General features: G+C 38.6%; 3 protein-coding genes and 1 long non-coding RNA gene across 4 annotated transcripts; 3 read left to right on the plus strand and 1 right to left on the minus strand.

Annotated features, from left to right (window-relative positions):
- Nucleotides 1-26,614: 26,614 nt before the first annotated feature.
- On the minus strand, nt 26,615-42,966 carry LOC124406260. Its single transcript, XR_006929203.1, has 3 exons — nt 42,907-42,966; nt 41,217-41,221; nt 26,615-26,628 (listed from the first exon to the last, which is right to left on the minus strand). It is a non-coding gene; the product is annotated as an uncharacterized LOC124406260 (long non-coding RNA).
- An 11,186-nt stretch (nt 42,967-54,152) lies between these two features.
- Nucleotides 54,153-56,144, plus strand: LOC124406219. Its single transcript, XM_046881575.1, has 5 exons — nt 54,153-54,296; nt 54,396-55,001; nt 55,101-55,349; nt 55,484-55,634; nt 55,735-56,144. The coding sequence occupies exons 1-5, from the start codon at nt 54,153-54,155 to the stop codon at nt 56,142-56,144; spliced, it is 1,560 nt and encodes a 519-aa protein (XP_046737531.1).
- A 10,311-nt stretch (nt 56,145-66,455) lies between these two features.
- LOC124406220 lies at nt 66,456-67,601 on the plus strand. The gene has a single exon (XM_046881576.1). The coding sequence runs from the start codon at nt 66,456-66,458 to the stop codon at nt 67,599-67,601; it is 1,146 nt and encodes a 381-aa protein (XP_046737532.1).
- A 558-nt stretch (nt 67,602-68,159) lies between these two features.
- LOC124406221 lies at nt 68,160-70,417 on the plus strand. The gene is made up of 2 exons (XM_046881578.1): nt 68,160-69,263; nt 69,416-70,417. The coding sequence occupies exons 1-2, from the start codon at nt 68,160-68,162 to the stop codon at nt 70,415-70,417; spliced, it is 2,106 nt and encodes a 701-aa protein (XP_046737534.1).
- Nucleotides 70,418-72,089: the final 1,672 nt, after the last annotated feature.

Below are 72,089 nucleotides of genomic sequence, written 5' to 3' on the forward strand. Positions count from 1 at the left end.
AACATGCATTCGTATTGATATGTGAGAATTAATGTTGACACAAAAATAACTTACGCCCGCCCGACTCCAAGTGGGTCGCATAAGACGGCCAAATGACGAAAGGCTCTGAAATACATGCAATAAAATTGTCAGATACGAAATCACCAATAAAATCTAAGAGGAATTATTCTGTTTTACATTGTATGTCTCACGATATACAATAATCCAGATGAAAGGACGTTTAACTTTGCGTTGAACGATTTATGAGATAAGAAAATATTGACTCACTGCTTCAAAAACAATCGCATAAGGTACGTGACAACTACCACACTATTATACCATACGATCATATGAATGCGTCAAAATTAACATTAACACCCTAATAACTTACGTACGCCATATTCCGCTTGCCTCATGTAGGGCGGCCAAACAACAAAAGGCTCTGAAATACACGAGATAAAATTGTCTGTTTTGAAATCATCGATAAAATCTGAGCAAATTATACCGTATGATTATATGAATATCCGACAGCTGACGTTCACGAAAGAATAACTTACGCGCGCCTGACCCCACTGGTCTCACGTGGGACGACCACATTACAGAAGGCTCTAAAATGTAAAATACTAAATAGTCAGTTGTAATATATTATCGGTAAAATCCAAGCGCGATTCTTCTGCGCTCAATCATTAGGTGTATATATGAAAATTAATGTTATCACAAAAATAACTTACGCCCGTGCAACCCCGCTAGTGTTCTAGTGTCAGACACGTCGGATACGTACGTGTGGCTGGGCGACCAGGTTTCTATGGGTTCTATAATGCAAAAAATCAAATTATCGTTTATACAATTGATGATTCCTTTGACGCGCTAGTCTTCTGTACTACATTACTCGTCCGATGGTATACAATGATCAAGATTACTCAAGAACATGACGGAAATTATTCACGCCTAGGTTGCCAATAATTAATCGCAAAATATATGTGAACACTTCTACACTATCATGCTATATGAATACATAATAATTTGTCGAATGCAAGTAACGCAAGGATTACTTACGACCAACTGATCGCGACGCCTCGATGGTGTCCGACGTGTCGGACTCGTGGTTGCAGCGAGGCTGTGAAATTTCCATAGGCTCTAACATAAAACATACGATATTTTAGCTTTTCTGTTTTCGGCTCGGTTTATAATGTATACTTGATACTTCACAAAAATAATAAGATATCAATATATCACGATCGGTGCATTGCGTGGCGTAAAAAGCAGATTTACTACTACCAGTTATCGTAACCAAACAATGTCAGTGAAAAATTACAATTTCCCAAAATCAGAACTATTCATTTCAAATAAAAACAATGTACAAATTAAAAGCTATTTGAAACAACGACAGAGTCGTCAGCGAATTACTAATACTCACCAGTTGCAATTATTTCTCCGTCGTCACTCATTTTCTTCTTTTTTTTCAACCAAAATTCGAAACTCAATCTGAAACATATATACCGTTTTGATGTTATAAAACAAAACATCTTTAATGAAAAATGAAATAAACCGAATAAATATTCCCACTGTCTTACCGCATGTGTTCTCTCAATCGTCTCGATATTTACTGAATCTGGAACCAACTTTTTCCGAAGTACACAGTATAACAACATACCGATCATGTATCATAGATCACACACACAATGATACATTACGCGTCTGTAAGATACACGCGGAAAGATGTGCCGTCAAAACACCTTTTTTCCTTTCTTAGAATAGAGGATTTTAGAAGAGCGTGATATTTGAGAGGTTGACGACAACGACAACCTAAAATGTAAAATTAATATTTTGCAAAAAAAGAATCTAGAGAACGGCAACTACTGATTACCAGTCCCAGAAATTGATATGAGCATAACATAATACAACAACTATTTCGTGTAACACTTTTGCCGATGTAAGACTATGCCGGTTAGATACGATCTATGTATAGCGCAGCACTTCTATTTACATGCCCTCAAAGTGAAACTGATTATTCATTTACAATGTTAAATTTGGTAACATAAACGACGGGATCGAAATGATTGAATGTGTTTATTCTTGTTTAGCTATTGATGTATAAGACTTATTTATTACGAAATTTATTTATTACGAAAAATCGAAAGCTAAATTTTCATGTGACCAAAAGAGCAAACACATTTATAAATTTTTTACTTAAAAATATTAACAAACGGAAACTATCTTTTTAACTAAAGTAAAAAAATCGAATTGACAACTCAGATTCAGCATCTATCATGCTTGATTCATCAACAATATTGTAATTCGGACATTTCGACCGTCACTGTAACTTTGTTACTGTAACTATACCTATGTTGTGACTGTAACTATACGTCATCTACGATACATCGCAGATCAGAGTCTGTCAAATTTGGAGTGAAATTGAGTTTACTGACATAAGACTATACCAGTTGGATTTGATCTATTACCATCAAATCATATATGCATGTACGCAACGGTATTACAATCGCATAACATTCAAATAAACACGATGCACCTTTTATATTGAATATATATAAATGTTCTATTTTTATATTTCATTATCTATGCGATCTTGAGAAAATCCAGTCGATCTGATGAATTTTTATATACATACTCAACCTGCATTCGACGTTTCGAAATTATTCTCTCAAAACATGCGAGTACAAATGAAAATTGTATATCTGAATTTACTTTGCGACTATAATTACATCGTACATTAGCTACGATAACATCGCGGATTGAAATATGTATGTAAGTTTTGAATTAACGAATACTAAAAGATTTGATGTGCTTACGTAACGTTTCTCGCAGATACAGAGATGAATCTTTTGGAATTATTGTTGAAGCATTACGTTATCATAGCCGATCAACGTCTACAACTGAATATAACTGCTATCTTATATTCTAAAAGTTTGAATTACTACTCTAGACTTCTCTCCGCTGATTTTTGGAGCGCTCCGCTGGTGAAGTAGCTGATTTTTGTGCTCGTGCGCTCGCTGCGCTCGCTTACTCGTTGACAGTGTTTTACCAGATTATATGATTTTTACCAGATATCTTACGCCCTCGCTACTTGAGGATTTTTCAATGGGTGATAAACCATAATCAATATATTATCACAACGTGTGTGCAAATACACAATTCAAGAAATACTCATGCCAATGTGGTGTATCCACGATCATCAACCCCGTTTTTTTTTAATCACCTTTTCAAAGTGCGGTCATTAACTCAGTTAAGTAAACTTGTATACATGACAGTAACCAAATTGTGTTCTTCATTATTCAACAAAATATTAAATCTCTAAATCTCTCTGAATGTACGGATCTCTAAATGTACTGATAGCGATTAACAAATTCTACGGAATAATAATTAAAATATATATATCAACGATGTACTTTCTTCGTGAAGTCATTGATTTAAACATCCTTTCGCATTGAAATAACTCTAACAAAACTGAATAATTATATAAAAAAGGAATGAATGTTATTTAACTGATAATAAGGTACTGAATGAATGTGATCTACATACGATGTTTCTGAATTCTGATATTATTATTATTTATTAGAAATATTTCCAAACGAAAAATTTTTTGTTTGTTTTTTACATTCATTTGTATAATAGTTCAGGAATATCAGCAGCCGCCAATATGGTATCCCATTCGTCACCTGAAGAAGAAAACGTAATAATTTCGATGATAGATTTTCTTCTGACATTTCAATATAATGTTTCTAATAATTGATGCACTGAAAGAAGAAAGCGTAATAATTTCGATGATAGATTTTCTTCTGACATTTCAATATAATGTTTCTAATAATTGTGCACTGAAAGTAGTTTAACTTTAAAATCTCATACAAAATGTTATACTTTTACGGAATTCTGAAATAGCAATGCAAGCAGCTAATTGTTATTCTTCTGAACAAAGCAAAGGATGCTCAACAATTTGTAAATTCAGCTACTCATCTGTATGCATTCTTTCTGCACGGAAATACGTCACGTAATTGTTACACCTGTTGTATGACATGTACAGTTCTCTTTTGAAGTCGGAACTTCATCAATTGTGAATTTTATCTCGAACATGCATTTCAATTTGTTAATGCAACACATTACGTTTTCAATAATTAGATCTTAATCGACTGAATAAATATCTCCACTGTCATAGTGACAATGTTATAAAATATCATACATATTCTGTAGCTGAAACACGACACTTGTATACATGACGCGAACATAACATAACATGCTACACACACATGTAAGTACAGTGTATCGTAATTGTATACAAATGAATTTTTCCAAGAAACACGACTGGACCATCAGCAAAGTAAAAAATTCTAATCGAGTATTTGAATGTGTACAATGCCAACTACTCAGCAACTTTCGAATTATCGGCCTGTTGGGCATTAATTTTTTTTTTTTTTTGTTTTTCTCAACTTGATCTGAGTCATGCATATTGACTTGTTAATGATAAACATAACATTTTCAATAATACAAATTCATCCGACTAATTATTATCTATACTTCTCAATAGTCGACTTTGACAGTTGTAGAAAATCTAATACGTCTAATGCATTCTATGTAATGCCACACACACATATTAATAAAGTGTACCGTGATTTTACGAAAATTAATTTTGTCAAGAAACACGACTGAACGATGAGCAAAGTAAAAAATTCTGGTGGAGTCTTTGAATGTGTACTATGTCAGTTTGTTAATATAAAAATAAAATGTCTAATAATCCAAACGAATTCGACTAAACAAATATCTCTAACAAATGAATATTGTCATGTATTGGTATATAAACTGTGTAATTATTCATACTGAAATTGACAATGTTATATCCGAAACATGTATATTCATTTCTAATAATCAAAATTAAATGAACTAAGTAAACATTTCCATTCTCTTACCGTGTATCGATGCCAGTAATACTCGATGCCGACTGATACTGAAATTAACTCATTTCAGAAATCATAGTGTACTCACATACGGATTATGGATTGTGTATCACATATACAATGAATGTCTATAAGACACAAACACATGCAAAGACATACACCGTGAAGACTTGCTTCCTTTCTGAGAAATGAGAATTCTGAAGAAACGTAATATTTTGAAAATCGACGTCAGTACCAAACTTCAGTACTAAAATATTAATATGCAAGTGACTAATTTTTGGTTAAGAAGTAATTGAATTCAGTTCAACGCGGATAAGCCTTTCACGTGAACTACAATACCAAGTCTTGCTGAGTATTCTCTTTCTAAAAGTAGCGAGCATCCACTAAGACTAATTGTAAGACCGTAACCAACTATTCTTAAAAAAACACAGTGTACCAACAAACGAATCATCGATTATATATCACATACACAACAAATTTTATCTTTTTACGGTCTCCTCTCCGATCATAGAATTAATTATAACTTTAAATATAAATCTCATGCGATTCGTTTTTCAGGTTGTTCTGCACGTTGCAGACTGTTTGCGAATCGTCATTTGTTTTGCTCCTTTGCATTTGAACAGCGCCAACTTTATGTTTACGCTTCTTGGTTGTGTGTAAAGTGATTCCCATTTAAGAGAGTACCCTGATCAATTTAGTCGTTGATGTACATAAATATCTCGAAATATCTAAGTCCGCGTACGTCAAAAGCGCAAAAGAGCTTAACAGGCTAATTCTGGATACAATTCTGAACAAAAACACTCCAATCCATTTCCATTTGATGCAGAAATAGAGAAATGGCATGAATTCTACGAATTAATTATTGCTATTTCGTAGAATCGGTACCATTTTTTTATTTCTGCGTTATATGAAAATGTTGTGCAGTTTTTTTGTCCTGAATTGTGAGTTGAAGAGGGTTGTTAAGCTCTTTTGCGCTTTTGACGTACGTGGACCTAGATATTTCGAGATATCTATGTACTGTAACGTGCTTTTTGCGTTTTCCAACACGGCAGTAGAAAGATGGAATAATATGAAACAGCACTGCAAAAACGAATGTTGGGCGCCAGGCTCGAGAGAGCCGTAACAGACTATACCCTTATCAGTTTCAAAATTTCCTCGACTATAGCAATCGTTCGCCGACTCGAACGGCGAACCAAATTCACAACAGCTAAATCCCAAAAGCAAAACTATAACAAGAACAGGCAAGCAAAAACAGCCGACTAGCTAGAGGTGAGGGGAACGTGGGCGCGAAGGTGAGATAGTATAGATGACAATCAAATGATTGTAGATGTAATCACCAGCATTTATTAACAAGGAAAGTCGTTACGGCAACGCAGAAGGAATGACAATAAAATATTTACACGGCAAGCGGTCTTATCGGGGGCGGTACGCTTCGATACAATTCAAATAAAAATAAAACATAACATCGCAACAAAATTAAACAATCAAATATGACGCGGCAAAATCAAGCAATATAAGCTAGAAGCAGTAAGCGGTAAGCGACCAAGCTAAGCGAATAATAAGCGGAATAAACTCGTTAACAGTTCAATATCTCATACAATTACAGATTCGTAGCAAAGCCAATTCGTTAACAATTCCAGAACTCGTATCAATATGATACAATTCAAAAACAAATTCGCTAGCAGTTTAACGTTCTCACATGTATGAGATAATATAATATATTAGGGAGTAATTGAATGTGGATGTTTCAGGATAATGAACAGACTTTTTATTTCCATAATTAAAAAAAAATTTCAAAAATTAATACCATTTACAAAGTAAATTACACAGACTGTCCAAAAATTTACATTGGTCAATCGTCACAACACTTAAAAAACAGAATCTCGGGTCACAAATCTAATATTAAATCTAGAGATCCTGACAAATGTGCTCTAGCTCATCATAGTTTAACTAAAGGCCATAAATTTGATTTTGATAATGCTTTGGTTATAACATGTGCAAAAAACTGACACAAGAGAAACCTTAAAGAAATGATCCAGATCTCAAAAAATATTGATATTGTGTGAGATTCTTGGTGTCAAAGGTCACAAGAAAAGCCAAAGAAAATTGACGTTTCGGCCCTGAGGGGGGCCCTCCTCAGAAAAACTATAAATTTATTATAAATAAGTAGGTAAAACAACCAATAAATATACAATATAAAGGAGCGAGATTGCAATAGACTTACATTAAATTACGCAAAAAACCTCATTCATGGAGGTGAAGCTTCCAATAGGAAGATGTAAAAAAACGTACAACAGGAACAATCAGGAACAATAAAAAGTCAGCAGTCACAACGAGTCGTAGGTAGAATTCAAAGCCATGTGGGTAAAAACAAATCTAAAAGATAGAGGTTATGAGTTACCAATCATATCAAAATCCATTTGTATCAAGAGAATCAGAAGCTACAACGCTTACCCATCTATCGTAGAGAGGACAAATTATTTGTCAGGCTCTTTTGGGACCATTATTAGGCCGAGTCTGTGTAGAGCGGGGTTTTTTAAATCTAACAAAGGTTGCAAGAACCTATGTCAACAAGCTGGCGAGTGAGACAGACCGGAAAAACAAGACAGACCAAAGCAATGATAAAATGGATGCTGACAAGAGTGGAAACTCACTACGAGAAGCAACTAGGGAGAAACATGATGTTAACCGTCGTGGTGCCCCCGAAGGGGTTAGTGATTTAGAAGCTAGGAATGCTAATAATTAGGATTCTTTTTCGTGAAAAGGATTATTAAGAACTTTAGTTAACAATTAAATTATAGTAAACATTACTTAAATCCTCAATATCGGATCTCAAATTGACTGAATCCTTCTCACCTAAGATGTTGCACATTTCCAAGACTAAGCGTTTTTTATAACCCTTTTCACGACAAAGAATACTAACATTGTTAAAATCGAATTTATCATTAAAATCCACCCTGTGTTCAATCTTGATACAAATGGATTTTGACATGATTGGTAACTGATAAGCTCTATCTTTTAGATTTGTTTTTACCCACATGGCTTTGAATTCTACCTACGACTCGTTGTGACTGCTGACTCTTTATTGTTCCTGATTGTTCCTGTTGTACGTTTTTTTACATCTTCCTATTGGAAGCTTCACCTCCATGAATGAGGTTTTTTGCGTAATTTAATGTAAGTCTATTGCAATCTCGCTCCTTTATATTGTATATTCATTAGTTGTTTTACCTACTTATTTGTAATAAATTTATAGTTTTTCTGAGGACGGCTCCCCTCAGGGCCAAAACTTCAATTTTCTTTGGCTTTTCTTGTGACCTTTGACACCAAGAATCGCTCACATACATGTGATAAGGTCAATATTCGTTACTGCAATATTGATATTACTTGCAACAAACGCACAGACATACAAAACCTTAGCCACCTATATTTTGACATTCTACACTTTTAAAAATTCGCGCCTAAATTACACCATATATTTGATCCACCATCTTAGCTTCAGAGGTTGCTTCTCATCCAATCACAACTCTCACATTCCATGTCTTGATATCCGCTCTTATCCAATCATAACACTCACATTCCATGGTTTGATTTCCGTACGTTTTCAAATCTCACTTCCGTGAAAGAAGACACTTCCTCGCATTATGGCGCACTAAGAACATATAGTCCAAGTAATATCAATTATCCTATGTAACTATTGGAGGTATCTTGTCTGGAAAATTGTTTTTTGATTACCTAATTTCATTGATTAACTTAGCTTTGCCCCTAGCATAATTTTAGCTATAAAGTATAAATTTAACTGTCGCTCATATCGACCTTGATCCTTGCGAAAAATATCAATTCGTTCAATCGATCAATTTCATAGTAATAAGTTTACTTTAACGCAATATGTAACAAACAGAACAACCTGTTTTTTGTTCTTGTTTTAAATACCCAGTATAAGGGACAAGTTATACTTTCTCTGCATTTTTGCAATTTTTGTTTTATTTTGTTGTACATGTAGCCTGAGGGACAAGTTATACTTTCTCTGCATTTTTGGAATTTTTGTCTTATTTTGTTGTACATGTAGCCTGAAGATGGCCGAGCCCAGCGGAACCGTTCTTTTATTAATAATTTTCCACATTGACCATCTCCGACGAAAACTCTCTACTCATTCTAAATACCATGGTCACGAAATTCAAATCAATTTTTCTTATCTTTGATTAATTTGTCTATCCCTCTCTTAAAAGATCCTACAGCATTCTCAGCTAATCCATTAGTAGATCGATGGTACGGTGCTGAAGTCTTATGATTAATATTGTTTAGTTTGCAAAATTTTGCAAATTCTTCAGACGTAAATTGACGACCATTATCTGAAATCAGGGTACGCGGCAGTCCGAATCGAGCACAACATTCTCTTAATTTTTCAATGGTATTTTCCGAATCTGTACGTGACATTTCAAAAATTTCAGGCCAACGGGAATAGGCATCTATTACCAATAGGTATGTCTTTCCTCTGTACGGTCCTAAAAAATCTATGTGTATTCTGTCCCAAGCACATTCGGGTTCTCTGAACTTAACTAAACTTGTCTTTTCTGGTTGCTTCGCACTCAACCTACAGGGTTCACAATTTTGTATGTACTCTTCTATTTGCTTGTCTGAACTTTGCCACCACATATATTGGGTAGCTACTGCTTTCATTTTTGTAATACCCATGTGGGCACCATGAACTTCTTCAAGCATTTGCTGTCTGAATTTTTGTGGAATAATAATCCTATACCCCCACAAAAGTAATCTATTTTCAATACTGATCTCGTTCTTACGCACAAAATATGGTTTGAAAGTTTCGTCTTCGACTCTACTTGGCCATCTTTCTCTAGCATATAAATATACCTTACTTAATGTTTAATCAATGCGCAATGCCTTTCTTATATCATCTGCTTTAATTGGCACTTTTTCTTCGCTTACATAATCTATGTATGTCTCTACTTTTACTTTCTCTCCTTTGCTTATTCTAGGTAATCTTGACAGTCCGTCCGCTGCACCATTATCTACTCCCTTGATATATTTAAATCCACTTAAAAATAATGCCCAACGCTGTAACCTTCCTGCTGCCATTTGAGGTATCCCTTTCTTTTCCCCAAATAACGCTGTAAGAGGCTTATGGTCAGTACATAGAATAAATTCATTATCCATTAGATGTTGATACAATTTTTTTACTGCCCAATATTCGCTAATGCTTCCTTCTGAACTACTGCATAATTTTTTTCTGCTCCTTGCAATACTCTTGAAGCATATGCAATTGGTTTTTCCGAACCGTCAACTAGAATATGTAATAATACTGCTCCTATTCCTTCTTTAGAGGCATCACATACTAACTTAATTGGTAATTCCGGGTTAAAGTGAACTAAATTTCGTTCTGATGATAATTCTTCTTTTACTGTTTGAAAGGCTTTTTCGCAATCTTTTGACCATTCCAACGTGCTTGTTCGAGTTGGGTTAGGAGAGAAATCAGATAGACGTGTTCAAATATGTGTTTATTTTTATTTTTTTATACTCAGTAAACGCGTGCTCTTAGTGTTCGTCGACAGTTGTCTCCAGAATGCTCTCGCTTGACGCGCTTGGTTATATAACCAAAACTGCTCCTCTCCAGCGCTAAGCGCGGAGTGGGGAGTGGGGAGTTCCGCGCTGCCAGCAAATGCGCATGCGCGTGGCTGCCAATGTTATTTATTTCGGAAATTTCTCTTTCTGTGTAACTATAAATCTTCAACGGTACATCACATATGATATTTAGTGCTACGTTAGTCAACTTACGATGCGATATCTTCTCGACCAAGGCTCCGCAGGATTAAAGAAATATATTTGTATAGTGATTTCATCTTTCTCCATCTCTCTTTTTCTCTCTCTCTCTCTACCTAGTCTCCTTGCTCACGACGCCAAATTCGGCCCCAGGTTAACACACTGTTTCCCTTTGCACGAGTGAATGATCCAACAAATCTCGGAAGCAACTTCCGCGAAGGATCTAACGCACACCCAGGGCTATCCCAAAGGACGCCCTGGGCCGTATGGCTTGTCGGTTTCGGATACTTATGTCTGCCCTCACCTTTGAGCTTTCTAGGCGACAGGAGAGAGAGCGGTGTGTATGTCTTGCAGTTAAATATGGTTTTTTTATTTTTCCTGCGCGTCCTTTTAAAATTTTTGAAACTAAATAGGACAATAAACAAAAGAAGCACTGATGGTTGAGTAACGGTAATTAGACACATAATTATTCGAATAAAACGGTAACGCAATGAATAATAATAACAACTAAACAGTAACAGTGCTCTCTTTTTGAACTGCGTATAACGGTGTCAACACCTCTGATAATCTTGGTATAAACTTCCCGTAATAGTAAACCATTCCTATAAAAGCTTTAACCCCTGACGCATCTTGAGGCCTCGCCATCTCTATCATTGCTTTTACTTTTTCCGGATCTTTGCGAAGACCATTTTTATCTATCACATTTCCTAAATACTTCATTTCGGGTTAAAAAAAACACATTTCTTTAAATTTAGTTTCAAACCTGTTTTTGATAATCTAACAAAAACCTCTTCTAAATTTTTTAAATGCTCTGTTTCATTTTTTCCAGTTACTACTATATCATCAAGAAAGTTTATTACACCTTTTGCTCCTTGGAGAACTTTTTCTACAATCTTTTGAAAAATAGCACATGCTGGCTTTGTGCCAAATGGTAATCGATTTAACTTATATATACCCTAATGCGTGCTCCAAGCTAAAAGTGTACCAGTCTCTTCAGTTATTTCTAATTGGTTGTACGCATTTGTGAAATCTAGCTCAGTAAATAATTTTCCACCACTTAGTGCCGCAAAAAGTTTTTCTATTCTTGGTAGCGGATGCTTAACATCTTCTATCATTTTGTTGACCGTGATCTTGTAATCCCCACATATGCGAAGTTTTCCATTTTCTTTCATGACGGGCACTAAAGGCGTCCCCCAACTATTGTCATCTATCAATTCGATAACCTCTTTCTTTTCCAGGTCATCGAGCTGCTCACTTATTTCTTTCTTAAAGGCTAGTGGCACGGGTCTAGGCTCAATAAAAATAGGTTTTGCATCGTCAACAAGTTTAAGGTCTATCTTTCCCTGTGTATAGCGCCCCAGTCTACCATCGAACAGGCTTGAATGCTTCTCTAGCAAAACTTGTAATTCTTTGTTAGTTTGTAAGACATTTAACGTTGTTATTTTAAACCCTAGTAGTTTTATTAGGTCTCTCGCAACTAACGGCCTATTACCCTGCTTCACCACTACGAATGAGCCTTTGTACCGATTTTCTTCATACTGAATGTCTACTTTTATTTGCCCTTCGGGTACTAAAATACTCCCATCGTACATCCTTAACCTTACTTTGGTATCAACTAATTGACAGTCTTTAAATTTCTCTTTGTATATTCGCTCAGACATTACGGACCTGCCCGCTCCCGAATCTATTTCCGCTCGTAAAGGCTTTTCTTCTATGACTAAATCAACCATTACTGGCTCTGTATCTCCGCTTACCAGGCTAAACATGTCAATAAAATCAAGATTCTCCTCGACGATCTCGTCACTTTGCTTATCTATGTCTAAACAATGTGTTCCTGACACTGTCGCTTGGTTAGCTTTACATACTTTTTTTAAGTGCCCTATTTTCTGACAATTAGAACATTTATATTCTTAATATTTACACTTTGCGAAATTGTGTCGTGTCTCACCACAATGATTGCACTTTTTTCCGTTAGTTGACTTCTGTTGTCCTTGCTGTCTTGATTTCTGGTCTCGACTGCGGTTGTCTGCTACGCGCCTGCCAGATCCTGCCACATTGCTTGCGTTGATCCGGTGTACTTCCGGAACCTGTGTCCTTGACCTCATGGCTGCTTCCTTGTTTCGGGCTGTTTCCAATATCGCACTCAGCGTAACTGTATGTTCCTCTTCACATACTCGATCAAGTATAGGCCCTTTTCTCATGCCTGTAACAAACTTGTCTTTAATCTTGTCGTCCAATTGGGAAGTGAACTTGAAATTAGTCGCCTTATATTTTACTCGGTTTGGCATACCACTCGTTAATAGTTTCTAGTTTTTTTTTATGCAAATCGTAATATTCTATTCTTCTTTTAAACATGGAAATTCGGGGTGCGAACTGGATTTTTAATATATCACACAATTCTTTATGAGTTTTCGCTGCTGGTAATACTGGATCACACAAATCTTTTAAAATTTTATAGGCTTCCTGACCTACTAGCGTAATCAGTACTGTCACACGTCGCTCGTCAGCCACGTTGTTTGCCACGAAGTATTGTCCTAACCTCTCCTGGTACAGGCCCCAATCTTAGCCTATTTGAAATTCCGACAGCGATCCTATCGTTGAAAAGAAACTCACATTTTGAGATGGTGGTGGTACGGCTCCCTGTTGCAACTGTTGTCTTTGTTGCCTACTTGGTCTATTACAAATTATTCGTTACAATTAAACGGCAGAAAATCACCGAATGAACAACCAGAGTATCTTACAATAATAATGAAACAAAGCAGCAAACAAGATCAAGAATACAATTAATAGAAAAGCTTAGCTACCACGAGGCTCGCGGGCTTTCACACTCAAAACGGCCGACCGGAGCCGGCCGACAACCTGTTGCGAAGGGAAAAATGGCCTGAGGCCGGTGATAAGCTACAGCCAGCAAGATTCGGGGTAACGTCAGCCTACCTTGTTAAACGGCAACCAGCTCCTGGTTTGGAAACGGCAGCTACTCGTTTTCCAGAAACGCTCGGTACAGATACTTTAAACAATCGCAGCAATATACTCAAAAAGCAACAGCTAATAGACACAAACGGGAATCGAGAATACTCAGTACTAGATAAGGATCCGTTACGTGTACACAAGTTTACAGCCCAAGGGAGAGTGAGGTGGGCGCCCGCTCGCGATTAACGCAATCCCGGGATGGCGCTGCGGAGGGGGGGGGGGAGGGGGGGGGGTTGATAGGCAAATTTTGGAGTGAGACTGGCGGGAGGTTGCGAGGGCGATCAGCTCGAGGCGGAGACGTCTTTTCGACATCGGAGTACCCAGGGGGAGGCTGAGTCCGGTGGTTTTTAATGCCGGGTGGCAAGGCCGGGCTTAGCGTGGACTCAGGTGGAGGCAACTAGACCCCTGGGCGGCAGCAGCAGGATGTCTTTAGCGGCATCGATGATCACGCAAGCAACAGCGCGACTACTGGGTCCGGGGCTTCAAACTCCGCGCCGGTCGTCCCTCCGGTTTCCCGCGACGGCAGCGCAGGGTGGTTGGTGACCGGCGCGGCGTCGAAAGTGATGGTGGCAGTGGCGGTCACCTCAAAGAATATAGCGGGGGACAACAAAAAGCATTAACAACAATACAAAAATCCTAAAGCTAACTCTGTTCGTTCATTGATGCGGCACGGCAGGACTCTCCCCTGCTCCCGAGGAGCAATTTACGCGGCCGCCTGGGAGTGGAGGTGCGGGTCGGCGACGAGCTGGTAGACCCGCCACGTCACAGTACGTAAACGTCCAAATCGCCCAGCGCAACCTCCTTAACACATTACCTTTCATATCAAACGTGTACATAAATAATTATGCGGAAAAAGAGGATGTTGATGAAATATTGCGATACAAGTATTTTTCCAGGATAAATAGAATTGAAATGGGAGTCAAACCGACGTGAACAATGTATGCACGCGTGCATCCTGGAAAATTACTTCCCCTCTTGTACTGTTATGGCCCTATTGAAAGCGTGCGCTGTACAGCCCAAGGAATAACGTGGAATCCGTTGATGATTCAACAATTTGTTATTGAAAATACGGTTTATGAATAACGTTTTATTTTTCAAGTTTCTGAAAAAATGATTTTGATTTTTTTGAAAAGAAAATTTTGATTTAATGAAAGTTGAGATGAAATATAAAAAAATTGAATAATCCAGACAATTAAAATGAAACTTGAAAAAAATATAGATATTTCGAAAAAAGATGAAAAGAGGGCACTGCGGGCGCGCTCAGGTCATGGCCCCGGTGAGCTGGGCGCCTCTGCGAATCCTGCTAAACATGAAAAACTCATGAGCAAAGTACCACAGGAACCTTCCGTCCGAACCGACTCGAATCTTATCACCAGTTGTGTTTGGGTGGTAAGTGTGCAAGTACTTTTAGATGCAGGATTTGATACCTTTTCAGATGCCGATGAGAAAAAACCAAGTTGACTTTCATTTGACCTTGGTGGTTCAGATTACGGAAAATCTAACACTCTCATCTTCTTTTTCTCTCTAAACCGTACAACTCTTGTCTCAAACATTTTTCACTCACACTTTTGGTTTTAAATTATCATTATTAAAATCCTATAACGAGGGGTGAACCTCGCACTTGATTTGGGAGAGGGATGCGGGGGACGAGAGACGGGGCTGAGAAAGACAGCGAAGGCACCGATGTCTGAGGCAAAACTATTTTTGCAAAAAAGAATCAAACTCAACTTAATTAACAACGGGCGGTTCCTCGTAGCGGCCAGTCACGCTCGGGCCGATTAGCGTTCACTCAATATTTGATGTTCTTCTAAGTAGATGAGTATCGTCGAGTGTGAGCGGGTGTGTGTGCGTGTGTGGGTGGGTGGGTATGAAAAGTTAAGGGGGATGACGACATGTCGGGGAAAAGGAGATGGTCGGATCGGTGGTCCATTGGTTGGAGGCAGAAGTTACCTCTGGTGGCTTCGTCCGTCTTTTCACTCTGTCTCTTTTTGGCTTGTAGCTGGCGATGGTCTGCACTGTCGTAGAGTGGTCCTCGCTTATGGCCGAGCCGTGTGTTCCGCTAAACCCGTGTCTCCTCGGCCCTGATCAGCCTCGCTCCGCAGATTTGGAGTTTATTATGACGTCCATATGGTGGTGCAACGTCGCAACTTCCCCCTCTCCACACGGGGCAAGGCCTATAAGGTGAGCAGGAAGTGCGGTGTTGGGTTGTGTAGGTGGGTGTACTCAAGTAATCGTATATACTTATGTTACTTATGTAGTTTATTTTGCCCTTGATTTTCGTCGTGGCCTCTTTAATGAGTGTGTTGAATTTTCCTTATGTTTCATCGCTGTGCTGTGTGTCTGCTGTTTTCCATCGTGTCTTTTTATGCCAATCTGCTCATCTACTGATCCGCCAATCTGTGGAAGGGAAGTAAAGGGTAGTGAGTAGTGTGTTACTTTGTGTGTTTGACGTATATGTGTGCTTAAATTTAATTAACCGACCCTTAACTGTATGTTTTGACTTCTTAACCTAATTTGTATTGCCTTATATCTACTAGTTGCTTCCTTCATCATAATTTGTGTTTAGTTTGTATTACGTAACGTGTAAATAGTGTATCAAAAGTTTTCTACTGTTTGTACCTTTTGACTTAATTTTAGTAGATACTATGTTTCTTTGGTTTTTCATGTCTATGTGATTATGTTTCTTTATTCTACTATAGATTTGTACTTAAATTTTGCCTGTTGTCGCCCAGGTTCGTGTTGTAGTTCTCGGTGTTGTACGTGTGTTGCCTGTAGTTTTTATCCTTCTCCGTTCCTTTTTTGCGTTGTTGTGTTGTATTGCATTCGGTGTGTGGCTTGTGTTCTCTCTCTTTCACTTGCATCCGTCGTTGTTCATCCGGTTTGTCCTTGTTGAATCTAAATGCTACTGTCGGAGAAAGTTTGTGTGTTGCGTAAGTGGGTGTGTCTGTCGTGTGCGGTTATTTCTGTGTAATTAATGTATGCAATACAGTCTTGTTGTATTTATGTGGATAGTTTTAAGTTGCCTTTATGCCATTTTTCAGCATTTTTGCCATTTTCTGAGATGAGTTTGTAAATTGTGGGTGAAATTTTATTTGTGGTTATAAATGGATCTGTGAAACGTTTGTTTAAGTTCGCTGCAATCCAGTTTGCCCCGGACGAATGTGTGTGGTTCTTTTTACGTACTCAATCTCCTACCTTGAACTCGATGTTACGTCTACGTAGGTTGTAGTAGTGTGCCTGTTCTTCGCTTACTTTTACCAGGTGTCTGCACTTCTTCTCGGAGTGTCTATAAACGTCTAAAGTGGCCTGCTCATTTGTCTGTGTCCTGTAATTCTATTTTACCATCATTTTCTATCTTTTTTTTTCATGCATTTTATTAGGTTTGATTCCCTGCCTAGATTGAGCAATGCTGGTGTGTATTTAGTCGACTTGTTTGTACAAATGTTCAGCGTGAATTGCAAGCTTGTAAGTTTGTGTCCGACTCGCAGTGGTTTGTGTTTATGTATGCTTGAATCATTGTTTTGATTGTGCGGCTTACTCGTTCTACCGGGTTTGTCTGCGCGTAGTATGGGGGCATTGTGGCGTGTCTGATATTGAATTTTTGTGTGAGTTCGCGTATGAGTTTGTTAATGCCTGGTGTACCGTTTTCTCTTAATAAAATGCGTGGTGTTCCCCATCGTGATATTACAAATGAGTGGAGTGCGCCTCCTACTGTCTGTGCGTTAGCTTTTATCTGTGGCATCATCTCTACCCATTTTGTGTATCGATGTGATATGGATCCTGAAATACTTTACTATATTGGTTATTGTTTTTCGATAGGGGTAACGGTACCATTATGTCTGATGCTATTACCGTCGAAGGTTCTTCTATGCATAATTTGTAATCCCAGTTTCGCATTTCCGTACGTGGTTAACCGTGTTTTCATACATCCAGGGCCAGTAATATTCTATTTTTGTGTACTAGTGAATCAATTTTTCTGCTATTATAAAAAAAATATTGACATGATTCTTTTTTTCGTTCCCTGAAAATTCCGAAAAGGAAAATTTCAAAATTCATCCCGTGCCACATTGAAAAAAAATAAAAACGACAGAAATTCACATTTTTCGTTGAAAAACCATACATAAATCATTCTCTGGATTTAATTGATGGCTGATCACGGTTGGAGTAGTTGTGAGATATAACAAATAGATGTAAACAATAGGATAGTATTGCTTATTTTGGTTTATTACATTGATAAAATTGTGGACTCTATTTGACGTGATTATCAGTTTCATATTTCGGAATTTTAGTGAATTAATCTATTGCTCTACCAAAGCGACGTTTCTATGTTGGCGCATAATTTATAAACTTCTTGCCACCAAAGTAGTCCTGCATCAATCTAATAAACTAAAATGAGCAATACTATCCTATTGTTCACATCTATTTTTTATATCACACAATTACTTCAGCCATGATCAGCCATCAATCGAACCCAAAGAATGATTTATGTATGGTTTGTCAACGGAAAATGTCAAATTTTATCGTTTTTATCTTATTCAATCTGGTGCAGGTTGACACGAATACCCCTCGAAACCGACGTAGAAGGCTGTAAATTGGCATGAATTTTTTTCAGGCTGGGAACTTTATTATTGTTCTTGGTTGCGGGTAGTTTGCGATTGGTTTTGTTTTGTCGGGGTCTACGTGTAAGTCATGTTTCCTATGATATATCCTAGATATTTTACCTGGGAGCACCCGAATTCACATTTGCCTGGGTTTATTGTTAATGCCGTTTTTGCTATTTTATCTGGATGTATGACTGTCTGCATGTGTTCTTTGTATCCCGTCTAGAAATTTGCTAAGGCATTCCAGAATACTGAAATGGGCCACATTGAGTATTTTCGTGGCTTGTCACAATTTGCAAAATACTCGGTTATGATTGACGTATGCGCTTTTATCAATTGACAATGTTCTCAAACGATAATTATAGAACCGAATTCGGATTTTCAACTACTGAGAATTCGATTTAAGACAATCACAATTGATATGGCTTCCTCTCGTATTGGTTGTGGCTGTCAAACTTGCACCGCTGTCCAGGCTTTGAAGTGGCTCCGTAGTATCACTGCCCGAAATACCGACTAACTTCATTTTGGTTGCAATATGGAATGCTTCATTATCGCCGACTTATCGTTTCTAGCTATGTCTGAATACAGCGCTAGCTAGCGTTGCCAGCAGAGAAAATTAATTGCCATATGAAATAGTTGTGTTAGCAGCTGCAATAAAAGCAATTTTGAAGGTCATTCACATAGTTTCCAGTAATTATCAATTGAGGTGCACTATTGTTAATGAAATGTGTGATAAACGAGCAGTGCAGAAGTATAAAATCAACAAAAGAAGACGAAGGCAACGCGAAATTGCGAGGGCAATGGCACATGAAATTGAGATGCATGATCTAGATGCAGACTCACCAGGTAAGCGGCATTTAAAAAAACAATTTTGTTGGATTTATGAACTCATTTTCAATCTTTGTGACCGTTGAAATTGATGGTCACCCCATTAAAGCCCAGAAAAAACTAAGTCGGATACAGTATGAAACTATTACAATTTCCATTCATAGCAAAATGGAAAAATAAAATGTACGTATTTTTCCTATGACATTGCAATTGTTTAAAACAAATTATTTAAATTATTGAGCAATTTTTTACCAACAATTGCAAATGTAATAAGACAAGAAATACTTGTATTTTATTTTTCTATTTGCCTGCAATTTAATTGCAATAATTAGTTTGATGCTCTATGACCCAGTTTTTTCCTGGGCTTTAAAGGGTTACGAAAGGACTCCGGTGAAATTTCGATAATATAGAGTTTACAATTTTTGAAATGACCAAAATAGATGTGATCAAAAGTTCTTTCCAACAAAATTTATATTATGGTCGTACGTGTACTGCAAAAAAATTTTAACCTTTTTCCATGGAAGTGTGTGCGCAAGGAACTTTTGGCAGAAAATTTCAACCTTCTGCCATGAAAGTGTACGTGCAAGGAACTTTTGGCAGAAAATTTCCAGCGCATCGCTGCCAAAAGTTCCTGGCGCATACACTTTCATCGCAGATGATTGACATTTTTCTTCATTACACATACTACCATAATCTAAATTTTGTCAGAAGGAGTTTTTCATCACATCTGTTTTTGTCGATTCAACAATAAAAAAACTCGATATTATTGAATATTCATCAGAGTCCCCTCTTAATTTATAATCAACTGAAAATCGCCATCAAATCAGTATAAACATTTTATCGTAATGGTAGATGGCCCTGAACCACCAGTTCGAGAATACCCCACAACAAGAAAGAGACGATCCTCAAGCACATGTGGAAGAAGACAGAGGTCATTCGAATGAAGATTTAAAAGAGCAAGAGGAAGAGGAAAGACGAGCTGATAAAACAGCCAAATCAGATGCAGATGAACAAGAGGACACAAGTAACGGATCGGTTTCTGCAGATGAGCTGGACCAAAGAGGATCTGGCGATAGTAAGTCTGCAAAGGAAGAGGAAGAAGCAAATGAGTATGATGAACTGAGGCAGTGGGCTACCAAATCCAATGTTTCTCCAAAAAACCTGAATGAATTGTTGGCCATCTTACGCAGAAGACCACTACCTAATTTACCAAAATCAGCCAAAACTTTTTTGGAAACGGACTCTTGCCCCTATATTGTAAATAGAACACAACATAGTCAATTTCTTCACTTTGGCATAGAAATGGGCTTCAGGCTTGTTTAGTTGAAGTATTGCATTCCGAGAGTGAAATTTTTGTACAATTTAATGTCGATAGAATGCCAGTTTTTGAATCTAGTACGAAACAATTCTGGCCCCTACTCTGCGGAAGGCATTGCCCACAGTATGATATCTACTAACCATTTGCGTAGCATGTTACTGCGAAGATGCTAAACCTCACGACATATCAGATTATTTTCATAATTTCATTGAAGAAATCAATGAACTCCAGAGATGTGGGATTATCATAAATAGAAAGATGTACAAAGTGAACATAAAATATTTTATTTCCGATGGTCCAGCTCGAGCACTACTGAAGAATGTTAAATGCTTATAAAGACCAGCGTTGCCAACTCGTACCATAATTGTGGAATCGTACCATAATTTAACCATCTGTACCATGTACCATACCACGCGTATCATACTCAAAAAATATACCATAATTCTGAATACCGAAGTAAATTCCATAATTTTGTACCATAATTTTGCATATCTGGTACTTGCTCCTAGTTATTTTTTTCAGCCTGGCTCGCTCGACCTCTAGCGGGGACCTGCGCAACACTTTTCATCAGTTATTTGGGAGTTTTCACATACCGACACAATCTAACGCAGTGTCAACTTTCTGGCGTAAGCGGCCAATCCGGGCAAAGGAATATACCAGAAATGTTGACACTGTGTTGTAGAAGTGATCTTGACCTTGTAGTTTATGTAAGAAGGATCGTGGACTCACTCAGGACTGTTTTTTTGTTTATTACAATTCTAATGACAAACCAAAGAAACCACAAACAGTGAGCAAACATCGTTATAATAGGTTGCATGACTGTCAAACGGTCTCAGTGAAGATATAATTAATATGACTGACCTTGAGACTTGCAACTTGCACCGTTTGACAGTCATGCAACCTATTATAACGATATTTGCTCACTGTTTGTGTTTTCTTTGGTTTGTCATTAGAATTGTAATAAACAAAAAAACCGTCCTGAGGATGACCTGAAACTTGGGGTCGAAACGTTGACAAAAAAATATATTTGTTAATTGGACCTACATTTCCACGATCCTTCTTACATACGTTGACACTGTGTCGCATTGTGTCGCAGTTGAAAACCTTGTCCTCTGCGCTACACTAGTAGTAGGAGATCCGAACCTAAATCGACCTTCACCGGCCTGATAATAGAATAAAACATATTTTATAATAAATTTAGTATATTAGAATAGTACATTGTGTACCAAGGAGGCAAAGACGGTCTTTTCACGCCGATCGTGAGTTTGCAATATGAGTCGTAGGCAAGCGCGCGTACGAGCCGAAGGCGAGTACGCAGGCGCGAGCCGAAGACGAATATTGCAAACACGCAAGGCGTGAAAAGATCGTGTCTCCGTGGTGCACACAATACTTTATATAACAAATGTGTGATTTACAAGTTTTTCCATGGAAGCACATAGTAGTAAATAAATAAAGTGGAAGACAAAATTTCGGGAAGCAAAAAAACGGGTCCAGGGTGGATCCCTGGTGGGGGCTCGGGGGGTGGAGCCCCGCGACCATAAACAAACAAAAATAGTATAATGTATCTCAAAGTTTTTGTATTTATCACAATAATAATCATAACAGTAATAGTGGCATTAAATATATAATTTTTTCATATTCATTATAATAATAATCAGTACTAACAGTAGTTATTTATGTAATTACTCTTCTGAACACACAGTGGCCTTGTTCCGTTAATTAGAAGTAATAATGCATTTGGATCAATAGTTTCAAACAAATTTAATGTTTTTCATTTGAAAACATAAGTCAGAACGAAAGATTTAAAAAATGGAACAACACAAAATAAAAACTTCAAGTCGAGTCTGCATGTATGCATAAAAACAAAAATAATATATTTTAATACGCGCTGTAGCTTAGCTAAGATTTAAAAAATTAATCTGCCTGGAAACAATTGGACTAATACGCCTCTGATGTTTTATGAAGAAAAGATGAGACATATTATTTTGACAGGCTTCAAAAACTAAATATTTGAGAATCGTTGCAAGTAATATTCAAACCGATATTTGTTACAGTTTATAGAGGATCGGAAGGCACATTATTGACGAGATCGTCGACAACCGAAATCGTGAGAATAGTTTGAACTGCGTGACTATTGGAGTCTGTAGTTATTAGGGTGGTCCTTGTTTAGGGGTCAGACGCATTTTTAATCAGACGCCCCCCAAATCGGCTCCAAATAATTAAAAAAAATATCCACTTTTTTCAGATTTTTACGTAGCCTCTAACCCCTCCCCCCTCGGGGGGTGAATTTCCCCATTTGAAATACACGTGTTTCGGCCATATTCTCAGGATATATTTTATTCTAAGAGTAATAATTTCTTAAAAAATCTGTAACTGCGAGATTTTAGTGTTCATTGGTCCTACTATATGAAAAAAAATTCACAATATCATACGGATCAATTTAGACAAATTGCACACCCTTTAACCCTATGAAGCATAGTGGTAACCCACGTTACCACCTCGATTTTCTTGAATTTTTCTGATATTGTGAATTTTTTTTCATATAGTAGGACCAATGAACACTAAAATCTCGCAGTTACGGATTTTTTAAGAAATTATTACTCTTGGAATAAAATATATCCTGAGAATATGGCCGAAACACGTGTATTTCAAATGGGGAAATTCACCCCCCGGGGGGGAGGGGTTAGAGGCTAGATAAAAATCTGAAAACAAGAGGATATTTTTTTTTAATTATTTGAAGCCGATTTGGGGGGCGTCTGATTAAAAATGCGTCCGACCCCTAAATAAGGATCACTCTAATAGTTATGAACAATTACACTACAGTTGTTAAATACCGTGTTTTTATTGTCGGGTGACTTTACGCCTGTAAATTGTTTAAGTACTTCGTCACTCATCATCTGCATCTTTGATGCTGGTTCGAAGTTTTCATGTGACCCCGAAGGTGCCGACAAGGATGAAGGCTTCGGAGCCATGTTCATCGAAGGAGATTCAGAAGGTGCCGAAGATGTTGGGCGCTTCAGAGGCATGTTTATTGAAGACGATAAAAGATCTCCTATCTTGGTCTTATTTTTGATAGAGTCTTCAATCCAACCTCCTTCTCTTCCAACCTCCATGTCGCTTCAAAATAGTTATATTTGCCCCGGTATCGGCGAGCAACGTCGCAGAGGTTCGGCGAAAAGCATGTCCTGTATAACTCTCAGGATTATCCAGATTTAAAAATGTCGCAATTTGCTTTGGCATGCCAGAGAATTTACAAATACCGATAACTTGAGCAGTACATTTTCCATCTCGACAGTGCAAGAAATATCTGTCGCTTGACGCCGCTGCTGGATGTAGAGCTTCGTATTTCCTCACGATATCCACGAACTCCTGACTGATTACAAAAGTTCTCGGTGTCTTTGTTTTTGTGTCTGGAAGCTTAACGACTGTCAAATCACCTTGCCGGGTCACGTCTTCAAGCTTGACGTTCACTAATTCATTGCTTCGACATGCCCCAGAAATACCAAAAATTAGAGCAACCTGTAAATAACATGATACGATGATAAAGTATGTGAAAAATTGTACATAACATATACTTTCAATGGGTGTCACGTGTATAATTTATTTATTTATTTATTACTCATTTATTTGTTGAACCATTCTTGTATCAATGGTGTTTATAGTTCTATATTTACCTTCGTTGCTAGATCCCTGTCGTCCGGAGCTTTGATTAAAAATTTCTGCACCTCCTCCGAAGACAACACCTTTGATTTTTTGCACTGATGTCCAGTCGACTTTTTTTTAAGAAACGCAATTAACAGAGGATATGTGCTGATACCAATATTTTCTCTTATATTTATAGTGCTTTTCAGCATTGAATATGTTGACCATAAGGTCGGTGGTTGGTATTTTTCGCCGAGTTCGTGAAAATATGCCATCAGGATTGTTTCTGACGATGATTTCGTTTTATGTTGTAACCTCCAATTCGCGAATGTTTTGTAAACGAGCTCGTATTTCTCTCTCGATTTTGATGGTAACAAATCATTTGTGGCCTCTTTCGCCGCCTCGCGCAGCTGGGGAGGTGTAGGGCTTCTTTCCAATCGACTCATTCTTGTAAAGATTTGTTAAAATATACGATCGATCACGTTCGTTTGTCACAATTGTGTCACCGCACATCGGGCAATTCGCGGTCGCCTGTCACGAAATATAGCTGATTGTGAGGTTAGGTAAATATGCTAAGTGGTGTCGAATTCGTCCGCCAGGACAGGCGCAGCACACGTCAGTGTCGCGAAATAAAATTGAGGGACGCTCGAAGTTAACAATGACATAAGGTTAAGTGATGGACATAAGGACAGTGAATGCGTGCGCACGGTGTACTGAAATGAACACTTTTGAGTCCTAGGAGTCAAAAGTGGTAATTTCTGTACGCCGCGCATGCGTATTCGCAGATCATAATTCACTGCCGCAGAAAGGGTTAGTTTGGGTCCGGAAAACTACCATGGAAAAACGCGTAAATCATGCATGCGTTATGTAAAATATAATAATAATGGGTTGTCTAAAAAAATCCTGGACAGGCTATTTTGAATTATTTTTTGAAAAATGATTTTCAACTAAATTTTGCAACATCAAGATAATAAGAAAATTTTTATACTTACTTAAAGTATAAAACATATAGAATGTGCAGCCGTTGGGTTACTTATTATTTACCTGGACGAACTACTGGGTTGCCAGGTATAAACAGGTATGTCGATGCCAGTTACTTTCACTTGTTTGATGATAGAAAAAATTTTATATCAACATAAGCGCTGTTTTATTGCGAACACGTTGATATAGGGTTGCCTGCAAAAAATTCGGTTCTTATAGGGGTTGCCAAATTTTAAAGACTAAAGTTTTAACGCGAGTGGAAATGTGTGACAGAGAGATCCGAGGTAAGTAAAGCGTGTAATAATAAAGGACGCAACATTGCAGTCGCACGCGATTTATATTTATACGACAGAGAATGACAGCGATACTCTAGTAAACAGTGAGCGTTATTTTGGAGCAACTGACATTACAGTTGCATGAAAAATAATTAATTAAATACATATTAATCTAATATATTCAATATAATACTAAAATATTAAACAATATAACATCAATTAAATATATGTATTGACTTCGTGGTGTGGTAACCAACGAAATCGAGTAATGCTTCAGTTAGTTCAACTTCATGATATTTAAACTTTTTTTTTACGAAAAGCTAACTTTAACGAACAATTTTTAAAACTTTGATCAGTAAAATCAATTACAGAATGGACCGAACCATACAAAAAACACTTTTTAGCCATTTTTCATCACAACGATACAGAATAACGCGTGTTTTCGATGCAATAGACTAACGCTCACTGTGTACTGGAGTATCGTTTACAATGTTGCGTCCTTTATTGTTACACGGTATACTTACCTCGGATCTCTCTGTCACACATTTCCACTCGCGTTAAAACTTAAATCTTTAAAATTTGGCAACCCCTATTATATTATCTTACCCCTATTAGGACCGAATTTTTTGCAGGCAACCCTATATCAACGTGTTCGCAATAAAACAGCGCTTATGTTGATATAAAATTTTTTCTACTATCAAACAAGTGAAAGTAACTGGCATCGACATACCTGTTTATACCTGGCAACCGAGTAGTTCGTCCAGGTAAATAATAGGTCACCCAACGGCTGCACATTCTATACGTTTTATACTTTAAGTCAGTATAAAAATTTTCTTATTATCTCGATGTTGCAAAATTTAGTTAAAAATCGTTTTTCAAAAAATAATTAAAAATAGCCTGTCCAGGATTTTTTTTAGGCTACCCATTATTATTTCATTTTCTAATATACTAAATTTATTATAAAATATGTTTCATTTCATTATCAGCCCGGTGAAGGTCGATTTAGGTTCGGATCTTAGACTATAGCTTTTTTGCGAAACCTTGATACACGGTCATATAACCTGAGTAAATTTATGATCTTTATATGAGATCATATTATCATATGCTCAATTTTTCTGGACATGTAAAATAAACTTGTAGTTCTCCATAGTGATGTAAAGTAACAAACCAAAACAATTTATACAATGTCCAGTCCGTCAAATGATGAAAAAAATTGTCCGAAAAGGAAACGTGATCCCTCCTCAACTCCTGAGAAAAAAAAACAAATTCGTGGGGAATCCCAAACTAAAGGCGAGAAACGAGTACAAAAGTATCGAAAAGAATGGCAGCAAATGGACGAATTCAAAAATTGGCTTAGACCAGTTATAAATGCGCCGGAAAAAGCTCAGTGTACACTGTGTAAAACCGAGTTCGTGGCAGATATGTCTGTGATTAAAACCCATGCAGCAGGGAAGAAACACTGCTCGTACGTGAAGGGTGTAGGGAATTCTTCGTTAATGGCGGTAACTATGGCGAAGTATATAAAAAAAAACAAAGGCTGTTACGGATTTGGATGTGCGTACGAAGATAGCCGAGATAAAAATGAGCGGTTACATTGCTTCGAAAAATATAGCTTTCCGACAAGTCGACAATCTGATAAATGTTTGTAAATCAGCTTTTACCGATTCTAATATTGTCGGAAACATGAAACTTGGAAGAACGAAAGCTACAAACGTAATATGCAACGTCATCGCAAAATGCCATCGAGAAGAGTTGGTGGAATCTTTCAGGCATACAAAATTCAGCGTCATTATTGACTAGGGCACTGATATCGCGAGCTTAAAGATATTGGCTGTGTGTACCCGGTTGTTTTATGAAAAAACGCAAAGTGTCGAAACAAAATTTTGGGGCCTAATACAGATTTTCGACGGCAAAAATCCCGATGCTGCTCATACAGAAGCTACGGCTGCACGATTATATGATGAACTCAGGAAAACGTTCGAAGAAGCAGGTATCCCATTGACCAATATAATTGGTTTTTCCAGTGATGGGTGCAACATAATGTTCGGTGAACATAATTCGGTAGCATCGAGGATGAAGCAGCTTCAGGACGGCGTCGTGGTGATGAAATGTATTTGCCACTCTTTGTACCTATGTGCAAGTGGAGCCTGCAAGGTTTTGCCGAAACATTGCGAAGATATGGCACGAAACATTTATACTTTTTTCAACCACAGTAGCAAACGCCAGGCTGGGCTTCAAGAATTCCAGGATTTTTGCAATGTTGAACCTCACAAGTTGTTGAGACCTGCTCAAACCAGGTGGCTGTCCCTTCTACAGGTATAGCAGCACCGTGCTCGCTCCTTTTCCACTTGCACTAGATTTTAGTCCTTACCTTTAAGTTACGAACGGATGGCCAGCGCGTGCGAGTATAATTTATCTTTATATACAGGTTGTTAAACGAATTCTCGAGCAATGGGAGCCGCTAAAACTGTTCTTCACGAGCCAATGGTTTGAAGAAAAATTGATTGCTGCCGAGATGCTGTTCAACGAGCTAAACGATGAATCGTTGAAACTCTATTATCTGGTTTTGGAATGGGTTCTACCGAAAATCGTCAAGATGAACGAATATTTTTAAAGTGAGAAGGTTGTCATCACAATTTTGCACTCGAAGATGATTGAGATGTTTTCGGAATTGCTGTCGACATACATGAATCCGGACTGTATAAAGAAGCGAGATTTTAGCACCATACAGCCCAACAACGAGCAACCTTTCATTCCGCTCTCACAAATGTATCTCGGAGTTAACATGATGCGAAAGCTACAGGACAAAGATTTCCGAGCTGATCCAGAAAAAATAAAAAACTTTTTGTACCGCACCCGTACATTCATGATCACTCTCTGTCAGCAAGTGCAAAAACGCTACGATTTCAGCGAAGCGAATATCGCCTCTAAATTGGCGTGGTTTAACCCGAAGGACGCTTTAATGCGTAACGCAAAAAGGCCGGCAATCTTAAAGAATCTGGTCGGGCAACTTCCATGCATCGTTTCACGCACGGACGTAGAACGAATGCAGAAGATTGACGATCAATGGAGAAAGCTCTCATTGGCTTCCTTTCCAGAGGATTGGTTGATCCAACCCGTGGATAAATTCTGGCTAAATATACGGGAAAGCATGGATATATCGGGGGAAAAAGAATTTCGCGACCTTGGAGAATTCGTTCTAAAACTCGTTCTGCCACAGTCAAGTGCATCCTGCGAACGAACGTTTTCAAAAGTCAATCTAATAAAGACTACAGCCGGAAATAAATTAGTCACCAACACGGTGAACGGTTTAATATTGTCATCGCGGTGTGTCGTGAAATGTGGTGGCAATAATTTCCAGCCGTCTAAAAAGATGCTGATTCCATGACGACAAGCAATCTATACCCGCGTCTAAAACACCACACTAAGCAGAGCGTATCGAAAAATAATTCGAAAAACTCTGATGAGGTAAAGGAAAATATCGACGAGGAAATTGATAATGGTGCCGATTACGACAATATAGTTATAGAAACATTGTAATGCTGAGACATTTGTAGGTTCGAGTGTGATCTGATGTTCACTATACATCTGTGCAAAGTTCTAGTGGATTTTTCACATAGGTTGCTAAATAATGATACAACGATTCTGTTGATGCTTTAATTATATGATTCCCGATGTTCGTATTATATATGTATGTTCCTCATATTTTTATATGTAAGAGAAAAGTTGAAGCTTCTATAAGCTCACATATAAAAAAAAACTTTATTTCATTGATTTTCATACTTTTCATTATGATTAGGTTTGATCTCATTATAATAAACACATATTTAATAGAAAAACAACAAATAATATAGTGTAATTTCTCATGATTCTGGTCCTAAATTTCTAGCTAGTCACCCTGTACCTATTCAAGGGCGCGTTTACAATAGCTGCTAAGTGCGGATGTTTGGTTGCACGGCCGTCGTCTGGTCTATGGTTGGAGACAAATAAAATATGCGCATTACGCAATTTAATTGTCTGTGTCGCATTGTGTCATAGTTCGTAGTTGGAAAGCTCCCACGAATACAGCAGCAAAGCGTTGTGTCGCAATTACAATTTTGTGTCCAATTCCTAAAGCTGCTTTTTCACGTGCAGCAAAAGCTGGATGTAACATACTCTGATTGGTCAATTCACCAAAATGTTTGTTCCAACCTTTCGATCCAAGTCTGATCTATGAGTCAACTCTGAGTATTTTGTTCTTTCTATTTACCTGATTAAAAAGCTTTGATCGCGGATACAGGGCTTTAAAGTACCACAATTGACGGTCCTGAATCAATAATTTCGTTTAATGAATGTACCATAAAAGTACCATAATTTCACGGTCCTGCGTCGATAAGTTACTCTAGAGGAGTTGGCAACGCCGATAAAGACCCGTTGTACACCTCGAAAACGCGGGGATGCAAAACTCCTATACAGCTCAAGCGATCAGAATGAAACTTGAGCAGTTAATTTTTGCAAAAAGTGGAGCGTCTTTTTACTTTTTCAAAATTTAGAAAAAAATTTTACAGATTGGTTACCACTCACAGAAATTGGCCAAATTTTCACAATTACACTGAATGGATCGACCTATCCGGTATGATGCCACTCGGCGGTGATGAAACACACATTTTGAGCCCAGTCCCATGAGATTTGATGGTGAAATGACGAAATGGAAGCTGATCTGGTTTTTGATTACGAATTACACCGAAATCTCATTTTTGCGATATTTGTTACCGACCTTTCATACATGCCGGTGATTTTTTACCGACATTACACGCATACATTACCGGCATGCGCGTAATATTGATAACAAATGTCGCCAAAATGAGATTTTGGTGTTCTTCGTAATCGAAAACCAGATCAGCTACCATTCCGTCATTCCACCATCAAATCTCATGGGTCTGGGCTCAAAATGTGTGTTTCATCACCGCCGAGTGGCATCATACTGGATAGGTCGATCCATTCAGTGCAACTGTGAAACTTTGGCCAATTTCTGTGAGTGGTAACGAATCTGTAAATTTTTTTTCAAAATTTTGAAAAAGTAAAAAGACGCTCCACTTTTTGCCAAAATAACGCATTAGCTGCCCAAGTTTCATTCTGATCGCTTGAGCGGTGTAGGAGTTTTGCATTCCCGCGTTTTCGAGGTTTACAATGGGTCTTTATAAGCACCTTAAATGTCACGGGGGCCACAGTGCATGTGAGAGATGTACCGTTTATGAAAAGCGTGTCCGAAAGAACAGAGGCTTCTGTACAGTCTATCCTGAGGTTGACAGGCCAACGAGAACAAACGAATCTTTTTGGAACTTGTATTATACAAATCACCATAATGGAACTAGTCCGTTACTGAAAATAAATCCTCCAATTGACATAGCAAAAACCTTCATCTTCGATAAGTTGCATTTGCTTAATGGTAGGGCAATGAAGAATAGACTGGATCATTGGACCACTGGAGATTTGAAAGTTCGATTGTGTCGGAGAATTAAATACGAAATTGATAGAAGAATTTTATCTTTGAGGAGTCAAATACCAAGTGAATTCCAGAGGAAGCCTAAATCTATCTTCCATCTAGCAAAATGGAAGTGCACCGAGTTAAGACTGTTTTTATTGTATATTGATCCCATCGTACTGAAGAATATTTCATCAAGAGCATTGTATGATCATTTCCTTCTACTCCATGTAGCGGCACGGATTCTATGTTCAGAAGATTGGGCTTTAAAGTATATTCGTTATGCAAAAGTGTATTCAGAGACATATGTTCTTGCTTCAAGAATTTTATATGATGCTCATTCACTGTCATTGAATACTTATAACTTAATCCATGTCGCTGACAATGCAAAAAATATGGGTTGCTCTTTAAGCTGCGTCAGTGCTTACCCTTTTGAGAGTTCACTTGGTAAGCTGAAGAAACTCATAATTGATTGAAGTAAAAAGACCGAATATCCCGAATCAGTTTCAAATACTGAAAAAAACCATCGATGGTAATGAATTGAACAGTCAATAAGAGTAAGATATGGTATGTATTTCAACAAAGTACAGATAATGTAATTCTTTTCAAAGATTCAACCATTGTGCAAATCAATAGAATCATTGTTGTCTAAAAAAATCCTGATATGATTCGAATCGAAGGAAAGGAGTGGAAAAAAATCTGTATACATATCCTAGCGACTCAGAACACATACGAGCATAGGAGCTACAGTGATCCGTCGCCAGTAGTGAGAACTTGTCATCTGGATTCTATAGTCACCAAAATGATGAAATTGTCGCCATCTCTTCAACCTAAAGGTGTAAAAAAAATTGTATGCGCTGCCACTTCTACATCGATAGTAATTTTCCTTGTTCCATCTATTTTTTAATACCTAAAAGATTTTTAGCTGAATTGCAGATATACAACGTCTTGAAATTAAAAATAGCTATCATCAAACAGAAACTATTGTTACTATATCTTTATTGTGTGGTCATGGTCACATACTTTATTATCATTTAAATTTGCGCGCGGCCATCGGACGCAATCTAATTTAAAGGTTAAGTTAGTCTGTAGAAAAACTCGTTAAAACCCGGTCTGACGACTCTGGTGTCAAACGTGTTGTTATTGGGGACTCAAAACTACGTGTTGAACATTGGGAGAGAAGATCAAGGAAAGTCGATTTTTGTGGAAGTAAGAAGATTTCAACATTTTAATTTGAAATTACTTCATAAAAACAAGCTGAAAATCCAAAATCATTCCAAAAATACCTGGAATCTCACGCAATTGAGATATGCGTATAAAATAACCCAAAAAAAGTTTCGTTAGCCGCTATAATTGGATTTTGCATGTATTCTAGATTATGTAAAGTGTATTATAATTCACGATTCAGATGTCAGAACGAAAAAATGTGATACAGAAATCCCATTAGTGACCAAAAAAATGACACCACTCTTGTGGACATTAATCCTGTTCCACGTCACTGGGTCAGATATGATGTTGACAAGGGCTAAACAGTAACAAAGTTTCCACCACCATCATATACGTCGAAACGTCAACAGGCTTTACTGGAAGAACTGATAAAAACCGAAAGCAGTCCAATGCCAAGTTGGCTAGGATACCCAGTGGAATTGATTGGACATGCCGGTATGTACTAGATCATTCATGATATCAAACTTTAAAAAAATTTCACCACTGGATGGAAATGAAATCAATTTTTCTGTCTCAGACACATATGAGGATGTTATCATAAGGTTGGAAATCTTACGCATACACATCAGAATCTGATAGCGCACCCGAGAAGAGAACTGTAAAAATTGTGGAAGAATTGAAAGAGCAAAGCTTACGAAAAATAATGGAAGTACTGAAAATTGAGGATGAGGATTTAGTTGAATGTGAGTATTTTAGTTTGCGATGTTTATTTTATGTGCCACGTCGAAACTATTATTTTTATATTTATAGCGGATTATTCAATTAGCTACCAAGATAGTGAATCGAGCAGCAAAGAAAGCCCAAAAAGGTCATCATTCAAGAATAAGAAAACTTGGAACAAAAGTAGAATGTCTATACAAAAGAAAAAAAATTTCAAGTCTTAAAGTGTGGATTCTGGTTCTTTTAAGATCTGTCAAAAACAGAGGTAACCTAGATAATACAAATATTTCAGTTATGATCGCAGTATTTCAATTGTTTTATCATTCTGATGCTTGTGTTACGTCCCGACGTACCGCCTCGGCGAACCTTTTTCAAAATTAAAACATAATCACAGAATTGCTTCATCTTACTCAACAGCCACAGCGCTTGAGAGTTTCGTTTCGATGATTATAACGCAAAATATCATATTGCTTCAACCGACGAGTTCCACCCCTCCTAGAGAAAGTCACGTACAGGCCCGCGTATTAGGTTTAACTTGGTGCCATATTTAACATTATCAAGAACGCAAAGCGTGAAGTGATGAGATAAACCCCAACGAGTCTCAACCCAAAAGTATCTCTTCTTTTTAAGTCAAAGTCATCATCAACAATCAGGCTAAACCATACGTACAATATGTACCAAATTAAAATAGGTTGTTCATTAAGATGTATGGATGAATGTGTGAGAATTGCATCTCAATATCTTTTATTCGTAATTATAGTATGTAACCGACGAGATTGAGAATCGTCGGAACACCGTCGGAGCACTCGAGTCAGGCCCGGAGTGACGCTGACCATGCCGATTCTGGCACCGGGAGGTCACCCTCGCATCTCATTGGCTAATTACCGCTGTAACTTTGTTGCACAAAAGAAAAGCTCGAAAGGCTGCAATTCTCGGCCATCAGAATGGCACTAGGATTGAGGTTGAGCACACCCACTAATGTACTTTTGGCTGAATCAAAAATGGTTGCCATACAACACAGGACAAAAACACTATGTAAAAACTTTCTGTTGAAAGCATTTAGCGTTAAACGTTCTATTTCTAGACAAACTATCAAAGAATACGTACCGAGCTTTATTAAGGATCGCAGAAAAAAAGTCAATTTACTGACGGAATGTATTAAAAGTGTAGTTAGTATTGAACACCTGATCCACGTTGATGAATCACGAGGAATTTACACTTACGATTATTCAACTACAAAAACGGGTATCAGTACTGACATTGACATAGGTAAAAGGCTCCAAAAAAGCGACAGACCATATGAACTATGGCAGGAAATATATGGTTCTGAAGACTCTATAAAAATGTTCACTGACGGCAGCAAAAGTACTAACAGCCTATCGGTAGGTACTGCTTGTATATGTCCTGAGTTAAAATTCGAGAAAACACGAAGTGTCAACAATAAAACCTCAATATTCACCGCAGAGTTAATCGCAATCGCTGATGCTATGGATCTTGCACTTCGCCACACCAACAGACACATACACATATTTACTGATTCACTAAGCGCTGTTCAAACCCTCAAGAACCCTACAAACAAAGCTGAAATTAATAGATTTACGCTCGAGATACGGAGTAAAATCGTTTCTTTCCTCAACAACAGTGTTGACAAATGTATGGTCAATATACACTGGATACCTGCCCATGTCGGCATAGAGGGTAATGAAATTGCGGATAAACAAGCAAAAGTAGCTGCAAACCAACGACCATCATCATTGAAATTGCCCTATACGGACCTCAAACCCTCATTTAGACAACTTGACAGAAATGAAACAATTAAAATGACGATAAACCAAAGTACCAACAAAGGCCTGACATACTTTTCATCCTTTTATAAACCAACCATGAGACCTTGGTTCAAAGGACTGAAGCATAGTAGAGATTTTATAGTTACACTCTGCAGGTGTCGCAGTGGGCATGTTAACCTTAATGAATCCTTATCCAAGATAAAAGTCATACCTAATGCAAATTGTGACTGTGGCTGCCCATCCCAGAACCTAAATCATGTAATATGGCAGTGTCCGACATACGATGCACAGAGAGTTGCTCTACTAAAAGACCTGGCTAAGATGAAACAGTCTCCCCCATTCAATGTAGAATGCTACTTATCTACACCTGATATTAAAGTAATGCTAGTCATACACAACTATCTAAATAAATGCAAGTTGCGAATATAACGTGATCAATAAAACAAAGGATATATTAGTTCTAAGTTCCTTTGCATCTAGCACCATGTATACAATATAATATAATGTTATACTCTTTCTTTACTAATTCTGTAGCTAAATAACTTACTTGAGAAGTTAATAAAGCATATATTAAAAAAAAAAAAAAAAACTTTGTTGCACCGAGGGCTCTTGGACCGTCAGGCCCAAGACGCCATGTCTTTCGTCTGTCAAGTCGCGAGGTGCGTGGACGTCAACCCGTGTTAGCCCTTCTGGTCGATAGTAGTGTTCGGAAAATCTTCATTGTGACCGGCCTAAAGTACCGTGCTAATTCGTTAAACTCAAGCTTTCAATTTATATTGTGAATTGCAAAGACTTACTATCACCTTATTTCAAATTCTTTCCTGTTCTGTACTGACTCTCTTATCTTCGCGAATAGACATTTTTATGACATTCATTTCCTTTAACAAAAATTAAATCAAGTTCTGCCCTGATTCTACCGAGTCAGGTAATTTTAAGTGATTAATGATAATAAGTCAATAACATTCAACTTCTCATTTAATTAGACTTCAACACTACATAACTAGTAAACGGTGTTAATCATTAGACTCTTTCGCAACTTAATTGACCAAATTTAACGTACTGCCCGAGTGACGGTAATCCGAATCTACGATCATCAACCCCCGAGTCTGCTTTGGTGGCTGATCTCGAGCTCCAACATCTATACGTAATCCATCCATTCGTACGACTCGAGGTGAGGCTCAGGTCCAGATTACTAAGACCCTGACCGACACGATCCGACGGAACTCAATCTCGACGCACCACTCTACAAAAGCTAAGTCAATTCGAATGTTTCACTCCAACATCAACCGAATCTAGATAATAACCAATTTGATAAATTTATATTCCTATTCAAAGATTGCCTATTGGTAATTAACATTCTGTTTATTGGCCAGCATCTCTAGCCAAACGAAAAATCGTCTTTTTTAATAACTCATGTCTTGGTGGCAAGCTTCACTAGCCACTCCTTTAAACCACCACTAATTGTTCACCAATACCTATATTATATAAATTCAATAATTAAATCAAACGATAGAATTGGTGCCTAGCTAGAAGTCAATATCGTTTAGGTATTTCGAGAGGTATTCTCTGGCTTTCAGCTTGGCTCCTATCACCTTGGTTAATTAATTAGAAACTATATATATATTGTCACCTGTGTTTTTCGCTTAAATCAAAAGTATAAGAATAAGTATATACGTTCAATCCGATCGACGGAACCACACGCACAGGATCTGTCTAAACAAGGTTATCGTTCGTGGATCCTCCTGGACACACTGCAGAGTCACTCTCCTGACGATACCTTGATTATTAAATTTAGACATCGAAGATCCTAGACATCTTTGTCCTGTACGGTTATCGTTCGTGGATCCTCCTGGACACACTGCAGAGTTACTCTCCTGACGATACCATACACAATTAGGACTTTATTAATAGACAAACAAGTGTGTGTGTTTCCGAGATTAGGCGGAACGTAATATATATGTTGTAATTTAACTTGAGAATGCATAAATCTAAGAAGAGAGATACAAATTACTAAAACGACCAGTTATATTTAATGCGCACTCATTATAGATCTTGCGGCCTTAGTTTATCATTTTATGTTATGACAACAAATTATATGTAACCTTTTTATAACTTCAACCCTTATCATTTTCTAAATCGTTTGAAGAATATATTCTATATTTTACCAGTTAAATCAAATAACCCGTTTATTTCGAACAACAACCTTTCTCAATTTCAGGATTATGTTATTACTATTATAAATTAGCCTCAACCTATTTAAATCAATCTCACAGACCTGTATAGGACTATAGCAACACGATCCTACATATACCGGCGTACCGAAAGGTAGGTCTTCCTTAGTTTTTAAGTTTTATTCAGCGCTGTTACGTGGGTGCATAATCGATTATTATCCTTAATAGTCGTAAACTCTTACCGCTCTTCTCACGTCCACCCTCCCACGTAACACTTGCTTTTAAATGAGACACAATTTTGAATTTTAGCATGTGAGTCATTAAAAACGGGAGTCGCGAATGAGTCACAAGAAACTGTGATGCAATTTGTAAGCCTTACATTTATCTCTAATTTGCAGAGCTTCCTGAGAACAAAACTCCAGAAAAGGATGCCCGTGGCTTACTTAAGTCTTTGAGTTTCGAGCAGAGTCTTTCAAAAATTTCTGATACACTGCGAAAGGCAGGAACGAAGAACTATACCGAAGGTATTTCAAAATAATTCAATCAACAATTGCTTCTAAAATAATGGCTGTTCATTTCAGATACCTTGTTAATATTGTCAGCTCTAAAAGGACTCAGCACCAACTTAAGGGGGGGAGGTAAGGGTTTCAACGTAAAAAAAAACACTTTTTTTGTGAATTTTTTTGAAATTATGGGTTGAGCAAATTAATTGAAACCTTTTTTACATTATTAAGCATACTTTTAACAATATCCTGTAATTTTTTCATGCAGAAATATTGCAAAACAAGCCGGTGACAGAGCTTATCCCAGAACGTCTCAGAAAAAAAACCATTTGCGGTGTTCACTATATCTCGGTCGAAAATTATCTGAAATTAAAATCCGTTAAAATTTAGTCAAAGTATTATCAAATCCTCCCCCCAACGTTCTACGATTATTTTTTTTTTTCATTTAAAAATTTTTGGTGGCCATCTGAAGCGTAAACTGCTATTTTCCACGAAAAATTCCACCATTTTGTGGGTGGGAAACCCCCCTAATGTTAAAAAAAAATTTTTAACTAAACGTTGGGGGGAGATATTTTATATGTAGAAAATGTGTACCTAGTTTGGAATGAATCGGTCAAGTAGTTTGTAAATGGCAGTGAACACGGATTTTGAAAAAGTAGTTTTGAGAAAAACGCGTTTAAAGTTTATTGAGCTAAACAAGTGAAGAAAAAAAGCTCCGTCACCGGCTTGTTTTGCAATATTTTGTCTACATGACAAAATTACAGAATATTGTTAAAAGTGTGCTTAATAATGTACAAGAGGTTTCAATAAATTTGCTCAATCCATTCTTTCAAAAAAAATTCACGAAAAAAGTGTTTTTTTTACGCCGAAACCCTCCCCCCCCCCCCCCGCCACTTCAAGAGTTTTGCTCAGATCGACTTAAAATTTTGAGAATATAGTCTTGAAATGTTTAACAATAAGATGAGACAAAAAAAAATTCGATTTTTCGAAAGTGTAAACCCTTACCCCCCCTTAAAAGAAAATACCAACGCTATCAATAACTTGTGTGCAGCAATTAAAAACGGTACTGTTGACACCAGTTCCAAGCCAAAGACATTCTCAGGGACTAATTTTGAACTGCCTTTCAAAACGCTTGAAGATTTCGAAAATTTTGACAATAAACCGAAGGATCCGAAGTATCAACAGCATTGTGTAAGTTTTGTTGGAAATTCTCAATGACAAAAATATATACTGTGATATATTTTCAGCCTCTTGCACAGTAGTTGTTATATAAGAGTAAATTTCCTAAATAATATCATCGCTACTTTACATTACACGTCCATTTTTCTAAGCTGCCTCGTTACTGTTCTACATCGATCGTGAGAATCGCGTCACAAAGAGTGTAACAAACATATTGAAACAATTTGTTGGTCGCAACATCTGTATGAATTTCACAGCTGTAAAACAGATGGAGACCAAAGAGGTTTTTGAAGATACAAAATTTCCTAATGCCATGTTTGGTATGTTCATAAAATATACCTTTTGGAACTATTTTTTAGTACAATCCAGACTTCAACACATAGATATCTAAAAAATTTGATAATTTTCTTTTCAAAGTTTGTTACGGATCATCATACGGATAACCAAGGAAAGCCGATTTCTGGAAAATATTTTTTTCACTGCTTGGGTCAAGCAATTGTCAATTCCGAAGACTGGGATGAAGGTTGGATAGAAAGAGCGAAAGAAGAAAAAGCCAAGAGGGAGGAAAAGATTCGAGAAGGAATGGCAGATGAGTGATACAGTGTTATGGGCTGGGTTGGCTGATGACCAAACCACTCAAAAATATAACGCTTGGCTCGGACTAGTTCTCCCGGATGGTGAATTATTTGAATTTTGATGTCGTTTTCCGTCTTGGTTGAACCGACTTTGATAATAAAATGGTCACTTACCTTTTGCTGGTGACCGTTGATTCGGGCTATGTGGGCGGCTCTGCGTGTTCGGCCGGTGGTGAGATCAGTACAAAGTTACTGATCGTTTAACTTATATTATGCGTTGAAGGTAATTAATTGTTTAACTCGCAATGTAGGTTTAACACACGAATATTTGTTTATTCAATTTAGGTTTAACACACGAGTATTTGTTTATTCAAATTAAGTTTAAAGAAAATGCTTATAATGATTTTGATTATAAAAAGATGAAAGATTTAAATGTTAAGTCACGGAATTCCCTTTTAGCACTTTGGTTTGTTAAATTAAATAAAATAAAAGACCTTTTGAATTTCTAACAGATTATCTGGTCTGATTGATCTGCCTAAAACTGAGAGAACGATTTCTTGTTGAAGACTGTTAATAACTGAGAAGATATATTAGAAAATAAAGCCTGAGAATGAGACTTGAGAAAATGAGAATTGCGCATGAGCAATGAGCAATGAATGTCTTGAAAAAACTAAGAGCTGCTTCTTCTTGTTGAAGACTGGCTGACGAAAATGTAACGACTGCTTGACGACCATCTCACGACTGACTGTTTAGAAAACTGAGAATTGAGAATTGAGAGAAACTACTTCCTGATTGGTTCCCAGCATTTTTGAGAGAGCTGCCCAATAAAGAAGTCTTGATAATAGTTTGAGTTCTCCATTCGCCCTTAACTACCCCCGCCCTTTGGGTACGGTGTAGGATGCAAAACTATCTTAACTAATCCCGCCTCTTCCATGCATGCGGGTGGGAATTGCCGTGCTTGTTTTGGTACATTGGTAAAAATATCCTATTGTATGTTCGGGACGACCTTGTCCAAACAGACACTTCAAAAATGGCTACATGGATTTTAATCCGTTGCACGTGCTTGCCAGATTCTGCATACCTGGAAATATCAGGAAGCGATTTCCGCTCATCTGGCTACTCTTAGAGAGTTTGTATATACTAGTCTGTTTAGGTAAGGATTATCCCGTAACATTATTTAATGAGTAAGATTATTATAAGCTGAGGGTGGTTATTTCCCAGAGCCGTAAAAAGTGATAAAGAAAGCCGTATGCATACAATGTATACGGAGACTCAAAAATAGAAAATATAAATGAATTTAATCGTAACTGAAAGGTAATCAAAGTAAAACTAATGAATAGGCGCAGAGGGCATCGAGGATGTGACAACAGTAATACAGATGAGTGATATAGATATAAAGTTCATGAGAAACGATGAACATGTAGCAAGGCTGTTTGAATATAATAGTTAATATTTTTCTAGTCCAGTTATATTTTGTCATAGTAGTTTTATTTCTATATGGCATGGTGCTTCGTTGAAAATTCTTTTTTACGTTTTCATCGTTGTATTCAGAATATTTTCATGCCATGTTATAAGCATATATCGATATTTTTGCATCATATTTTTCGGTCTCTATCAGTCATATGGTCATTTTTTTCGGGTGGGGGGGGGGGGGGGGGGGGGGGTACGGCCCGGTTCTCATTTGGGTTGTTTTTGAATGTCTTCGCGAACACCCCCAAACAGTAATCATATTATGTAGAAAAAAAAAATCAGGTTAAATCTGAAAAAAATTTCACATAACTCTAAGTTGCCCCGCCAAGCAGTTTAATTTGTATATAGAAAAATGCATGCATTAGAATTTTTTTTAGCAAGCTGTTTATTACTTCGAAACTATACATTATCGAAACATTTCCAGTAACCATTTTGCAGGAAGTTTAATGCTCCATAAAACTGATCTCTTGTAAAATTTTCGTCAATCTAATATTTATCACGGAAACAATGAACGCTTCGCTAAGACGTAATAAATATTAGATTTAAAAAATTTTTACACGAGATTTTTTATGTAGCATCAAATTTCTTATAGAATGGCATGATTACATTTTTTTTATAATATGTAACGAGATCACGCTGAGCCGACCAGTCGTGGGACTCGCGCATGTAAACTGCTAAGTTTGGCAGCTGTCAAACTTACATCCCCCCTCCTAAGTTACACACGCAGGTGTGGAGGATGGGAAGTAAGGGATTAATTTACTAGCGTGGAAAATGTTGGATTCATTTTTTTTCCACTGTCCATGATAAATATCAGATCTGATATGTTCTTTTGTATTTTGTAAGGACCTACTCTAATGGGATCTAATTTCCCTCCATTTAATTTGCTGCTATTCTGTATGTATACTGAATCTCCTTCCTCATATTTCATCACTACTGAATTTTTATCATAGTATTTTTTATTTTGTTCATGTATTTTCTTCGAATTTTCACATGCTATCTTTCTATTATTTTCTAGATTGTCTTTATTGTTTTCATTTAGTTTTTCCGGTAGCATAAAATCGTCTATTCCAGTTAGTAAGTATTTTGGAGTAAAACCCGTCGAACTATGAATTGTATTATTGTATTCCTTCACACATTTTTGTGCTAATACAGACCGTGGTCGGTTTCTTTCATTATAAACCTTACATCTTATTCTATTTATCAAAGTTTGGTTGGATTTCTCATTCAAACCATTAGAGAAAGCACAATCAACTGCGGTGAAAATTAAATTCATCTTTTCTGATTTTAAATATTGTTTGAATTCTCTCGAGTTTATACCTCCATATTGGTCTGTTAACAACGTTTCTACGCCGTGTTTATTTTTTATCGATTTTACCAATTTTATGAAGTCTGGCACTTTGAGTTTTCGAAGTTTCGATGAACGCAAAACTTGTGAAGTGATCAACAATTAGATGTTAGTATTTCTTTGTACTTCTATTTCCTGCAAAACCTCCTATTGTGTCCAGAGAAATTATTTCGAATGGTTTTTGCGCGGGTCCTAATTGTGAAAGCGGAGCTTTGTAATTCGCAATTCTGGATTTATTTTTTATACATGTCTCACATGTGCGGCATATTATTTTTATATGTTTATGCATATTCTTAAAATAAAATTTTCTTGTTATCGTTAGTGTCAATTGTTTTACTCCCACATGTCTCTGTTTTTCATGCACGGTTTTCATTAATTCAGTGCCGAATTCTTCGGTTATCGAAATTTTCCTCTTATTATTTAAAGTTCTGTAAATTATGTTATTCTCAATATCATACTTTTCGTCTATTTTCAGTTGCATTTGGTTGTTGATTATATCGGTTACGTTAATAAAATTTACAAGTTTGACTATCGAATGTTCACCGCCACTTTCCCGTTCCTGTAGGACTGGATTTCTAGATAGGCAGTCTGCTTCCAGATACTCTTTACCTCCAGCCCTCACATTTCAAAATTCTTCATTTGAAAAATCAATGCATTCCATACCGAAAAATATGGTTTTGGAAAAATTTAACGGAAAAAACTTTAACAACAGGAGCCAGTCGCTGATAAACTATGCTGCGTCATAGTCGCACTTCGTGAATATCGTAGAATATCTTTAATACCGTCAATTTGTGTTGATTTAGGTAAGACCTATATAGTTGTATAAGTTATATATTGTACTAAGTGTTTTCTTTGATTATAGTGATTTTTCACTGCAACAACACGTGTTGGTTGTCTCATCCTGTCAAACGATCATAATTGTTAAGTCTCTACGACGGAGACTTACAAATCAACTGGACTCGAGACGAGCCAGTCGCTTGTAACGAGACCACGCTGAGCCGACCAGTCGTGGGACTCGCGCATATAGACGGCTAAGTTTGGGAGCAGTCAAACTTACAATTATGTAGTTTCAAAGTAATACATCGTTTTCTGGAAAAGGGTTCAAAATCATAAATTTCTCCACATAAAAATTCGACTGCTTGGCGGGGTGTGTTAGAGTTATCGGAAATTTTTTTAGATTTAGCCTGATTTTTTTTTATATAACATGATTACTCAAGAGAAATGTAATTTTGAATATTAATTGGTTGACTTGAAAAATTAACGACGGAGCCAGGAATCGAACCTGGCATCTAGAGATGCTATACCGGAGACTTACTCCAATAGACCACCTAGCCGCCCTGACCTCAGTGTCATTAATTTCTCTCATCAACCTGTGTATTCGAAAATTTAATTTTCGTGTGCCGTATTATATATATATATATATATTGTAACGTGGTATTTCAGAATGGCTCGTTACAAGGCTAAAAATCTAAAGGAAACGACCGAAAACGCGTCCCTGGCGGGGTACTCCAAGCAAGCTCGATACGATATAGGCGAAAAATACTAGTTACTAATATTTTCTGTACAAATTTTGTAATCCCGCGCTTCGGCGCAAGCTAAACAGGTACCGCGACCACGATCATCGAGGGATCAACACGTTTCTTTGATTCACCGAGGGATCGACAACTACCGAAAACTACAGTTCCAGCTACCGACGAATTCAACTACCGTTTCGTAATCATGAATCTCCCGCACAACTTCGAATGCCTACTTTTTCGGATGCCGTAAGTTCGACATTAAGGGCAGACCGCAGCCTGTCGTCCACCGACTTACCGGCCAGGAGCCGGACCGAACCCAAAACACTACGTCCAAAGTTGATAAAGCCCTCGTCCTGAGGATCGACGCAGCCTCCCTGTCAATAAGGGCTACAATCATTGTGAGTCATGGTCCACGGACGATGAGGTGCTGTAAGCCGCCGTGTGACTGCATGGTCTTCGTGATATATCGTGGGCAGTTGGCCACTGCCTAGACGACGAAGCCGGTGGAGGCAAACAATGCGGAGTTGCACTCCATCCGGTAACCTTCCGGAGGTAGCCTACGTACCTGCCTTCGTGGAGGGAACCCCCAATGACAGGCAACCTGGACCGTACGACGCAGCAGACGAAGAAAAGTACGTGTGATGTCAACTACGCTCATCTAGCGGTAATCGTCGATAACGCGTAGCCGATATTCGCCAGAGGGATGACCCAATTATGGTGGGGATTGAATGACCACCGAAGGGGAAGAAGAATCACCTGACGACACCGGCGAGATCGCTGATCCGGACTCCGAACTCTGCCTATTCTACGCTCAACCCGCCAGGAGACGGCTTCGAATATTACTCTCGTTACTTTAGACTTCCTTCAACTTTCCGTATTCTTCCTCTATCTTTCCTGTTCCTTCTTATCGCTATCGCTACCGTTTATCTTTTTCGCACCCACTATCGTTTGAATATTAGCTTCTTTCCTTTCCCGTAACTTCAGCTCCTTCCTTCTTGCGCTTTAGCTAAGTTTATTTCAAATATAAAATCAGTGTTGAATACCGTCGACGACTAAGGTAAGGCTTTTGCCTCTGTATGGTACCGTTACAAAGTTGCTCTAATTTCTGTTTCTCTTATCGTATCTTAATTATCGTTTTGGTTGCATCGAATGATGCCAGTATCTTTGTGAATCATGGTCCACGGACATTGAGGTGCTGTAAGCCGCCGTGCGACTGCATGATTTCGTTTCGTAATTAATTTCCGAAAACTATCGTGAGCGACCTCGTAACTACCGAATATCTTTTGTATTTCTGAATTTTCTTTGCTTGATGCTTATCTTTTGTATCTCTAATTTTCTTTGCTTCTCGTAATTTTATGCTAGAAACGCTTGTGTAATTTCTACTGTCTATCGCTATCGCTATCTTTACTTTTCTTACTAGTATTGCCTATCGCTTTGTATCGTATCGCTTGTTTTATATTATTTGCTTTGTGCGTGAAATTTCATATCGTATATTGAGCTACTTGGAGTACAGCTGAGCGTAGATTAAGCCGCTGAATACTACCGCACCTTTGTTTTCTATCGCTTATATTGATTTACATTTCTTATTACCTTGTAATATTTTCTTGTTTCCCGAATATCGTACTTCTGTGTTATCTTAAGTTGCTTATCGTAACCAGGTGTATTTAGTGTATTATTTTTACTCTGCAATCCCTTCTCTAAGCCTCTCAATCTTGTATAACTTTTGTATTTTCTCTCGTTATCGTAATTTCGAATTTCCTTGTTAATTTAATATCGTAATTTTGACTGTTGTAATTATCAAATCGCTTGCTGTGAATAATTCTTCCGTATAAGCTTCCGATATTTGTGAATCGTATATCACTGTCAATCTTTCTCGCTAATTACCATTTGTCGTAATTTAAATAGTATTTTCTTGTCACTATAGTTCTAAGCTACCGTCAATTCCGTCAACTACCGATTTTCGCTAAAGTTTCACTCTTGCTTTAATGTAACAATTCTCGTAGTGCCGCTTCTGAAATTTGGGTAAGATCACGTCGCCCAGTGACGTCTAGTTTGAGTAGACTTTTTGCATTATATCGCTTCTCTCGACCTACGATTAATTTCTTTTGCCAACTATTATTTTGTGCGAATTATCGCTTAGCTTCTTTAACCGAAGATCTTGTAAATCACTCTCGTTGACTAAATATCTTTTGTTAACTTTCTGTAACAAATTGACTACTCTACCGCTTATGAACTGATCAATAATATACGACTGATTGGCTTGTTAATTTGCTTGACTCGAGCTTATTTCTTGATCTCTTTATTTTCCTTATTTCCGTAACTGTTGTAACTGCCTTTGGATACCACCACTCTACCAGTTCGTGTGAGTACCTGAGCCTAGCCAGCCATACAACGGGTTCTCTAATTATTATTATCGTATCGTATCTTTTCCTTTCCTCTAAAAATTGACGCTGAAGCGTCTGGCGCCCAACGAGTATCTTTTCGTATCTTAAATATCGTATCGAATAATTGGAGAATCGCGCCAAAGTGTTAACGGTAAGTCCTCGTCCGAGGGTAACAGAATTTAGCGTCACAATATATATATATATATATATATGTATATTGTAACGGGCTTTTTACTTCACCCGGGGGAAAGCGGGGTCGGCACAGAGGCTCGTTTACAAAAATGGCGTTGACCAACACGGCAATAGAAAGATGAAAAAAAAATAAAGATTGACGGCACTGCAGAACAGGTGTTGGGCGCCAGGCTCGAGAGAGCCGTAAGAGAATACACTCTTATCAGATTCGAAATTTACCGTCCAATAGCATTCGTTCGCCGACTCGAACGGCGAACCAAACTCACACCACCAAATCTCCAAGCGAAACTATAGCAGGGGCAAGCACACACAAAAACAGCCGACTAGCTAGCGGTAAGGGGATCGTGGGCGCGAAGGTAAAATAGTATAGATGATAATCGAATGATTATAGATGTAATTACCAGCGTTTATTAACAATCAGTGCCGTTACGGCAAGGCAGAAGGCAACAGGCAATAAAATATTTACACGGCAAGCGGTCTTATCGGTGGCGGTACGCTTCGATACAATGCAAAAATAAATAAAAATAAAACAAAATAGCATAAAATATAACACAGCAACAAAATTAAACAAGTCAATAGAACACGGCAAAATCAAGCAGTATAAGCTAGAAGCGACGAGCGGCAAGCGACCAAGATAAGCGAATAATAAGCGGCAGAAAATCAGTAACAATTCAATAACTCATGCGACTACAGACTCGTGGTGAAGCAAGTTCGTTAACAATTTCAAAACTCAAAACAAGGCAGAACAATTCTAAAAAACAAGCTTGCTAACAATCTAACAGTTTCACAAACACGAGATAATCCTCCTTCACTTTTTCTATATTATCGGCACGGTCGCCTGTCGCTGCTTGACAGTGGTAGTTACGCTCGGCAACGACGGCACGGGCGCACACACTCACTCACAGATTCTCTCTCTCTCTCACACTCACGTACTTGGTACGCGGCCGGGAAGCGGCACGGTACACGATCTATTACAAAGTATACGCTACAATAAAGCGGCAAAAGATTACCGGATGAACAACCAGAGTATCTTATCGTAATTAGAATAAATCAAGGTAGCAATTAAAATCAGAAATACAATTGAATAGAAAAGCTTAGCTACCACGAGGCTCGCGGGCTTTCACACAAAATGGCCGATCAAAGCCGGCCGGCAACCTGTTACAGAGGGAAAAATGGCCTGAGGCCGTTGAGAACCTATAGCGAGCGAGATTCGTGGTAACGGCAGCCTACCTTTTCACGGCAAAGAGCTCCGTCAGTGATCCGGAGAACGGCAATTCCTCGTCCACACAACTCGCAGAAAAGAAAGCGACAGATTAGCGTACTAAATTATTTTCAAAGCGGTTAACACAACTGCTACGTGGGCACCAGCGAAACGGATAGCAGCGCAGCGCAAGGGAGAGTGAGGTGGCCGCCGGCCCTCGGCGATCGCGATCCCGCGGTGGCGCTACGGGGGGGGATGATAAGTAGATTGGCGAGAGACCGGCGGGAGCCTAGGCAGCCGGTCTGTTCGCCGCGCTGTGCTGCGTGTTGCGAGGGTGGTCTGGCGAAGGCGGAAATGTCCTGTCGGCATCGGCGAGCCCAGGGGGAGACTGAGTCCGGTTATTTGTGGGTGCCGGGTGGCAAGGCCGGTCTTATCGGAGGCTCAGGTGGAGGCAACTCGACCCCTGGGCGGCAGCGGCAGCATGTCCTTGGCGGCATCGAGGTCCGAGCAAGCAACAGCGCGACTACTGGGTCCGGAGCTTCGAACTCCGCGCCGGTCGTCCTGTGGTCCCTCGGCGTTTCCCGCGATGGCAGCGCAGGGTGGTCGTTGGATGGCGTCGGCATTGGCGGCGGCAGTGGTCGCGGCAGTGGCGGTCACCTCAGAGAATGGGTTGGGGGAGTAACAAAAAGCATTAACAACAATACATGAATTTTAAAGCTAACTCTGGTTGTTCATTGGCGGCACGGCAGGACTCTCCCTTGCTCTTTAAGAGCGCTTGACGCGGCCGCCTGGGAGTGGAGGTGCGGGTCGGTGACGGGCTGGTAGACCCGCCACGTCACAATATATATATATATATATATATATAATACGGCACAGGAAAACAAAAATGTCGAATATATATATGAGTCATTCTTTCTCAACGAATGATCCCCTGCTGCCCAAAATTGGTTTGGTCAAATAAAGGTCCATACGGGGTCAATTGAAAGGTCTTGAAGTCTTCTTTCAAAATCTGAGTGGCATATTCACCGAAACATCATGGCCGATCAAATATGGCCGCCAAAAGCACGTGGTCTGCACTTTTTTCTTACTAAAATGATTATAAAACAAGTATCATGAACCCTGTTGAGGTCTGCAACGTCCCAAATGAAAGGACTTGAACTCTACTTCAAAACCTATATCGTAAAAATTTTTTCGTTACGGGTAAAATGCAATATGGCGGCTTAGACGAAGTGACAAGTCGCGACTTTTCAAAAATCAATCGGTTTTGATTAAATTTGGTATACAAGGGTTTCTGGGGTCGCTGACGACAAATCTGAAGTCAGATTTACAAAATTCAACATGGCGGATCCAACATGGCGGACAAAATTTCAAAATATCGAGTCATTTTCACCAAATTTGGTATACAAGGATTTTCGGGGCCACCTTCACCCTAAATTCTATCATCAAACGGTAGCAACGAAAAGTCATGGCGTACAATAAGGGTGGAATTAGAATTATTTAGAATATTTTCTTCATCCTGTTTTTTTTAAATATCTCTCCCTATGTCCCGACTACCTCTAATCCCTTTTCCCATGAGCGGCCAACCCGAGAGCACGTCAACAAGGAGAACCCCGGCAGCATATAACCTCCCGAACGCTTCTAACTACCTGAGCATGCGAGCATCTCCCTGGCTCCACCCCGGGCAGGTTCCTCAACGCCGCAGCCAAGTACTACCGAACTCCCGAGATATCTCAATGGCTTCCATCTATCTACGGGACTGAGTCCATCAGCTGAGGGGAAATAGGGCATCTCCGAGCCAATACCGCCGAGACCGGACGACGTCAAGCCGATTCCGATGATTCCGATACCGCTAATATAATCTGGCGTCACATCGGGGAACTGCAAAACCTTGCGGTCCAGCATCGCAGTTCCATCTGTGTCCAAAAAGACGCAAATTCTTCCTCGGCGGGCCGACAACGGTCCCAATTACCGGCGGTGAACGAGACCACCTTGGCTCGACCCCGCTCAACCTGACGGTTAGCCGCCTATCGTACGACGAGAGAGACCCGGAGAAACAACTGAGAGCCGCGAGTCCTGCCAGGATACATACCGGCCCCCTTCTCCAGAGACAACGTGCCAATGCCATCTCTCGACTGTCTCCTGTTCCTGTTTCGGCAACGCTGACGAAACTAGGGGAAAACCGCCATGATAGCGTCACTTCTCGCCCTGGTATCGTAATGACCCAACGTGCCTTACCTCTTGTGCAAATACCTTTGTTTCGTTTCGCTTAATCCCTTTGTGTTGGTTTGTGGTCTCCTGAGAATTAACGATACCTCTCTTTGTGAGTGAGCTCCCGTCCCCGCACGATTCCCCGAGTTATTATCTTGAACCTATCTTGAATATATCTCTTTCCGATTTAGACGCAACCGATCGAAGCCGCCATTACCGGTGCTTCCATCCGTTGCTTTCCTCTCGGGTTTTCGTGTGCTTATTACCTTTAGATTAACTACCTTTCAATTTATTTACCTGGTGTGTGCTGATATTCTGTTAATATTCTCATCCCGATTTCATTTCTATTGTCCTATCACATGTATCACCCCCTGTGTGAGTGTGTGTGTGCATGTGAGTGTGATTCTTTGGTAGTATTAGTAGCGTCTCTTGATTATTCCACCCATATCTAGTCTGTATACTCCGTGACCGAAATCGCGTCCAGTCGACCAAAATCACTAATATAAAATAACAGGGCCCGAGAATAAAGCCGATATACGATAAATATTCGCGTTGACTATCGAGTGTGGTCGCTTTTGTATAGTTACTTCGAGCTCGTTTGTGTTACTCATATCGTTCTGATTATTTTTGTCATATAGTATTATATTGAATAAGACCTAGGGTATTTAATATTCAATTTCCGCGTTTGTAATTAACGATAAATAATTTGTTGAAATATTATACCGGGACAATCTCTAGAAACTATACAAGAACTGCGCATGCGCCAAATGATTCAATTACATTGGTCGGCGAAATTGCCCCGCGGCGTAATTTTCGTCAGTTGACCAAGGCGACCAACGTACACGAAATGTGACAAGGCTCTGAATATCTTGCGCGTAAAGTAGCGTATTGAGGTTATGTTGATATTTATTCCTACTTATCGTGATTTTTCTAAGAAAAGTGTCATTCAGCAATACCGTAGTTGATATTAGAAGATATTTAATCGACACAATAAAGGCGTCAATGGAGAAACAAATATCAAAAGCTACAGAAATTGGATCAGTTATTTATTGAAAGAAGAAATCTGAAATTAAATGTGGAACGTCATCAACGAGTGGGAGTCTAGACAAACTGAGGCAGGTAAGTAAAAATATTGTTTATTTTAAACAGATTCTTTATTTACATAAAATTAAAAATAAATGGTTTGTTGAAACCCAGTAGAAGGTTGCTCCGGAGTAGATTTGTTACAGTGCAGTGCTCCGGAAGCCAGTAATCAGTGCCGATGAACATGAAATATTAAAATAAAATCAGTAACAAGGAATAAAAGAAATAGTGTATCTTGAAATACAAAGCTTAGGAGTACAAAAAGTAGTAATTCGTTTTTCTGTCGCAATGTATTGAAAATTAGTGGTATCCGAAACAATCAGAAGCTCTTGTTTGATAATATCTTTTAATATTTTCAGGTGGTAAACAAGCATCATCGAAGCGAGACTAAAGTTGTCAGGCGTCGAAGCGTGTAAGTAAGTTTCTGATATGATATTTGCATATTACAATATTTTCACATGTATTCGATGATAAAATTCGTTTGTTCTGACAGACTTAAAGTTTCAAGTTTGGATAATCGGATTAAAATCATACCTTACCTGATGGTCAAAACGTTTTGGTGGCTAGGGCCCTAGTTTCTCGATTAATGCCACCGTTCCAACCATCGAACCTGGTTGTTCCGTTGTTCCATCAGACATCAGGTATCCGAGGGAATTTCTTCTGGTCATCGCCACCTTCTGAACATCAGTCGTGGCAAAATTGAAGAGCACGACACGCTACAGATCATGGTGTTTGAATATTCCACCATTTTAGATCTATCGAGCCAATAGTAATAAGTTTGTTATTTAACAATTGCTGCTAACTAATTTTACAGAGCAACCATTCCGTGCACCATTGTAATCCAAGCAGTATTATTGGCCCGCATTATTTTTCAAATTTTATTTCCGGCAGTTTTGATATTTTATTTTTCTCTCTCTTGGTATTCAATTCAGATGAATAGTGTTTCAAGTGTTGAATCAGATTCCAGGGATGAATTTTGATGTGTAAACTAAACCAATCTCAATCTAAAAATGTTGGATAACTTCAGTTGAAAATGTCTTTAAAATCAATATTAATCGACAGTATTATCTGACTAGCTAGTTGCAGCTATCATCCATGATTGAGCCTCGTTCAACCCCAGCAAGGTCTAAGGAATGCATTCACTTACTAGGACACGTTACAATTGATCACTTTGTCTACAATAGGACTTACTTGCTGGCTAACTTTTTTATGATGAATCTTTATCAGGGAGTTATCCGGTAACTTATTGAAAGCTTGAAACCAGATTCAATTTTATACTCTTACAATGGCCCTTCACTGGTGGCGTATTGACATATGTTAAAAACAATATAAGTTTTAGAGTATTACATAAAAAGAGTATTGAACAAAATATATGGAGCTTGCGACCCGTCAATCGATGCACGCCTACTGAGGATCGTGTCAGCAGCAAGGATGAGGACAAATGAGGCTTACGATACGTCACGAAATTAAAGAATGGTTAAATCGGTGAATCAGGCTGCAAAATAATAATTCTCCGAAATAAACGGGAGGAAAATTTTGTTGGGCGCCAGGTACGCTGTACCACGATAATCTGAAAGGTAAAAAGGGAAAAAGGGAACTCGGTAGCTCAGTATTTGGCGGCGGGGAGTGGCCGGATAGTGAACGGACAACACACTTTTCTATTATAAAAAATTGCCCAAGAGTAAAGGTAACGAAATGTTAGTTTATTAGCAGGGACGGAAGTAGGTCTCAAAGTTACCTAGGTCGTACACAGTTCTTGAGGAAGAGTGGTGACAAAAACAAAGGATGGTTTAAAAGACTCGATACCGGAAACGGAAATAATAGCGTAACAAAGCAAAACAATCTTTACTGATTGAAATACACGAATGATAGAAAGAAACTCGTAACCAAACAAAGATAGTAACTTAAATGACTATAAACAATCTTCGTTAAGTAAAATACAAGAAATCTTAAACTTAATATCACGCGAGAATAATAACGATAACTCGAATTGAAAGACAATCTTCGATAAATAAGATACAAGAAATCTTAACGGAATAAGGTACGGAACCAACGCAACGTGACAGCTGGTGACGAAAGACTCGATATAATACAAAGGAGTCGAAAACGGGAAACACAGCGTCAGCTGTCACAAGACCAGAACTCGTCTAATTACAAAATAATAATACAAGAGTCTTAACCTTAAATTATGACCGGTAACAATATTTTAAACGATACAAGATATTCGCTTCTTGCGCACGCGTTGTATCTACCTTAAAGGAGAGCGTACGGTTACGCGGCGCACGACACAACGGGAAGAAAGTACGGTGGCGTAACCATCCAGGGAGCGCTCGATTTGTAACTCGACAGCTCTCGAAAGGCACAGTGGCGTGGCGGCTTCGGTTCTCCGCGATGTTTCGATATATCGGATCCAGCGCCACGCGGTAGCGGGAGATAGCGCGGGGACGATTCAAACAACGACGCCACAAAGATGGCCGCAACCGACGCTATTGCGTAATATTACACGATTGTTGCGCAATTATACAAGATGTGATTTTTGATGAACGGTAACACGATAACGAGATCCAATACGATATTTAATTAAACGAGAGCAACAATCGAAACGATATTTCTTCACGATATCGCGGTTAAGTTACCCGAAAACACAAAGGACTAGAATGACGCCGTCGCCACGCGGACGCGAGGAGAGGGGGCCATGCGGGGTAAAATTAACAGAAAAAATTCGGGAACAAAAGTAGGGATGTTAATAATTGGTTAGGCTCGTCGAAATGGTCATTGAATAAATTAATAGGCCACACGAAAACCCGAGATACGGAAAATTACGACCCAAACGGTCACCAAGACAAAAGATAAGCAATTGCGTCTCGGGGGTTCGAGCGGTAACAAAAGCTTACTTACGTTAGTAGAACAGGATCGGTGTCTCACGCACAATAATTAGAGTCCTGGTTAATAGTTTATGACACAGGCTCACTGAACGACACAAAACGAGAAAAGGGAAAAGTTCGGTAACGATAAAAGGGATTATGATAACAAACAGGAACGATAAGAAGGAACGCTAACGGCAAAGGCAGCAAAGTACAAAAACACGTCTGATCGGACCAAGCCAAGATGCAGAAGTAAGTCGTTCGGGGACTCTTCCGCGCAGCGTCGTAGTTGCAACGGCGTTGTTTGCCGAACTTCTTTTTCGGGACGTCGGTTGGCAGCACCTCCTGGGCAGGGCTTCTGGCAGGCCTCGCAGCACTCGCAGCTTTCGCCGTGCCTAACCCCTTTAAGATGCGTGGGCGGTACTTTCAGCGGTACTGAGCCAGTAGAGGGCTCTTTAACGTTCACCGACGTTGTTGGTGAACATCACGTTACGGCCTTGGACCTCCCTCCTGAATAATCTGACCGAATTTTAACTTCTTCGGACCAGGGTGACGAAACAGCTGGGGAGGGTATGGCGTTCAAGTGAGCCGATTCGCCCACATTTCTCGGCTCCGTGGATGATGTAGTAGGCGGCAGCCTCGTAGCTCTCCGGAACGTATGCGGGGGAGGCACGGGTACTAGCTGCGAGGCGTTGAGCCACCTGCCAGGACGATTTCATCCTCGTAGATGTACCCTTGGCGTTGTCGAATTGTCGGTAGCTGTTCTTTTCCCTCCTCTCTCTCTCACCGCCTTTATCTCTCAGGATATCTCGGGATAGGTGGGAAGAAGGGGAAACAAAATCGAAAGAAATTAGTAACAAAACTTAAAATTACATGTATGACCATATCGACTGCCAATAATCCTTGCTGCCTTTTCACGATAACGGGGATATCGGAGGTCATATAATGCGGTGCAAATCGCCGTGTTACAAGCTATACGATACAATTAAAAAGTACATATGAAGGAATCGTTGTGTGTAATGTTTATCACTCACCAAGTGCGAGCGATGGTAAATTTAGCCATGGATAAGCCATGGATCGATAAAATAGTTGAAGAAAAGAGTAAAGAGCGGGACATAGCTTATAAAAACGCGGTACATATAAACACGGACGAAAGTTGGAATAGATATCGGATATGCAGAAATGATCTGGTATATACAACACGAGAAAAGAAAAAACATTTCTACGAACAGAATATCGATGCACAAAAAAAAAATTCTCAAAAAATTTGGAAGACTATGAAACAATAGATAGGGGATAAAAAAATAAGCTTTGGAACAAAGTCAATTGAATTCAATAATATTTTATATACAGAACCGGAAATTATCGCACATAAGTTCAACGAATTTTTTATACAAAGTATAGAGGAAATAGTAGAAGAAATAGGAATAATAGCAGATGATCAAAATTTAATATTAAACGATATGAATGCGGATAGATGTTTTGATAAGTTTCAAATAGTACAACACAATGATCTCGAGGAAATTATAAATAGGTTAAACAATCGGAAAGGTTCGAACAATGAAATAACAGCAGACATAATTAAAATGGTATGGAAGTGTGATAGTCGTATAATATTGGATGTCATAAATAAATCATTACAAGAAGGGGAGGTACCTGACGAATGGAAAACCTCAATAATTACACCAATACCCAAAGTAAACGGTAGCATCAAAGCTGAAGAATACAGACCTATAAATACTCTTCCCATTCATGAAAAGGTTTTGGAACAAGTGGTAAAAAGTCAGTTAATGAAATATATTAATAAAAAAGAAGTCTTAATTAAGCAACAATCAGGATTTAGAACAGGATTTTCATGCGAGACTGCGTTACAAGATACATTGATTGAATGGAGAGTATAGTTGGATAAAAGTAAAGTTATAGGAGTTGTATTCATAGATTTTAAGCGAGCGTTCGAGACTGTAAATAGAAAAATATTAATAAAAAAATTGCAGAAATATGGGGTGAAAAGAACAGTGTTGGCGTGGTTTGACTCATACCTGAACAATAGGAAACAACAAGTGAAATATGGAAAAATAATATCGGAGGAACTATTGGTGAGGTATGGTGTACCCCAAGGATCGAAGCTAGTACCGTTATTATTTATAATTTATATAAATGACGTAGTACAAGCGCTAGAAGGAAGTGGATGTTCTTGTAAATTATTTGCGGATGACATGATTCTCTATGTTGCTAGTGACGACGTATTATATATTGAGAATAGATTAAATTTCGCTCTAAGTAAATTGTCGGAATGGTTGCAATGTAATTCTTTAAAAATAAATGTAAAAAAACGGTTTGTATGATGATACATGATCCAAGAAAATTAAATGTGAAGAGAAGATGTGTAATAAGAGTGGAGGATAATATGATAAGTGAAGTGGAGGAGCATAAATACTTAGGTATTATAATTGATGAAAATTTATCGTTTGGGAACCATGCGTGGTACATGGCAAAAAAAGTTGGAAAGAAGATTGGATTTTTGAACCGTATCTAGAGAGAACTGAGCGTGTATACTCGCGTCGTGATATATAAAGCAATCATAGCCCCACACTATGAGTATTGTAGCACATTGATGCTGAATTGGAGTGAAAAAAAAAATGGACATGATACAAAAAACGCAAAATCGTGCAATGCAGTCCATATTAATGGTAAACATGTTTACGCCAATACGAACAATGCTGGACGTGTTGGGGTTTATGAGCGGAAGGGAGAGAATGAAGTACAATATATGTGTTCTAGTGTACAAAATGAAAAATGGACTTGCGCCAGAATATTTGCGCAGCGAAATTCGTACAGTTAGCGAAAGGCACGGATATAACACTAGAAATAAGAATGACCTAGAAGTGCGAAGAACAAGAACTGTAACAGCAGGGAGAACGCTGGTATATGAAGGATTTCAAGTTTACAATGAATTGCCGAGAGAAATAAAAAATGCCCGAACGATAGAAATATTTAAGGGACTAGTTAAGGAATATATAAAAATAAATAATAGATAAGAGATAACAGTCTATAGTATGTTGTGTGCAATGTTGTGTATGGACTTTAGAAGTCATAAGAAAGGTGTAGTTTGTAGTAATGATTATAATGTATAGGGTAAGAGAATGTAAGACATTAGGGAGTAAGGAAGTTATATATGTAACAAGTATTGTAATCTGCACGAGCAGTAAGTAGCTATAAGCTAAATAAAACTCAATCAATCAATCAATTCACTGAAACTGAAAGTTTGTGAATCTCCATTTATTACAATTAATTCTGCATCCCATGTTAACACTGTTCGAAACAAAAAATCTCATCCTGAGATTGGAAATGGAATCTGCAATGCAAAAGTTATCTAGTGGCACAAGTTAAAAACAAAGAACCTTATAACGGTTTCTGCGACAGAGGGATTCCTTCCGGATATTCATGTTACTGGATGATGTTCGGAGCACTATGAAGAAGATATTGTATTGGATTCAGGTTTAAGTAAATATTTTCATGAACTTCGTTGAAAATTAGATATTCATTTGTTCCAAAGGAACAAGGGGTACAATGTTGAACCCGATAAGTCAATATTTTCATATGAATGTTCTGAACATTACTCTAAAACATGATTATCCTTGAAGTTAATTGTGACACTGAGGCACATTTTGAAAATGTTGATTTTCAACTTGTGTCACAGAATGTTTCTGAGTTTTACTCTTCGGATTATATTTTTTTAGATTAGATTTGAAATTGAAAGAAACCGTAAGATCTACAACTTCATTTGCCAACCAACAAAAGTGGCCGATGATCTCTGTATGTGTCATGAATTGAATGGGAAGAGAAGACATCAGCGAACAGCAGATATGCTATTATTTTGGCTGTATTTTCTGTTGAAAGAAAAAAATTTCATTGTTATTCTTAATGTATGAAGTAATGAAAATGATTGAATAAATTGTCCCCACCTGTCTGCTTCGTTTCTTCCAAGCACCCAACATTTGAACAGATTTCTTGTTTCAATCAAATAGGACCAATTTTCAAAGAGCATCAGCATTAAATTCCGACCGTTCTTTGAACAATCAATTTTCAATAACAAATGCTTCCCAAGCCTTTCCGAGTGACTATCTCAATGACTTGAGATTCTAACCTCAAAAATGCATGTGAACTACATCGCCGACAGAAACAGAGTTTGACAGCAGGGTCTCGGGGTGGCCAGACTGCACGGACGGCGGATTTAAATTCGCGCATGCGCAGTTCTTATATAGTTTCTAGAGATGGTCCCGGTATATCAAGTTAAGCGTTCTAGATTAGCCATTTTGCGCCGCTTAGCTTGGCGTCCCCGTCCGTTAATTGTATCTTTGATATTTATTCTTTTGTTAAAATATTGTTATCCTCGTTTCTTCCCCACGTGTTTCCGTCGCCTTCCGCGACGCGTCACGGGGACTTACTTGTAATCTGTTCTACCGACGAGATTGCATGTACAAGGTTGCGTAGCTGAGACCTTCCTTATCCGCCTTAAATAAATTCCTCTCTTACCTACTAACCTACGGTGCTTTGTTTAACGTGTTTTTTTTCACTCTTTGCCCCCACGTTCCCCTCTGCCAAAAACTGACAGCTGAGCATCTCGAGGTCAAGGTCCGCAGCTGAGAGCAGCTGTTTACCTTCTTTGTTTTTTAATTGATCTGCTTCAACTTATTACCGCTTATATCATGATCATTGCGACCTGGCGCACGTTGCAAGCGTTTGCTGGCGACCTAGCTTGTCCTTAGCTTCCCCGTAAGGCGAGTGTGGCCGTTACAATATATATATAGGCAATTTAGAGACACCATATATATATATATTTATCGTAAAATGACAAGAGACCTTTTTTGTAGAACGTTTAATTTCCTACAAAAACATGTCTATGAATTTTCTGTACGACGCATCGTTATCTAGTTATAAAAATCGCAGGGAGCAAGAACCATTTTTGCCATGTTATTCTTATGGGAAATCCAAAAGCGCGACGCGCCACCCCTTAATATTAATATTAAGATTCCTTATTTCAACTGGAGTTTTCATATATCTAAATGAAGCTTTCAAGCTTGTTTCCAAGAAAAAATAAAAAAAAATTTTTTTTTGACACACCCTAATATATACACTGTAACATTGCGCTCATAACGCATGTTATAGACCGCCACCTCCACTCCAAATTCTCGTATAAAACGGTAGCGACGAGAAGTCATGGCATACAATATGGGCGGAATTAAAATTAAATAAAATATTTTCCTCATCCTGTTTGCTTTAAATATCTCTCCCTATGTCCCGACTACCTCCAATCCCTTCCCATGAGCGGTCAACCCGAGAGCACGCCAAGGAGGAGAACGCCGGCAGCACCTAACCTCCCGCACGATCCTAACAACCTGGACATGCACGCTTCTAACAACCTGGGAATGCGAGCATCTCCTTGGATTCACCCCGGGCAGGTTCCTCAACGCCTCAGCCGAGTACCTGGGTCTCTGCTACCGAACTCCCGAGATATCTCCAGAGCTGCCGCCTATCGACGGGACTGTGTCCATTAATTAAAGGGAAAGAGCATCTCCGAACGACTGCCGCCGAGACCGAATGACGTCTAGCCAATTCCGCCAATTCCCAATACCGCTAACATTATCTGGCGTCAAATGGGTGAACCGCAAATCCTGATGGTCCAACGTCGCAGATCCATCTGTACCGAAAAGTCGCAAACTCTTCCTCGGCGGGCCGACAACGGCCCTGACTACCGGCAGTGAACGTAACCACCCTCGCTCGACCCCGCTCAACCTGGCGGTTAGCCGCCTATCGCACAACGAGAGGGACCCAGAGAAACAGCTGAGAGCCACGAGCCCTGCCCGGACACCTACCGGCCGGCTTCTCCAGAGACAACGCGCCAATGCCATCTCCCGATTGTCTTCTGTTACTGTTTTTGGCAACGCTAACGAAGCTAGAAAAAGACCGCCATGATAGCGTCACTTCTCGTCCTGCTACGATAGCGACTAGACGTACCGTATCATCCCTTAAATTGCTTACGTATTGTTCTTTGTTTGGTGTTAGTAGTGATTTATTTTTTTTGTAAACCGGATTACTAACCCCGGCATTTTGTGAGTAAGCTTCCCTTCCTGCACGACTCCCCGAGTTATTACCTTGAATCTCTCTCTTGAATACATCTCTTTCCGATTTAGACGCAACCGATCGAAGCCGCCATTACCGGTGCTTCCATCCGTTGCTTTTCTCTCGGGTTTTCGTGTGCTTATAACCCCTAGATTAACTACCTTTTAATTTATCTACCTGGTGTGTGCTAATATTTTGTTAATATTCTCATCCCCATTTCATTTCTATTGTATTATCACGTGTATCACCCCCCCTTTGTGTGAGTGTGTGTGTGTGCATGTGCGTGCGATTCTTTATTTGTATTAGTAGCGTCTCTTCATTATTCCGCCCATATCTAGTCCATATACTCCGTGTCACAGTATAGTTTGTTACCGACATCGCGTATAGTCGACCACAATTGTTAATATAAAATAACAAGGACCGAGAAAATAGTCCGTATTCGATAAATATTCGCGACAACTACCGAGTGTTGTCCCTTTTGTATAATATCTTCCTGCCTGTTTGTATTATTCATATCGTTCTAACTATTGTGATCTTGTGATATTATATCGAATAAGTCCTAGAGTAATTAATATTCAATTCCCGCGTGTGTAATTATCGATAAATAATTTGTTGAAATATTGTATGTTGAGTTAGCTGTTCTAGTTTAGCCATTTTGTGTCGCTTAGCTTGGCGTCACCGTCCATTAATTATATCTCTGATATTAATTCTTTTGTTAAAACCTTGTTATTCTCGTTTCTTCCCCGTCGCCTTCCGCGACGCGTCACGGGGACCTATCTGTACTCTGTTTTACCGACGAGGTGGCATGTTCAAGGTTGAGTAGTTGAGACCTTCCTTATCCACCTCAAATAAATCCCTCGTTCACCTACTAACCTACGGTGCTTTGTTTTACGTGTTTTGTTTCACTCTTTGCCCCCACGTTCCCCTCTACCAAAAACTGACAGCTGAGCATCCCGAGGTCAAGGACCGCTGCTGAGAGCAGCTGATTACCTTTTTTTTTCTTTACTTTTCTTTTTCTTTTGATCTGCTTTAACGTATCCCTACCTATATCGTGGTCATTGCGACCTGGCGCTCAACAGCTCTTCCCTTTTGAATTTCAATTAAATTTTAAAATTATTCCTTGTGCACGTTGCAAGCGTTTGCTGGCGACCTAGCTTATCCTTAGATTCCCCGTAAGGTGAGTGTGGCCGTTACAACACATCTGTGAGTTTCGTCGCAGAAGCACAGTTCGACTGTGTCTGTAAGATGTTAGAGACTGTGGTGTGTGGCTATTTGGGAGTGTAACCTGGTATCACTACTCCAGCCTGTTTGACGGACCCGGCCGCCCAAAGAGGAAATGAGGGAGTCATATCATATCGATGCGAGTTGGTAGTTTTTCAAGAAAGACGTAATTTCGAATATTGATTGGTTGACTTGAAAAATTAACGACAGAGCCAGGAATCGAACCTGGTTTATGAGTTATGACCTTACTAATTTAAAAGAATCTTTAAGACTAACAGAAAGAGAAACATAGAAATGCGATGGATATCAGTATCAACATCAATATTCAAACGATATTGCAATTTTAGTGATAGTCAAAAATAAGTTGACAATAAATAATTAACCGAGACTGATGTCACGTATTTACTTTCTCTTCGTACTCATAACTCATTCTTCTTCTAGAAACCTCTTAATTTTATTAGACTCAACAACCTCTCGCACGTCTTGTGCACATTTGGCTATCTCCTCTTTTTTCCAGAACCACGATCATGCACACTGCTTTCTGCACTCACTCATGCTTTGTTCTGCTCATCTCAAGTCACTTTATTTTTACCTGTCGACCTACACATTCCTCATCTACCTTCTGAACTGTTCGCTTCGTCTTGTGAGAAATAATTGCACGACACGGGAACGCAGGTAACCTGGGATTACTACACAACTGAGCAAGACTATTCCGTGTGTTACGTGGGGGTGAGACGTGTGCTGAGCAGTGATGATGAATGATTATAAATGATCAAGGCTGCTGCTACGTAATGACAATGATTAAAAATTATAAACTAAGAAAGACTCACCTTTCAATATGCCGGTAATGTGGGTACGTGTTACCACAGTCCTATACAGGCCTGTAAGAGTTGTTCAAATGGTTAAGGCGAAATTGTTATTATAAAATTGAATAGGCGATCGTTCATGATTTAAACTGGTAAAATATAAGATATATTTTTCAAACGATGTGTTATGAAGAAAGAACGATAACAGATGAATGATATAAAAATAAACGGAGAAATTATAATTATTAAAGTGTATGAATTTACATAAAATTAACATCGTGGGACGAATTTATATTCAAGTGAAGGGAAGCTGCAGAACTAGCTAAATTCAACCGTTTACGCTCTTAGCAAGTGTTGTTGTATGTTAATTAGAATGGTACATATATAATGGGTACCAAAACATCTATGATGAACGATTATTAATTTTATAGCTGGTTGTTTATTGTAATATTAAATCTCTCTTTTTAGATTAACGTGGCCTTTATATTTAAATCACAATCAAACCACCGATTCTTGTGTTACAAAATTGTTATTATGGGCCGAGCTGAAAATAAGAGAGTTACTCTCAAAATACCCACAAGGATATCATTTACATCTAGGCACCGGTTAGGTTCTGCGTTAAAATTCTCGGAGAATAACACATGTTATCTTGATTGCTGACTTAAAAGGTTGCCACCAATTCTATTCTGGATTTGCAATGTTTAACAAATGGTGAAAATAATGATTCGCATAATATGGAAGAAAACTCCTCGAATTAACTTATATTTTTCATGACGCTGGCGAAACTGAAAGACATTGGATGTAGTCGGTCCGTAAGTTGTGATTAGGATCAGAGTTTTACCTAAATATCAAAAAGGTTGTTGAATTCGAAACGATGATACCGGTCACTTATTCTTCATGAATTTTGAATTGGTGTTGTGATGTTGAAAGTTAGTCTTTGAAAGTTTAATAAAATTCAATTATCGATAATGATTTAGTTTTTTCCCGATTTTTGACGATTTAAAGTAGCTTTGATAATTGTTGATTATTATTATGACTATAAGGTTTTGTTATTTAATATAAAACCTAAAACTACTTAATGCAGTTGAACCGGGGCGGAACTTGGATTTAATTGGAAAATAGGAAAATCATATTGCGTCTTTTCCACGCCACGAAGAGAACTAGTAAAGAACAGGACAGCTGAAACGAAGGTGATAGCGATTCCTTTCAAATTCAAAGTATAAACTGAAACACTCGACAAGGGTCACAATTACGATTTTCCAGAACTGCTCTATCTGAAAGGGCAATACGGGTTGACGTCCACGCGTCTGGTGTAAGATTGATCTGAAGCCGGAGCTCTGGGTCAGCTCTTTCAACTGGAGCGCGACCTGGATAATAAAATGGTTCTTAGTTTCGTCACTTACATAATTAAAATATCGACAAAAGACATCCTAATGTAATTTTCATAGGTACATCCATACTGTATACTGATTACTCTATTTTGATTTAGTGCTTCTGATGTAAGTGAATTGTCCTGATTATTGATGGAAAATACATTTTAACAAAAGAAAGATTTTGAGGTTGAACTCACTGTTCAGCGATTTTTCACTCAGTTTTTAGTACTCGCTATTTGTTCGTTTATGTCATATAATATTGGAGACTGCTATCTATCTCTATGTGATTTTTACTAAGAGGGGTGGAACTGGTTGTTAGGAGAATATGAGAAATTAACGTAATAAATATTGCTTATAAACTGTCACTTAAGTGGCTAGAGAAAAATCTCGAAGGTGACGAGCGTTGCATGCTTGAAAAAAAAAGAAGGCGCGATTGAATAAAACGGAGTTTTGAAATAGGTATGCCTATTGGTGTGCGAGGAAATTGCAAGGCTCACCAGTCAAGCAAGACGGAAATTAGTCAACTACAAGTGCAAATACTTAATTACCGTCACTTTAAAAATATCAATTTTCGCGGAGACTGCAGTGTTACCGGTTATATCAAAAACGAAAGATTGGCATTGCAGAGGGGGAAGAGGGAACGGGCCACGAGCAGCACCCCAGGGTTCCCATTGGATTAGTACTGTTTGTGTTGTTCCATCGTTATATGGTTTCGTGTTTTATCGTTATATATTCCCTTTGATTGAAATTAAGTTAATTTTCTATTTGACGTTCAGTTACATTTCTGTGCTTTGCAAAATCATATGATCTTGGCGATCTTGATTAGTTTTGTGAGCCTAGTTTTTATTTATACATCATACCAATTGTTTTACTTTTATATATGCAATGGCCTTTTGTGAAGTTTTTTTAAGACACATCCAGTATTACCTTCTATGTCCACCCTATTGTCTTTTTATATTTACAAATTTATTAGGCATGAAACTTGGACAATTAATAGCTTTTAGTGTAGTCTGTATTCAAGTAACATTTTGTTTCCTTTCATTTTGAACCCACTGGGCACATATTTTTGCGACTTAAAAAAAAATGTCTGAACAGATAGTTTGAAAATCCCGAGACAGAGGCATTTGGCCCCCGTCAACCAGGGATAGCCTTTGGGAGGGTGGTTTTTGTCATTCATGCAAACAAATGTTATCTATTCGAATAAGCTTCTTAATTGTGCTTCGAAAGATCTTTGTAATATTAAAAGAGATGAACTGAAGCAAAATAGCACGAATTTAATGGAAACTTGGTTGCACGTGTATGTGGGTATTTTACCCTGTATGCAACATTATTTCGAAAAACGCAAGAACATAAATTCTCTACTTTTTTCTAATTTTTTAAATACAGTTAGCTGCATTCAAATATGATCAACAGTTTTTCAGTTATAGATAATTCCGAACGGTCAACCCCTATAATTTTTGAACATTCAACCCCATCGTAATCGGATAGGATGCATTTTTTATTGTTCGCCATGATAATTGTCCTCTAATTGGTTTTATTCAAATGTCTCAACTGAAAGCATGTGAAACAACGAACCTACCACTGGGGATGCTCAACTTGGGGGGTTACTATAACCCCTGTCAACCGTTTATCAGCAGGTAGAAAAATATATATCACGTGGATTTCAACGAAAAATAACATATCTTTAAATAAACGAAATCGGGCGGGACAACTCGATACCTTTCCTTGCCACTGAACTCTATTCCTTAACGTTCGGGAATAAATTACTCTTAAGTCGTTACACTGATATTCTGTGAAAACTAAAAGAAAACGAACGCACAAATAGTCAATCTGAGGAGATAAAAAATAAGAAGTTAAACATATGAAGAGATGAATAATTTTAACTAACCTACTGGTAGAAAGAAGTTTTAAAACCTTTCAATTCATACTATATTTACCCCTATCTTTCGTTCCACTAAATTGTTGAGATCGTCTGAACACTCGTGCCCGTCAGCGATGTTGTTGCTAATATTCAACGGGTTCTGATGTTTCTTTTTCTGTCACTCTCAAAAATGCTTTCTTACCAGTTATATTCTATCTCATGGATCAGAGACTCGAAAATCCGTCTGTCGAACTGACGAATGACAAAAATTCGCTCAATAATCTCGTAACTCGGTGGAATGTCGGTTTGTAATTTTTTCTTATTTTAACGATTTTTCAAATTTGTGCGAAGACGAATTGCTATGATAACGAGTTGCTTCCAATCCATGGTTCCTGCGAGATTTTTGTCAATCTCGGTGATAAGAATTTTTTAGAATGACACATTTTTTGACCCAATTCAACCTTGATAATCAAGATCAAGATCAAGATTAATTTTGCGGGTCATATCTTTCAGGATCTTTACTGATTCCGACCTGAAGAATGATCTAGATCTAGATGATCTGATCTACATGATTATCTAGCGAAACAGTGACAAATCACTTTTTTAGCAATACTTTGCGCAAAATCCAAGGGTCGATTTTAGCTAAGTTGACGCCAAAGTAAGCCGTTAAACCAGACTGATGGTTTATTCTTAGAACGTTCACGTAAATAATAATATAATTGTAAAGTATCGTATGTGTTACTGAATATTTTGTTTTCATATCGATCATGAATTCCTTGAGTTTTTTTGTTGGATGTATGCGTTCTCATAAGCTAATAACTATTGTGTGTAATACTGATTTGAAATATTCAAAACTACTCTTGATATTTGTTTATCGTCACGTTTGCATTGAAGGTGAAGAATATAATTATTACGGTGAAAAACGTTCGTTACGTTAATCCTCTTCACACAAAGTCGCCACCCGATGAGGGCTTTGCCCCCTGGACTCGCTGCCATTCCTCAATTCCTACCAACCTACACCCATGCACTAGAAGTATGAATGTTTTGAATTGCATTTTTTCACTATGGACCTCTGTTCTGAATTTTCTGCACAATGTTGCAAAAGATATCATAGCAAACACGTGCGTCGCGTTCAACGTACTCGTGAGGATTGAATGTCACTCGTGGCTGGCTTCGCCACACATTTCGCATTTTACGCTGTAATTGCATAATATACTATTGTATTTCGCGCCTCTTCCTCAGATCAAATGTAGTACCCCCTCCTCCCACAGGTGTCACCACAAATTTTAAAGCCCGTATAGAGGCTTTTTCTCTGCGACGTTGGTAGCTGTGCTGGCACGTCACTTCCTGATCTCATTCTTTTTCCTTGTGCAGGTGAAACCACACGTATTTTTTTTTTCTTGCACATACGATTTAAACAAATATGAATAATAAACGTGCGAGAAGTGTATCAACGAACAGCGAGGATAAGGAGAATGGTCTTGACAAGCGAATAAAGAGACTGGAAGAGTTGTTTCTCAGAAAAGAGAAGAAGAAAAAGCGAAAGAAAGAACGCAGTAAGTATTTGTTGAGGTTATGTTTGTTCTAGCACAAGAGATGAAGATTAGCTGGAGAAAACGCTATGAATAGTCGCGTGTTTAGGCTCTAACCTATTCACGAGAGTTATTACTCAGACCTATCGACAATATTCACGGACAAAGGAACATTCATGTAGGCTCTAACCTATATTGAGAGTTATACTCAAGCAAAAAACCTTTCCACGTCGCTCGAGAGGTCGAAATGGTCGTTACATTACCGAGAGCTGCCGAGAGCCACCCGTGTAGGCTCTAACATATACGGGGGAGTTATACTCAGGCCAGAAACATTGCCCCATCGCTCGAAAAGGCTCTAACCTTAGCGTACAGACAGACCTCGCATTAAAATTTTTTTTAATAATCTGAGCTTCAATGCGCTCTAACTTAATCTATGTCTGATATTTGGACTATAGAGATATTAACGGCGATTATTATATTTTGTCTGTCAGTGCATCGACACAGCTCGAGACACTCTCGATCCTCTCGATCTTCTCTCGATAGTCGTTATAGCCACGAGAGACGCCGGAGCCGAACGCCGATGCAATACGAGGACGATGAAGCCAACAGAGAGGAGGATTTGGTACAAAATGGACAGCCGGTGGCTGTTCAAGATGCTCACACCGCTCATACTGCGGCACACATATCTGAGCAGCAAACAAACACACACGTCATCGTAGAAACGAGAGACACGAATCGTCAAGTGCTTACTCAGACCCAAGACGATACTGAGCCGCACGGGGGAGAGGTGGTTCTGGATCCAAAAATCCTCGAGGTCATGGGAAAACGGTTCATAGAGGACCGTGTCTTGGATGCCGCGATACCAAATGATCTCAAAGTTCGCTGGGAGGAAATAGTGAAGAAAGGCATGCCGACGGAGGACAGAGTGGCTCTTATTGAAAAATATCCACCGCCCAAGAATTGCTGTATTATTGATCCACCCAAAATAAATTCGGAGGTTCGAGTGTCTCTACAAGAGACGACAATTAAGAGGGACGAACGTATCGAAGCCAAGCAAGCAAAAATCACAGCCTGCCTAGCAGCGGTGGGAAAAACCTTCTCAGGTTTTTTGCAGCGGTACAGTGGCAACGAGAATCTTGATTTCTTCGAGCAGCTGAGCGATATTGGGAGACTGCTAGCGGACTTGCAGCACGATGAGTCGAATATCAGGAAGAGCCTAATATTGGCAAACTTGGGCGCGCCCTTCAAGGACGTGCTGAATGGAACTACTCCTGACGAATTTCTGTTTGGGAAGCAGCTGGAAGAGAGATTGAAGGCAGCAAAGGCGTTGGAAAGCTGTAAAAAAGATTTGATTGTGAGAACAACGACGAAACCTCAGAACAACGGTTCAAAAAACTCGAAATTCCCGCCCCGTCGGCCGCAGGGGAACCAACGACAAGTCTCGTCAACGTTGGGCGGGAAGAAGCCGCAGTATACGAGGACTCAACATCCCCCGTCCAATCGACGAAGCAACCAGAGATACGAGAGCAACTGGAAGACCAACCGGAAATACGAGAGTCACCGTCAGAGACGATACTAGATGAAGTGAGTTTTATTGCTGGCAGACTTCGCAATTTTATTCAAAAATGGAAGGAAATAACGTCCGATCGATATATATTGTCGTGTGTACAAGGGTACGAAATACCATTCGAGTCTCGACCAACTCAAGATAACCCGCCGAAAGAACGTACTCGGAGTCCGAAGGAACATTCGGAGATTTCAAAGCTTATTTCGAAGCTTTTAGATAAGGGCGCTATAAAACCATGCAAGGATATTCGAGATCAATTTATATCGTCAATTTTTTTGGTGCCAAAGCCAGATGGCACGAACTGCTTTATTCTCAACCTCAAAGAATTGAACGAGCTTATTTCGGCAGAACACTTTAAACTCGAGGACCGTAAGGCTGTCATAAACTTAATGAGCGAGGATTGTTTCATGGCAACGGTAGACTTGAAGGACGCATATTATGTAGTGCCAGTGGCAGAATCTGATCGAAAATTTAAGATTTCGGCATAACAATCAACTTTTCGAATTTACCTGTCTACCCTTTGGCCTCACGACGGCACCTTACGTATTTACAAAGATCTTGAAACCGGTAATGGCAAACTTGAGACGCAGAGGTTTTTTATCGGTTATTTACCTTGACGATATACTACTGTTTGGCAGATCTTACGAGGAATGTCAATCGAATACTCTCTCCACTCGCTTGTTGTTAGGGCAACTCGGTTTTGTTATCAATGAGAAGAAATGTCAATTAATACCGTCAAGGAAGTGTAAATTTCTCGGGTTTTTGTTTGATTCCGAAAGAATGATTATTGAGCTCACACACGACAAAAGAGATCGAGTAAAGAGAGAAGTCGAAAAATATCGGGCGATAAAAGTATGCAAAATTCGTAGATTTGCCGAGTTCGTTGGTCTAGTTGGCTCATGCTGCCCCGCCGTTATGTACGGCTTAGGTCATACGAAATTATTTGAAAAGGCTCGACATCTCGCTCTAGAATCTAGCAAGGGATCGTATGACAGCTGTATGACTTTAGACAAAGATTTACAAACGGACTTTAAGTGGTGGGGGAAAAATATTCGGCACGCACATAGATCTACTAGACCACCTGAATTTTGTCGGGAGATTTTTACGGACGCTTCATTGTCAGGATGGGGAGTTGCCTGTGGACAAGCTAGATCACATGGGTTTTGGAATGAGGAAGAACGAAAATCCCATATAAACATTTTGGAGTTAACCACCGCCTTTTTCGGCCTTAAATGTTTCGCGAACGACCTCAGATACTGCGATATTTTGTTGCGGCTGGATAACACCACAGCCATATCGTATATAAATAGAATGGGAGGAGTTCGATTCGCGCGCTTAAGTAATCTAGCCAGGAAAATTTGGGATTGGTGCGAAGAGCGGGATATTTGGATCTTTGCGTCGTTCATTAGCTCCAAAGATAATTTTGAAGCAGACTTTGAGTCCCGTAGATTGGAGCCGGAAACGGAACTTGAATTATCTCAAACGGCATTTAAGAGAATAGTTCGCACGTTTGGAGAACCCGAAGTCGATTTATTTGCTACTCGAGTAAACAAAAAATGCAGAAAATATATCTCGTGGCTTCAGGATCCAAATAGTATAGCAGTTGATGCTTTTACGGTGCCGTGGAAGAATTATTTTTTTTACGCTTTCCCACCGTTCGTAATTATTTTACGGGTATTACGGAAAATAAGAGATGAGGGGTCGCGGGGTATTCTCGTAGTTCCAGAGTGGCCGGCACAGCCGTGGTATCCACTATTCCGCGCTCTTCTTGTTACGGAGCCGATATATTTCAAACCCAATATACAACTGCTATCTTCTTCAAACAGAGAACCACATCCTCTCTGGAGAAAAACTACCCTGGTTGCCGGACTGTTATCAGGAGATCGTTTGCGATGAGAGGAATTCCAGTAGAGTCAATGGAGATAATGATCGCCTCACTTCGAGATTCGTCACTTAAGCAATACAACAGTGCCTTGAAGAGATGGTGGAATTTCTGTGTTGAAAGAGATACCAATCCCTTTCGAACTTCGGTGGAGGATGTATTAGTATTGCTTACTAAAGAGTATAATAACGGAGCGTCACGAGGCTCTCTTAATTGCTTGCGATCGGCTATAGCCTTAATTACGGGTCCGGAAATAGGCCAGGATTCCAGAATCAGACGTCTATTCAAGGGCGTGTCCGAATTGCGCCCATCCAAGCCAAAGTACGAGCAAACATGGGACCCGAGGATCGTCCTAAGATATATAAGTACGCTTGGATCAAACGAGGATATGTCTCTAGAAGTTATCTCGAAAAAACTCGTCACTCTGCTCTCGCTCGTAACCGGACACCGAATGCAAACCTTCTCACTGATAAAATTACAAAACATCGAAAGACGCCAAACGTCTGTGCAGATAAAGATTCCGGATAAAATCAAGACGTCGGCCACCAACAGGAAACAACCCCTGTTAGTTTTGCCTTTTTATGAGAAGGATCCAACCATTTGTGCCGCAGCGACATTGAAGGCATATATGTCAAAGACCGAAAGCCTGCGGAATGCGGAAGAATGTCTATTTATCGCCTTTAAGAAACCTCACAAAGCAGTTTCCTGCCAAACTCTATGTCGTTGGACAAAGAGTGTGCTGTCAAAAAGCGGACTAGATACCCAGATTTTTTCTGCACATAGCACTCGACATGCGTCAACGTCAAATGCAAATATCAAAGGCGTAAATATTGATTGCATAAGATCGACTGCAGGATGGACACGCAACTCACAGTCCTTCGCTCAATTTTATAACTTACCTATTGTTAACGATAACGAGGCATTTGCCCGAGCAATATTGCAGTGAGAAGACATGTATCTTAATTAAATTAGCTTAACTTGTTCAATAATAAATAAAAAAAAAAGAAAAAAAAAAAAAAAAAAAAACGTAATACATGTTGCCGTAAGGGACTTTAAACATCTACATTTGATCTGAGGAAGAGGCGCGAAATACAATTAAATCATTAAATGAACTTACCAAGTGAAGTTCTATCATAATTGTATGTAGCGCCTCTTCCGAAAGATCAGTCCCACCCATGTAACATATATTTTACCCATATCTATCGTAAACAGTAGATATTACCCTGATCTATACGGCAACGCTTTAAATTAATGAGATCAGGAAGTGACGTGCCAGCACAGCTACCAACGTCGCAGAGAAAAAGCCTCTATACGGGCTTTAAAATTTGTGGTGACACCTGTGGGAGGAGGGGGTACTACATTTGATCTGAGGAAGAGGCGCTACATACAATTATGATAGAACTTCACTTGGTAAGTTCGTTTAATCATTTAATTATACCCTGAACGTGACTTTTACTTTGAAGGGAAGAAATGCTGGTTGTACTAGCATGAAGCGATCGCTTCATAATTATCGCTACAAAACTAGGGAGAGAAAACGTTTAAAATAAAATCAAAATGAATTTCAGAAGTGTGAGTCAGGACGTAACAGCTCCGACGCGATCAATCGATGATTTTCATTTTCACCGGAGTTCTATCTAGTAACATTCCAGTCTTGCATAAAATCAGTCAACAAACGTGCTTTATTCATTTATTCATTTTTACAATCTAGAAACTATTAGTTCATCTTCAAAATCACATATCAACAATGTTTATGTTATAAACAAAAGAAATTTCGTATCACTGCTAACTGTTACGAATGTTAAGTACGAATGCACCTTGAGTATCTCAAGATTATCAAAAGTTCAAGTCTTTCAAAATCGTAGAACTAAAAATATAAAGGTTCGAAAGAGTTCGTGTTCCTAATTATTAGCGTAATTTTAGAGACTTCAGATTCACCGAGCCTTTGTATTATTATCATCAGTGCTGAATACCGAGACACGTTACTTGTTTCTCTGACTTAGAACTTAGAGAAAAGTGACAAACAGATCGGAACATATAGTGGAATTCCTTACGGCAAACGCCCCGCTTAACGTGAAATTACTTACATTTATCAGAATTTTGTTAATTTGAAGAGGCTTGCTCATTACAAAATTCGACTTACAGATTATGTCACAGTTGAAGAAGCTTCTATACCACAGCAACACATTAGTATTTCTGGAATCTAATGACTTTTATATAAGTTTCCGAAAGTTTTCAAGAATTCAAGAAAACGCTTTCACACAGTGCAATTTTTAGAAATGTTTCATGATCACACCTCTTACCAGTCGATTTTTTCCATACATCAAAATTAAAACCATTATTATAAATCAAATGAGTTAACTTTTGTGGCAGAAACATCTTCTGAAGTGCTTATATTGAATATGCCTGCTCAATTAACTGAATTATTCAAGTAAACATGTCTCGGGAGGCTGGATTACCTTCAGATTTTGTATTTGATAGCAATATTACGTGACACGTATTTAAATTTCATATTTATTTAGTATAATACACATCAATTTTATCTGATAATATTTAGTGGTTCTAATCTATTTTATTCCTCTAGTCCCCTTAGAATTCTCCATCACTTTAACATTTATCTA

Source organism: Diprion similis, chromosome 5, assembly GCF_021155765.1.
Source record: "Diprion similis isolate iyDipSimi1 chromosome 5, iyDipSimi1.1, whole genome shotgun sequence".
In the NCBI taxonomy this organism is placed as follows: domain Eukaryota; kingdom Metazoa; phylum Arthropoda; class Insecta; order Hymenoptera; family Diprionidae; genus Diprion; species Diprion similis.

Bases quoted from the DNA above. Each gene is read 5' to 3' on its own strand.
- LOC124406219 (XM_046881575.1), top strand. From the start codon at position 54,153: ATGGTAAATTTAGCCATGGATAAGCCATGGATCGATAAAATAGTTGAA. The intron at 54,297-54,395 runs GTATATACAACA...ATGAAACAATAG, and splicing joins GGATATGCAGAAATGATCTG to ATAGGGGATAAAAAAATAAG. The intron at 55,350-55,483 runs GTATTATATATT...TTAAATGTGAAG, and splicing joins TCTATGTTGCTAGTGACGAC to AGAAGATGTGTAATAAGAGT.
- LOC124406220 (XM_046881576.1), top strand. From the start codon at position 66,456: ATGTCTGATATTTGGACTATAGAGATATTAACGGCGATTATTATATTT.
- LOC124406221 (XM_046881578.1), top strand. From the start codon at position 68,160: ATGGCAAACTTGAGACGCAGAGGTTTTTTATCGGTTATTTACCTTGAC. The intron at 69,264-69,415 runs GTATTACGGAAA...TTCTTCAAACAG, and splicing joins CGTTCGTAATTATTTTACGG to AGAACCACATCCTCTCTGGA.